Here is a 72089-nt window from a genome sequence, read left to right as displayed (position 1 = left end):
AACGATAAAATCAAATCCCGTGTCTCGCACTACGTGACTGACAGGCTGGCTTCGTCACCGCGGGACGCGCCAGAGATAAAAGCTGGAGCGCATAACAAGGTGCCTGCGAAACTCCACTGAGTTCACTTACACTAACAGCCGACACACGTGCATAAAATCTTCCGTATCAGACCTTCAGCAATTCTCCCGTGCACTCGCGTTTTTATCGCGAGCTTTTTGTACCCTGAGACTCATTAAATCCTTAGAAATTATCGATGCTTCTGTACAGTCTCTCTTTCAAAATATACTCTTATTATCGTTCATCTCGTTTAAACATCAATACATAAGCTTTTGGAATCTAAACGGTTTTGCCAGGACGTCGTGTTTTATGAGCTTCGCTATTATACATATTTCACTCAATATGAGTGGATCGATATTATTTATATAAATGCATAAAATAAAAAGTAAATTATATATGGCGGACAGTGAAAATTTAATCAAAGGGGAAAACAGAGTGTGGTGCACGCATAAGGATGAAAGCTATTTAAAAGAATCTTTGGAGTAACGAATTACAACTGAGTGCCAGTATAAAAATAGCATTGAAAGCGAATCGAGGAGAGTTCAAGAGCGAAGGCCTTCGGCTTATTGAGCGAAGAGAATTAGACGGCTGGGGGGAGACAATAGGTCGAATGTAAATGTGAGAACGTGAGTCCCATCGCGATCATGATGCTTCGTTCGACGAGCCAACGGAAAGTGCTGCTTCGTCGTCCCATCAACGTAAACTTTTTAGCTCGAGAAGTTAAGAATGCAAAGTGTACACGTACTTCCTGCCTTTTTCAGTTGTAATTCAGCGTATCGATTATCGAGAATCTTCACTCGAAATTTATACTGCTACCTACCATAGAATATCAATTCCTTCCCCTTTCTCACCCTTATGCACAGCTTTATAAGCAACCGTTGATTTACGAATCATCAAGTGAAGAATATCATTTTTGTATTTTTTATTTAACATGCAGTTCTAAAGTGAATGGAAACATAATTGCCACGATACAAAATATAAAGAATTTTATTAAATTGCAGCATTAAATTATCGCGTAATTTGGACAGTTAAAATTATGATTGTCAAGCACATCGTCGCGGTGCTTTTTATCGTTGCTGAAATCATCGAGCAGCGCACTTAACGAGAGCATACGTTCGACTCTCAGATGTTTATTATATCTGCAGGTAAACTGGAACGGAGTAAGCATGCAGATCATCCTTACAGCTTGCGAAACGCTGGACGTTTTCTGCGAGAGAATGTGGATAATTGAAAGAGAATCTCGATGTATATGGCTTGGATGTTGGATCAATTTAAAACGATCCATGTTTTCGCAGCAGTGGTAAAGAGATGGACAGCTGGATGTATGAAAACCGAGAGAAAAAGCTCGTTTAAATTATCATGATAGGTGTACGTACTGTACCTGCAGGTATGAATAAACTTGCGGCTGTTGAAGCGTGGATATGGAAGATTTTAGCGAACTATCAGTAGAGATTAAAGGAAATAGCGGCGGTGCGTTTACAGTTGGTTGTAAAAAAAGAAGGAAAAAACTGGTGAATCTTGTTGGCGGGGCCATTAGAAGCTTCGTTACGTGTCATTGGCGTAGATATCTGGCCGTAGCCGGGGTGTCCGCGCTCTCGCGGCTTACAATTATGCATCCAGCAAGACAGAACATTAATTTATGGTTGAAATAAAGGTCCGAGCGTGTGCGCGCGCGTGTCGGCTCGTCCGTTTGTTGGGACGAGCGTGGGCGCCATGAGTGCATCGCTTAAAACATTTCTCTGGTTCAACTCGTGCGCCTTCAACGACACGACGGCGTGTTCGTTATTTGTACCCACGTATTTATATAAATAGCTACGCCCCTGTAGCTGCGTTTGTATCGGTGGACATTCGTACACGTACTCGAAGCAACCTCTTGACCCCCTCGCCACACCTGCCGCACCCTCTCTCCACTACTACTTTTTCTTCCTCCTTCTTTTATTTCTTCTCTACCATCCCCTCTTCCTCCTGTTCTCTATACGCCTTCCTCTTCTCAGCCAAGAAGAGGCAGAAAGGGAGAGAAGAAGAGTCGCCGCGATGCAAGCGATTAATAACCGAGGTGTTTCGAATAAATTAAAGCACTTACTTATCTCTCGCGAGCAACGGAGCACCGATAAAGGGAGTCGACGCAGCCACCTAACACGCCGGACACATTCGTTGGATTCGTTCTCGCCTATTCAGCCGATGTTCCCGCCGAGATCGGTACTCCCGGCTCTACCTGGGTGGTTCTATACATCAACTTCAAGGGCCGCGAAGCGGACGAAGCCTCCTCCTTCGCGCGTAACTGCCCCTTGCACCTTGCCCCTTCTATATATACGCACTCCTGCACCACTATCCCTATATGTATTCTCTTCGACAATCCCATTATCCGTGCACTTGGATTAAACGGCAGCGTTCAGAACTCACATACACCGGGCCTCCCTCTTTATTCAGATTGATCACTCATTTCTTCACGAATAGACGTACATACTGACAAACGATATTTCTTCACTTCCATTCCGAATCATTATCGAGTTTCGACCGACGTAAATATTACTTTTCCTCTCAAGCTATTTAACAGAGATTCGTTCTAAATTTATTTTAATTTTCAACGTAATTAGTGATGTATTTAGAAATAATACTGAGAGAGAGAGAAAGAGAGAGAGAGAGAGAGAGAGAGATTTCCAAAAATTAGCAGAAACAGCGATAAAACGTCGCTTGCAAAATCGATGAGCGCAAAGTAGGTTAATCGCATAGTTGTGTTCCCTTGTAGAGAAGCGACACGGGCAACAGCAGGTGTTACAGCTGGAAAGCGATCGTTCTCAGTAATCGTTTCTTCCGTTGCGACGCGATTGCCTCATCGAGAGAGTCGGCGGGTTCAAGATTCTCCCATCGAGATCGATGCTCGTTGCGAGTGCATGCACAGCACACAAGGAGCCCATCGGTCGATGGTAATTAACCCATAAAGAGCGCTGGCGCATAGGTGTACCTGGCTGGTGCACCGGCATCGGCAAGACAATGGAACGAGAGGCGTACCGATCGCAACGAGAGATCGAACGGTAGATCCAAGACAATCGCTCTCGGACCGAGAAAACGCAACGCGACACAATGTCTTATTTCCTTATACCCAATCGTGTTTGTCGCTTCCACTCGCGGTCCTTATTCCCATAAGACAAACGTACATGCAAAACCACTATGACTACTGTATCTGCAGTATATACATATATATAACATCCTATAGCAGAAAGATCTACGAGAACCTTTAAGGATATGTATAACGAGATTTCTTAGTGCGACCGAATCGTTGCATCATTATATATACATATATACCATATGGATGAATATGTACTTAATGAAATTTAAAATGATGTGTGAGAATCGGTAACGGAATGAAGGAACGCTCGGACGCAATCGGTGTTGAAGATGTCTTATTCTGGTAGAGGTCGCGGCCCTTATAAAAGAGCTGGCGATGCAGAAGCGTCCCGCTGCCGGTCTGGATGGGGCAAGCGGTGCCGTACGGTGCAGGTTCACCGGGGCTTAACCTTGACGATCATTAGAAAGCAAAAGATCTCACCGTCCTAGTCGAGTGGCGACGCCGCGCACCATCACGACTCGTCCTCGCTCCTGCAACCTCACGCCAAGCCGCTCTGTTCGCAGGACGACCGCTCCTGCCTCCATTCCAGGCTGCATTCCTTCCACCTCGTGCCAACTCCATCCCATCAAAATCCACATCAACCATAGCCAAATTGATTTCCCTTTCCCAACCTATCAATTTAATCTCTTCCACATTTTTTTTCTCTCCGTTCCCTTCAGACCTCGAACCATTCGTGAGCCTTTCAATCCGTGCACCACTTATAAGTCCTATTATATACTCTATACTATATCTGTTATATATAGGATACGAAGTAAGAGGACTTTGAGCGCTAGCTAGTGTAGCGTAATATACAAGTATTATAAACAAATCTCAAACGTTTATGCTATTATAAACAGTTGCTCTACTTCAATGTTTATTTAGTTATTAATTGTTACAATCGATAATTACTACGATTGTTAGATTGCGAGTATTGTCATTAAAAAGCAGGAGACTAATTAAGAAAATTCAAGGGTTCAAGGTGGTTTGCATATTAAAGTTCACGAGACCTATTCATCGGGGAGTCTCGAAAACTTGCGTAAGAAAGGATCTTCCGACTGAGCGGCAAAAGTGACAAGTACAGCAAAGTTTAACCTTGATGCTCGAGTAGAAAGCGAATGATTGCGCTGTCCTAGTCGATCGAATCGTGGCTCGTCCTCGCTCCTGGCCTCTCTCATTGCGATTTATAGACGAAACCAGTGCACAAATATTCCAGCCACGACTCACCTCACCTATACCAGTCAGTTAATCAATGGCTTCTTAAATAAACTTCCACTCTCAAGTAACGTTAGATCGAGTTGTGAATGATTCTGCAAGATAATCCTCGTTTCGCAATATAATGGAATTCCGGATGGCTGCGGCTCCTTCCGCTTTGGAGCAATACTGTATATAGACGTATAGCGTATAAACGCCTTTTAATTCCGTCTTAAAAGGCTCGATTGAAGGTTTTTCTCACGAAGAACAAAGCAAAGAAAACGGTATTTTCAGTCAGAGCCTAAATCTGCCTGATTACACATAGTCGATTTTCAATCTATTATTATGATATAATTATGGGACGTGATATCTCTAATGGTCCCTCTGATAGCAATTATCTCCCTTCGGGTAAATTATAGATTCTTATCTCAATCTCTTTATGATAAACCACTTTAAAACTTGTGTGATGAAATAAATAATTGATAGAGTATGATATATTTAATAATTATTAATTTACGCTATATAAGTACGAGTTCCTATTATATATGGATAGCCGTTTCACCGACGATCTTTAAATATATTTTGAAACTGCTCGCATATATTGCACACTGACAAATCCACTGACTTTTATATACTTACTGAATTTAGGCAATAACTTTATATACTTATTAAAAATGATATTTATCGATAATGAAACTATTGATAAATCTGAAAGAATAAGTTTCACTATTATCGCGTGGAAAAAGGTATGTATTGAACTTAACCAAATGTATTAACTGTATGATACGAATGCCCCCCACGCTACTAACATAAACTGTAATCAGAACATTTTATCTTGCAGGGCGATTCACTCGCGGAACACCCACATCCGAATGGCGTCCCGAAATCGCTGCCACACGACTAAGGCTACCTTGGCGATATAGCAAAGTTGTTTTTTTCGTTGCTTTAAGCACGCTTCCTCTGTCCTCGCGAAAAGGACGACATCGGTGGTCCTGGGAATTGGCCGAGCCCATTGGCCAAAAATTATCATCTCCGTCAAGTGCTAGGGTGAAATAAAGTGGCCAAGATGAAACTGGAGGGGAGAACCCCTTCCCCCTCCTCCTCCTCCTCCCCAAAGGAAAGATTCTCCACCCAGACAAACGAGATGATTTAAATGTATCGAGGATTCACGAATTGTGCTTGCTCTCGATCATAATCGCGTTTTACGCTTCACGCCTTATATCTCAGTCCCTTCATACTCCCCCCCCCCCCCCCCCCGACATTCCAGATCGCTTTCTTGTCACAACGCCAAACCGCCAAATGCCACCTTCTTACACGTACCCTCGCTTGTCAAATAAAATGGATCACACACTTAACTTCTATCCTTGCACATTCACTCTCTACCCTCTTATCGTAGAACTTCATCGTCTTGCATTCAACCACAGTGGCCATCTTCAGACCAATCTTCTTTCCTCATCTACAATACTATGTCACATTGACATTTTGCATCTTGAAACGACCATTTATTCTGTTAAGTCCTTCAGTTTGCAGTTTTGAAACTGTGCAGAATGAATTATTCTGGTATAGAATATATCTCTTAAACTTCAAGCATTCGAACACTGGAAACTAATTCCATAGATTTTAATTTAATAACTAAAATGCAAAACTTCATGACATACTAGCCTTACCGAATTTTAAGCCTCAAATATATATCAATAGCCTGATTTTATCTTTCTCTAGGCTTGTGAAATCAGTGTACATTTAATTCCGCAGAACACTTTTAGCATGATATTGTTTTCTCACCCCAAATAGCGAATCCGACAGTGAATCTATCGCCTGCTATCGATACATTAAAAGCAGTCGTGAAACATTCATTTGCCCAGTGATGAAGGTGCTTTTGCATTCTTTTTAATTTGATCTTATCCACTTGATCAGGATCACTTATATAATGTAAAATCAATTCACCTGTCGACAAGAACATTGCTATCTCGTTAGTAAATCAACTTTTTGATTTAATAAGTTCTGAAGAAATATGAATCGTTTTGCTTCATATTAAGCTGTTAACCTTCATGTTTTTCTACTGTTAAAAATTAAATGATATAATACACAGATATACAGAGGTTATATTTTATTATTTTATAATATTTCTTTCGTGCATATACCTTATTATGCAAGAGCAGATTAAAATCAAATTAATAGTCATGAATTTTATATTCAACCTCGATAAGTCTAAGGGTCATATTCACTGAGATTGATTTAGACTTGAAGGATCCCTTATAATTTGTAATCTACGTTACAGATTTTAGAGTTTTAAAGGGAATTTTAAAATCAATATACCGTTTTAAATATGACCTTAAAAATGCGTTGAGTTATAACATAATTTTGATTTTAATTTAAACTTCGCTTATTAGAAGTTTTATATAAAATTAGCATTTGTCTGATTTCGCAAGGAGATAAATGATGGCCTCATAGCAGGTTCAGGATGTTTCTTTATCCTGTTTCGAGTCCATTGACTGTTATCCTCTTGAATTGGTCAACTAAACCCAGCTGTCAATAACATTTTTGTTTCTTCAAAGCAAGGCAACTCATCTCTATGTAAATCATAAATATTAGACATAAAAATCTTCTACCAAAGAATATTTAATTCTAATTTATCGCGTAATAATTTTCCAACTATTTAATTGAGCATTATGTATAATTTGACTATACGTTTGTCAGATAATAATACATAACGATAAAGGGAAAAAGTCTTATCTCTCCTTTTGTAAATATTATTGTAATGTTTTTAATTACACACAGACTGAAACATGTGCGTTTTACTTAATTATTATTATCTGATTGCTCCTTGCGTTTTATAAACCTCGTAGAAATTTTAACTTTGTATAATCGTGATTTAGTAATTGAATAGAAATGGTTCTATCAGATTGTAATTTGTTTCAGTGATTCTTAATTATGTTACTCTCTTTTATCTATTCAATTAAATAGTGAGGAAATTATAAATGAAATATTTATATTGTGCTTGGAATATCGGTCAAACTTTCAACAAAATAAGAGTATACGTACCTATGTCTTACTATACATGTTTGTCTATTTTATCTATAAGGATTTATAATCGCCTTTTTGATTTTATAAGGTCAGTAAGATCATTTGAAGCCACAACTTTTCAAAGAAAATAAAGTAGGTAATAAATTTGCTCAAATTAAAATTGATTTGCGTGAAATTTCAATATATTTTATACTTAATGAATTCTGAATTTATTTCGCAAGAAATCTTTTTGTATAATGTTAAAAAGTATATCAAAATATAAAGAAAACATAACACATGCTTTAATCTAGTAGTTTCCCTAATTAACGCACCTAACGAAGTAGAAATTGTTATCGTAAATACGTAGCAAAAATATATCATTGTTCGAGATTGGATATCAACGAGCAATTAATTATCAGACAGCTTTGGGAATGAAATAACAAGGAGATAAACTTCAAAGATTCGTACTTTTTCCCACATTATTCAATGTGGACAGTTAGCGACAGGGGGATAATGCATAATACGAAAGAGAACATCTCCGACCTACGTAACCGAGTATGCGTGTTGCTTTGTATAAAGATACTGATTATACTTGTCACGATCACGCACTATGAAAAGTCTGTCCACGCGAGAAGCTTAACATTTAACAGTTATTATTACTTTTAATTAAAAGATTGTAGTGGAAAATTTGAAAGTTTTCTCTCAGGCTAAAATGTTATTAGTTGCTAGAACCTGGTATAGAGAAAAAAGTAGAGTTGCCTAAATATTCAGACTAATTAATATTGACAAATTTGTTTCAATTTCCACAATTAATGAGTTCTATTGTCGAAACTTATTGAGGTTTTTCTAAAAAGACAATAAATCGATCACGTGGCCACTAAGACTTAGATGAAGACAAAACGCGTGACCGTAGAGACGTGCGTCAGAGACAGAAGAACGTAAAACGCATGTCGTAAAACTAAAACACCGTCTCGAAGGGAACATATATACTGAGCTAGCCCTTCGATGCAGTCGAACGATACTCGAATGGCATTTGAATGAGAAGCTGGGAATATCCTCTGTATACAATGCCGACACTGCATTCCACACTGGATAACGTATAGGATATCGGTTGGTAAACGCTAAAGAATAATTAAACTAGCTTTGTAAATGTACAATTTAAATAAGGATTTCATATTTGTCAACTATAACATTAGCATAATATATATTATGATCAGATTTTTATGCCATTTCCAAAATAGTTTATAAAGCATCGAGGCATGATTGAAATGAAAAATATTTTAATTCAATGGAAGTATTTAGGTTAAAATTGATCCATTGAAATATTAACAATGTCCACGGGACAGTCCATGAGAATTAACTCTGCTATGGAGAAAAATAACTATAGAAAAGAGAAGAAGAAGAGAAGAGAAGAGAGAGGACATTGGAGAAAGTGGATAATAATGCGGATGACGCGCGATGGGGAAAGATGGTAGAAGTCTGCGTGACCGCGAGCAAACGCACCGTGGCGAGGTCCCACGGCGCATCCCGGCGTGATTACAGGGTTAGTAATTAATATATTGAGTAGTAATTAATATATTGGTCAGACTACGCCAGCAAACGTATTATTACAAGAAATGAGGCGGGGTGAGGGACGAGCATCTTCTTTTACGGCGACAGATTTGGCCACCTTAAACCCCATGCATATCTTTACCCCTACATATAACCGCCTCCACTCAATTTTCCTTAAACTGCAAATTTGCTCTCCTTCAAATTTGCAAAACCCTATTTTCACGCACACATGCACATATACACACTAATACCGAGCTTCAGCTTAAAATCAATTATTAACCAACGGCATTTTAATTCTACGCTGAATGTGATAAATATACATACAAGAATTTTCTCTTATATATATATATATATATATATAAGTTTGAAGATAGATGATCGGAGAGTCGTTCGTAACCCAGAAAAATTGTGGATCATTATTTATGCAGCCTGCAGTGGTGGTGCATCTCGAGGTAATTTGGTGATAAATAAAACTTGAAATTATCGAAATGAAAACATCATAACCGCAGGGCTCTTATAGCAGAGCTTACATATATAGAGCCGATGCGATGCGAACTCAATTGGAGCCGATGACGTCCCGTTCGGGGCTGAGCGTCTCCTACCTTACGCAGCTCCGATTTATCATTGATAATTTGCCCGATACGAATCCGACGTTCAGGTGTAAACGCTGGCAAAGTTATTACATTGGCCACCGGCAAGATTCGTCCTCCCTCCTACCGGACCTTGCATGGTTGACTGTAATTTATCGATTGACCGCCTCCGATAACATCCACCCTTTTCCCTCTTGGCTGGCTGCACGATAAGCTCGCGATGCGCGTCGGAGGGAACGATCGAGAAAGAGGGCGACTGCCCATGCCAGATAAAGAAGAAGAGGGAGATAGTATACGGCCAGATTGCAGATTACGCTTTTTTGGGTCGGTCCAAGTCCCGGAGCAAGTAATTCGCCGAAATCGATTCGACGCCGGCGAAATTATAATCTCAGCCTCGCATCCACGATCTTCCAGTTCTCCCTTCTGCAATTTCTCAGCATCCTGCTTAATTCCATCTTAATTTCGCACTTTCATCGGCCTTTTGTTGTGCCATGAAATTTATCGCGTTCGCTTTTCGTTTTTAGCTTATATTCGACACCATTATGAGGTGATTACGACTATATTACGTCGGTAATTAAAATTTTACACAAAAAGTATATTGGCTGATCTATCGCGCGGAGAGGTTCCTCGATTATCGTCCATGTAGCAGGGAATGTTTTTCATTAAATCCACCAAATGATTTATCTTCGCCATGAAAATTTACAAGTATAGACACGGATCAGAAAAAATCAGCAATGATTTGACATTTTATCAATACCTGTAAGCAATATAATACCTCCCCATTCCAGTCATGTTTTTAGAGCTCATCTCTTATAAAGAACCTGGTCAACGCACGGATCGAGCTATCTACAATCCTTTTTGCAATCTGCCTATACGGTCTGTAGCTTACATAAACTTAATCGTGCCTATTCAATCAGCAACTTTGCAACATTTATAGAGTTCTGACTGACAGTATAGGGATAAGAACATTTGAATGAAAAATAATTGTAGCTCCTTGACCTACGGTTCCACCCGTCGGTAGACTGGAGTAGGTCGATAGGCGCGGATACTATCGGCAGGTGGAATAACAGCATGCAGGACATGTAGTCGTCTCAGCCACGATATGACGCAATGCTAAAAGCATCGTCTCTCAAAGATTAATTATTAATATGCTTAAACGATAAGGGTAATTGCAAAAATATCGATTACTAGCATATTTATTAACCACGGTCTTACGAAATTCTAATTTCAAGCTTATACAAAAAGTCCTCCTACAAATAGAAATACAATATGGAACCAATAATTCAATCCCACTGAATCATCATTGCAAAATTTATATGTCGAGGTATATAGCAGTTCCGCATCTTTAGTATACGAGAGATGACTATAAAAATGACGATTAAAAATCAAACTTGGTTAAATTGTTTGTGTAGGATCCTGGACAATGCATAATCGATGAGGCTTTTCAGCGTCAAATGTACAAGGAGTTCGAGTAATCGCTAAAATCGGGACGATAAGAAAGGTCAGGATATCGACATTTCGAGTCACGCGTGAAATATTCCAAAATGGTTTGCGTGTCAATTCACCCTTGTGTTTACCATTTCTTAAATTGGCTTGTATAAGGTAAGCCTGCATTCAGCCTTGTCATTTAACGACGAGTCTCCCACAAAACGCGAGACCTTTACTTAATAATTTGACCAAAACTTTAAACCGTCAAATTTTGCGTGCCAGTACCTGTTTGAAAAATTTATTTTCAATAGATGTCCCATGAAAATTTGTCGAGATTGCATGCATTATTGCTTCATATTTATATATATATATATATATATACATGCAGTTTATACTCGTTTACTCCCTGATATTTTCTTCATGTGCGAAAAGGAATAATTATTATAATCCAGGCAAACAGTGAAATTCCTCGTCGAGTCAATTTGATTGACAGATTGAGTGTTTCGGCAATTGACGAGGGGCTCTGCAATTTATTGTGTGCGAATCAAGATATCGAATGTATATGTTGAAACTTAACGCATTTCGCACTCTCGTCCATCATCGGAATGACGTAAATAACATGAAATATCGCTACGTCTCGATATTACTGGGAATTTCGGTAGCATCTGATGTAGATAAATACAGAGCAGGTAGAATCTTTTGCGTGAGTCGAGTAGAAGTTTGTCGAAAAAATGGGTGAAAGGTGAACGGATTTAATATAAAATATAATTTCTCGAGCAAATATTTTTTTTCCTAAAAAATTACATAAATATATGAGGGACCATTGTTTAACGAGCGATTGGATATAAAGTCGAAAGTTTTGAGCAAATTAATCGCTTAGGGAATTTGGAGCAATTACGCAGTGCTTACATGATATTCGTATAAGCTATGTAATTTTCTCTTTCAACCAAAGGTTTGTATCAGTAGGAAAAACTGTATATTAAACAAATAAAAAAATCGATATAAAATAGAATATAGATTTTATGAAAGGACAAATAAAATTTGAAAAAAATACCGAATAAATCATAACCATATGTTTATCGTTATAATTTCATATATATTTTCCTGCGTTAAATACTAAATAGATCATTTTTAAACTATACGACTATTGTGCAGGAATTTATCAAGAGCTTTAAAGAAAAATATTGAGACAAAATTGCAACTGCGGTGTTATATATGAAACGATTACATAACTATGAGTATATTTTGAAGATATTTCAGTAGTAAAAAATCATGCGATGAAATGCGACGATGGCAGATCATCGGTCGCGTTGGACAGGGCTCGGAAGAATTCTTTGAGTAGGCATAGCGACGTATGTACGCGACGACGCGACGGCTCTCAGATGGACTACATAACAGTCTTCTCTACTTGCTTGCTTCTCGGTCCAGCCAGCGCACGACATGCTCTGCCCGTTGAGTGATATAAAAGCAGCATACGTGAATAAATACTCCATTGCGGGAGTAGCGGGCCCTAAATATTCATGGAGCAGCTCACTCTCGGACTTGGTACCTGTAGTACTCCCCGCTTTAACCCCTTGCGGTAAGCAACGTCACGTTTGTTGCTACCGCTCGGATACATCACTACTCTCTGCTACTCGATGCTTTTATACCGCTTCGAACTACTCCCAGCACGATCACCAACCGCATCTTTTGGTATTACGACGCTGCTTTTCTTCCTTCCGCAACGATCTTTTTGTTGCTCGACTCCAACTACACCATCAGCAGCGCTACACCCATCGACTTCGTAAATCTTCCTGTTGAATTTAACAAACCCAAGCACCATTCTTACGACGAGCTTACAAAACAAATATATTAAGAAATACCGATGCAAATGAAGCACAAAGTATCATAAATCCTTGCATTTTTCCCATTGAGAATGCTTAAATGTCCAGAGGAGACGTTGCGGCAACTCAATTAGATTATAGACATACCGATATTGTGCCGAGGAGGGTCTTGTAATAATCTTGAGAATTTTGTCACGGATGGTAATTAATTAAATTTAATTTTAACGGGATGCAGAGAGAGAGAGAGAGAGAGAGAGAGAAGGTCCGAGGTAATTACTTTGAAAAATGATAGGTAGTGAGGCTCTTGCCAAAAGGGCCAAGAGGCTACGATAAGCCTCAGCATTAAAATTCCCGGCTACACCTTGGCTCGCGCCAGATACTGCGTGTATTATTAACGACGCTATTAATCGAGGGATAGAACGCGGGATGGTATCACGATTTTCCGCAGATTCTTGACGCACAGATGGCTAAAGATCGGTTGTGTTCGTCGATAATCGCCAATCGCCCGAGCGACAACCAATCGCCATCGTTTTCGAGAGAATGCGCGTGTCGCACCGCTAATTAATTAATCGTCGAGTCGAGAAACGGCGACGGAATGACATGGTGCCTCGCGCTGCAATTAAGTTTGTCCTTTCGAATTATACAGAGTAATCCCCTTAGGACGCACGAGAACGCGCTAGTTTCGAACTTAAAGCATATATCCTGGCAAGTTCATATCCTTTCGGCCATCGATCTTTCCGAGCCACGCGTGCTACCATGTGCAATTATCTTTATCATCTTACGACTACAATTTAGCTCCCCTTATATACTACACCTATACATTTCTATATCCGAACCCAAGTGCAAATAACACTTACCAAACAACTTCTAATACTTTGAAATGGCAGTAAAGCACGAAGGCGGTTATACACAGAATGCTCATTATAAAGAAACGGATCTTGCGACACAGTTCCTTAATGACTTATCGAGTAATTTAGATTCTTTGAAAAAATACACACTTAAAATAAATCTAGCTATAATGTCGTATAATATGACAAGTTCAGCTTCGTTGCCTATTTTTTCCTCCAATAAAGTATAAAAATGAGGCAAGAGACTATGAGGTCAGGCAATGACTATATTAAGGATGCAACGTATCGCACTTAAGCTACACTACTGACTCCTTCGTCTTTGATATTTCACCGACCTGTTTCACGATTTTAGTTTTTTTCAGAGAGGCTATAGCTCTTGTCGCGACGAAAACAAATTAAATCAATGGAAATCGCTAATCCATGCTAAGAAAAGCGGGACACCAGTGTGTTTTAAGAAGGAGCACGCGTGATCGGGTGCAATCACGGGTCTACTTTAAAGGTTAATGTCAAGAATCTAGAAAAATACTGAATTAATGCGTCGCGTGTGCTACTGCTTGCGTGCACACTGACCATTCCTGGCGTCCATAGATAAAAACCTCAATCGTACGTAAGAACTGCGCTGGACAGTGATTTTTCGTCTAGACCGAGCTTCCTTGATTCTCCAGGAAAATCGTCTCCTTATACTTTTTACAACGTCGCCGCGTTGTTCATATATATTTCATCCAATAACACTGTACATAGGCGCTGAATTCATGTCTAATAATAAAGAATCGTTGCTGTAATGAAAACTATATATATATTTATACGCACAAAAAGCATCATTATCTAGCCGGATATATCGATGCGAAAGCGATGGGATGTAAGAGAAAATAAATCATCGCAGCTTCAATCTGAAATTGCACGCTTCATTGAAATATCATTCCGACAATTTCACGCGCATCGCGTAATCGATACTCGGCCATAATATCCACCAGTATGTGGATTTACAGTACAAGAGATATGTAATTTACGCGGCAGCGCTCGAGCGTAAATATTTATCCCTGGCAATTGCCGATATATATCAATAGAATCTGAATTCTGATTGAAAAAATTATCGGAGGATGCACACCACACTATTACAGCGGCTCGATGCCCGGGGTATCTGCATTTACACGTTCATATATATAGCGTTAAGCACGAGCTCGCTAATCGCAATCACTAAGAGCCACTAATAAACCAGCTCGGCTCGACTTGGCATAATCGACCTGGACGTAATTCACCGATCATTACTCTTGAAACTACGTGTTCCCAACTGACTAGATAGATTTTCGAGACGCTATAACTCGGCCACGATTGAAATATCAGGCAACAGCTTGTATATACATTCTATTATAATTCAATCGCGATTGGCCAAATTAAAGATGGTCGATGTAGGACTGATTGAAAATGATTGTAGATTTTATTTTCGGGCTTTCTATCTATATAATTCCTAATTGGTAATGAGAATCCTAGCGTCAATTAAAGCTTTAAAGCGGGGAAGTTGTTTTTGCGAGCTATGCCATAACGCGATGCATTTAAACGCTGACTGGCGTCAATATCGTAGCTTGAGGCTCGTAACTCGTGCTTCGTAATGACTCGGGGAATTGCGGCTGCGGTTGTAATTTGCTTGGCTCGTATAAGACGCACAGCGATAATGCTGAGAGCTAAGTAAGTAAGCAAGCAAGTAAGTAAGTAAGAGAAGAGCCAGTTGGTTGAACTATATATAGTATATAGGGAGAAAAGGCCCATAATTTTTGGCGTTAACAACGATGATGAGTAGGCGGGTGACGGACGTCGCGCGTCTTTCATTTTTCCTTCAGGAAGAAACTCGCGAAGGAGACTGCGACCTTCCGCAATGCATCTGTATACCTATATAGTATACTAGGCGCCTGCACTGCTTGCAATTATCCACTCTGTATATATAAGGCCATCCTTTATCCGCTTCTCGCTATTAGAGTAACTCACTATCTGCCTCGTATATATACGACCCGAGAAGCTCTCGTGCGATGCAAAAATATGCCAGAAGATAAAGCGATCTCGTTCCGTAGACTCTTCTTCTATAGTAATTGACGTACTCGCTTCCATATTAAGGCGAACAAGACGTTTCGCTTTATCGTTCGCGTAACTCCATGAGCACTTGCCAATTTAACGAGGACCAAAGTGAAATGAACGCATATACACTATTGCTCTGCTACAATGAGGAAGCTGGACACCTATATATATAGATGTAGTGTAGTATAGTATATATATATATATAGGCGAAGTACGATAAATCTTGCTACATAATTACTTGTGAAAGTTTCCAAAAATCTTTGCCCATCTTTTACGACGATCTATATATATATACTCAGGTGTAAATGTTCGGTGGTCCAAATTCTATATATATAGTTTATATATATATATATATATGATATGTGTGTGGGTGAAGCACCGTCATCGTCAGCTCCAGCAACTTTAGCAATTCGCTTTATAATGGGTTGTTGTAGACGAGTTCTCTCGTGGGAGCGGCATTAATGTCGTGTCGTGTCGCGTCTGTCAAGAGCATTGGTGGACGTGCGGTCGTTTCGAATGATCTTACAGTTACAGGGTGATCCAGGGTCACGAAACTCTTTACGTGCGATTGCGCAATTGTTCTTTATTAGACGCGTGGAGTAATATCGGACGGAAACAATACGACTCGACCTGTCGCGTCAGCAGTGACTACATCAAACTCGCATTCTATTTTGTCAGATCTCCTAGCTCCTACTGTCACGCGACACACAATATCACAGTCGATTCACTCTAAATTATACATTCTGATTACTGTCTAATTCTTTTCTTCTCCTTGTACTTTCACCTTCCTTAAAATCGTTTCAATACACTTTTCATCCCGTTCTATAATAATATAGGTCAAAAGCTATACATGTCAGTCTTTTTTGTTCCTTCCGATGAATAATTTTCATGCAAAGACATCGTTCGAGTCTACCAGTCACAAAAGAAAAGAACGGCAATTATTTCAATCATTGTACATACATATATATTTGTAGTAGGGTTAGAACGGGTGATATACAGTTTTTTTCTAACGGTTACATATACCATTGGGGACATATTGACTATACTGCAGAGCTTTCTATTCTCACGTATAATAAAACCTTAAAGTTTAAATTTTTCCCCCTTCTTGGTTTACAAATCTTTATGGCTCATTACAAATATCTGAGTTTTCTTTCATTACCCTCGTTCACGTTTAATATTACAATGATCGCGATTTAAGATACAAATGCTATATAGTATAAAATAACATGATTTATGCAACGCACAATTGTAAAAATAAACTCTGTATACATATATTTCAAGATGAATCGAGCGAGTGAACTCAGCCGAGAAATCTATTGCTCGATAGTGGAGAAAATTTCTTAGCTATTTGCAAGGTGACTTTCGGTCGCTCGCTGAAAGCAAAAAAACGACCAACTCTCGCGACGATATTATCGTTCTGCTGTAGGAGTTATCTGGCGGGATATCGTTCGATAAGATCGAGCACAAGAGCTCGAACACCCCCGACAATCTAAAAGGTGCAGAACTTGCCCTTTCACACTGGCCTGCAGTGAACGCCCAGGAATACGTAGACGCATATCCGCGCGTAGCAGATTGCTGTTATGTATATATACATGTATATGTAGTATGTATGTGCACCGAAGCGGTGCATTTCGAGCGCCTCTTATGGGATGCGCCAACGTTGAACCATAATATTATTAGATAAACGGCTCGCTGCTAGATAGTATGTGCTTCTATATGGTTTACATAAGCGGTTGTGACCCTTTGCCTCGTTGAGACCTCGCAGCTCCCATTCCCCCTCTCACACCGTCTTATATAGTACTCTCCTTTTACGCGTACACCTTCTGCGAGAATCACGCCTGCTCTCATCCGGTCCCTCAACATCGCTTCACCTACATGTTCTAAATTTTCGTAATTCTCCCAACTTTTCTTTAGAAAATTACGTTCATTTTAAAGATACGATCTAGCTTAAGGATTTAGTACCTTTCCCATATAATCATTGACATTTTTCCCCTCTTCTATCCCCAACCTCAAACCTTATACTTACCTTATCCGATTTTTTGTTGCTCCTGCCAGACTTGTGATTTAAAGAGATTTCAACAGTGAGGCCATTCAAGCTTAACCGATCTAAAACAGATCAGACCCACGCATAGTCGCGCGCTAGAGAGTCCATTCTTTCCGTTGCACGACCTTCTATCACCTGCGATAGTTTCGATAGGTCACATCCAGTCGATAATAAGTGTACTTGTTAAAACGCTGGAATGCATTTGCTCGCGCAAATGCTTTGAGAAGGCTCGAGTCTCGCTTGGGACAAGTGTTCGTACACACTTTTCCTCCTCTTAATCTCCCCGCCCCCCTCCCTTCAACTCCTCGGCTAACCTCGCCTCTCGGTCTTCCTCGTCGTTCATCTCCGCGGGGTTAATGGGGTTGCAGGAAAATTGCTTCGCGCCTAGCGACGGCTAGAAACCGCACTCGAGAGACCAATCTGGAAACGAGACTCAATTTGAGACCAGTCGACCGCGTTGGACGACGATCGACAAGTTCCCCTACATTTCCAAGTAACACGTACGTATTGCCACCAAACACAATAGTAACGCAAACGAGAATATTTTGCGGTTCTACCGTAAATCTGCGGTCCTCTCAGCACAAATATATTCTATATACAATACGACTACTGCATTCCTCTGACCAATGGACGTCGATCGGCAAGCTTAAATAAATCGTTTATGGAGATTCGACTGCAGGAGCGGCCAGCAGCTGGTTTTTATAAAATTATCTAGTTTCGCAAAGATATTTCTTTATAGTCTCATACTAATCGAAGAAGCAACTAATTAGAGATTATTGTGATGCAGCATCGCGTTAATTTTGATAGGAGCTATAGTTCGCACGGGTACAACGTTTCGTGTGATGATGAAGCCGCGGATTCGATTTCCACGAGATAGCAGAGCAGAGTTATACGTGCAAATAGACGGACAGGGGCTGGTCGGTAAGGCGCGATTCTCGAAGCAAGCGTCCGTTCTAACTATATATGCATAAGATAGTTGAATAGCGATACCATAGAAGAGGATTGGAGGATGCGTTGGAAGCGAGAAGAATGTCCTCGGAGGTTATAGCATTGCTTGAGACCTACCGCAATAATTACAACCAGACAGTCGGATCGGATTACCTTCGGATGTTGCGTATTATACCTTCTCGTATATGATGCCCCTCTCCTCTATCAAAATGAAGGCAGTCTTTCCTTAATTATCAAATAAAGGCCTTACTCGTCTGAATAATTAAAGGTTCTTTTAAAGAAATCGTTAGTAAGAGCTCGAAAGCATAATTAATTTCATGTATTAACGACATTTGCACGAAAAATTAATTGATAAATACACAGCGCACTCAGTTAAGTAATACGTAATAAATAAAGTAAAAATAAAATGACCTCGTATATTAGGAATACTTTGAATTTATCATTTCACTCATTTGATGAATTTATTTGGATAAAATGACTAATATATTGCTTGCATTTTTAAGATAATAATAAACCTAAACACAACTTTATTCGGATAATATAGTAAATGAACGTGTGATAAAAGTCATATATGTACAGCATATTACGAGTTTTTTAAAAGAGAGCTAGAATATTTTAAATCAGCTAATTTTTATGGAATAATATCGGATTCTCGACAGAGGCAATTATCGTCGATTAATACTGTCGTTTCCTTAAAGAGAACCTTTGAAAATTTCCTTTGCACTGTTATTCCAAAGCTTCCTTTTCAGAAGGATTACGGCAAAACTTTACTACGATATACATATATGTATATACATATCGAATGTGCTGTAGTGGTACGAATGGATGCATTGGAGGAAGAAGACTCTGCTGCACGAAGCATCTACCAACGGAAGGGGGAATTGCATAATTGCGAGCGTTTGAACCCGGGCCACGCGCGAACCTTGCATGGTCCTGGGAATTCTTGGATTATTACTTTTTCGAGAGATACGCCAACCTCGCGGCTGCTACGCTTTTGCCCTACGGCGCACGATTTACTCGTTCTCTACGAAGATTTTTTGATTCCGCATTGTTCAACGTGCAAAAATATATCTTCACCTGCACGATCTCGCGTGCTGCTTTAAAAAAATCGGTATGCGATCCTGAGGGAGTTTACAGATTAAGAGTGAGAACAGAGAGGAAGGGGTATGATTTTTTCGATCCATTTTCTATAACGCACCATTAAATTTTTGCAAAAAGTTCTCGCGTGACGCGAATACGAGGCGCTTTATCAAGCGAGATGTAAAAACTCACTATAGGATTATGATGAAAGTGCGACTGAGATCGGAGCGAAAACTTGGCCTCGACAATATAGTCACGAGATTTCCGTGAGAGCAAACGTGATCGAAAAGCTAATATCGAGCAAACAAGGGTACATGGAGAAACTGGCTGACTTGTTTAATGAGCCGATCGCTGTATCGATTAGCACCGGTTCAGCACGATCGATTGCGTATCTTGTCAAATTTGTCAGGGCGTGCAAGCTGGATCGCCTACTTTGACCAGCTTCTCCCGCTAAATAAAACGTCTTCAGAAAAACCCCTAGCAGGCTCTTCATATTAGTATAGAAAAAAATCAAGAGAAGAAATTCTATTGAATACATATCTGATGACGATTTCTATAAATTCTTGAGAATCTTGGACGATTGAAAATATACAGGCTACTTTTTGTTTCGAGTTAATGCACATGTTTGTGTATGTGAGAGTATACCAATACAAATATATATACTACTGGGGAAAATAATAGTCGTTCATACAGCAGAAACCGGTTGATTCACGGAAGCTCGTAGCACCGAGCAAACCCGTCTCTCATCCACGATCAATTAGTGTTCCTAAAAACATCATAATCATATTTCAAGCTGGTCGTTTTCTTGGGCCCGAATAGATGTTTAGGAAGCGCGGCAAACATTAGGACAGATTTATCTCCGAGCAATTAACATGAGTGGTAGATTTTGGAGTTTTTAACATTCAGTCCATCGCGTGTGATCGGACGATGATAAATCAACGACAATAGCGCGCAATAACGGCGACAAGGGTGCCCAGGTCATTTTTAATACGAACATTAGCATAAATATTAAATAGTCCCTGGCAAGCTTTAGCAATAATATTCACAGTCAGCCTTTACCGAAAAAGTCTTGTTAAAGCTGCCAAAGGTGACCGTTATTTTGGTCAAGTTTAAAGAGTATAAAAGAATATAATAGGATTATAGATCCACCCCTACTCCTTTCCCTATAAGTATGAAAAACTGGTCCTATTATTTATAATATTCTCGCGCTAATGATAAATGTTTATTATATCTCTATCAACCAATTAGTACCTTAACGATTTATTTCGTTGTTATTTTTTTCTTCAACGTCGAAAAACCCGCCTCTCAGACCTCCATTCCTATATATAAACTATATAAACTCCTCTTTCTTATTCAGATTTTGCTGCTTTAAATATAGAAACTTTAGAATATTTAAAAAATATGATAATTTTTACAGACGAATATGTCAAATGGAAAGAGACAGCGCTGGAGGCTCTCCTGCATGGACGCAGAAAAGTTCAACGTGCGGCTGTCGTGCGACGGCATGCGCGTTCAAGCTGATCGGCAATTTACGATCGTCGAAGGGCGCTAAAAGCAACTAGCCACAGGCACCGTGGCAGCGTGAGCGAAACGCGACTTCCTTCGGCACTTGCGCGACTCGCACCCACACACGCACACTCACACAAACAGACTATTCTCGTTCCGTAGAGAGGAAGCATTCTACGGTGGTGAGAGAGCCGATCAACGCGGCCCAATTACTTCAAATTGACTTATAACCGGATCAAATTGCCGATAATTGGCAATTGCATAGCTTAATCGGCTATATCACCCCATCCCACTTGTCGGCCACACCCCATCCCTCCCCCTGCCTTCCGAGCCTTACCTATCCTGATGAAGTTATTCCGCGAGCCTCGCGAGGAAAAGGCATCATCGAAGCAGGAGAGACGTGCACTAGGTGACCGAGCAAGCTATATACATATACGAGACGGAAATAAAAAGCGAGAAAATTAGCTTTATTATATCTTTCGAGATACCAGACTCGGCTCTTTGCTTGGTTCAGTGGTGAAAGATGGGTAGTTTGAGGGAAAGCACTGGAATGAGAGAGAGAGAGAGAGAGAGAGAGAGAGATGAGAGATATGGATTAATCGTGAAAGAGGACAGAGATGCCATGCCTTCCTCTTCCCTCGACAATACAAATTGCTGATTATGCGCCCGGCTTTTACGTGCCTTCTAATTGGGCCGCCTCGACTCTTGGGAAAGATCGGCCGATCGCACGATCGGCCCTCGTTAACCCCTAACGCTCCTCGTGCACGCTGAGCCCAAGCCTCTTCCTACCCTGACTAAGAGTGCTCATACGCCGATCATCTTTGCTCTCGCAACTCTCGCCATTATATTTCAGCTTAAAGTTTAGATTTGATATTTGGATTACGCAAAAACCTCTGGTCTAAATTATCATTGCGTCCATTATAGGATTGGACTCGTTTAGACGATTAACGTCCATTATGCGCATTCAGTGATATTTCGACTTTCCCAATATATATCATTTCTCTTAATCCATCATGTTACTGCCACTTTTATATATGCTTTCAGTTTCGTACCGGCTACTAACTCCAGTAGCTCAAATATCCTCAGGACATCCTTAGAACGGTCCCAGGATACCCACACGCTCATTGTACATGCTGAGAATGTCCCCTGCAGATCATATACCAACCGGGAGAGTCTCCCATTGATTAAAAATATATAATAAAGTGTTAGTTGTCAAAGTGACGCGTGCAGTCTGCCCCAAGCGATACCATAGCCGAATCGGGATAATATCGAAAGGTGGAGTGAATATTCGTTGTGCATAGAACCGAGTATAAGCATGTAAGAGTAAGCTATAGTAAGTAATTGTATATAAGAATGTAAGATTGCGAGTGAGTATGAATGAGTGAGTTTATAAGTGAGTGAGCGAGTATAGTAGTAAGTCCCATGTACGCGTGGAGAACGTACGGTGTATCCCAAGAGAGCTGTTGACATCCCGGCGCTGCATTTATGCTCGCTTTTTACAGTACGACGTTTCTCCGGTAGAAAGAGATCTTAGCCCGAACGTGCAACGACGTCTTCCGTCATGAACTACCTTCGAGAGAAAGGGGATCCTCGAAAGCATGTCTATACTATATTCTCAGTCATGCGCACGAAATTTAATACCTTTTCGCAAAGTTACCTCGAAATAACTTGGAATGCCTCCTTATATCCCATTATCCTAAGATTTCTTCCAGCGAACTCGCACTTGTGGCTAAAGCTGCAGCAAACAGAGGCCTGTTATTTTTGCAGTTTAATACAATATCTGGAATAGATCAGTGGTCATCTGGAAACATTAAAACTTTTATAGAGATCCAGTGGTATACTAGAGTTAATAGAGTATATAAATTACTCTAGTAAAAACTGTCAACAATTTTTCCTCAAAATTCAATATATATTGCTATATATTAAACTCCGCCATTTCCACTCCATTGGCGATATGATCCTTACCTCTATATATATATATATATATATTCTATGACTTACTATAACCTCAGATGCAGAAGGAGACAAATAATTTTAGTTTTAATTTCAATTCTTGATAAAATCTAATAACAAGTCGTGTCGCACCTAAGAGATGTAGAAAGCATTCGTGTTTCCTCGGAAAAGAGGGAGCCCTAAACGTTAGCCCTTCCAATAGATATTTCAGTCGGTCAGAGAGACTGGAGATCGAGTCCGGGTCGAAAGAGATGGACGAGAAAAAGTCTCGCGCACGGGCTAAATCTCGTATCAGCTGTATGTGGCAGAGTTGTGTGTTGCCTAACTCATGCATAGAGTCATGACGGGTCTTAAGCGATTGCTTATTGCTCGGCTAGTGTAACCAGTCGTGGTACTCTGATGCATTGCCTCGAGTCTCGCGCGTTTGTTATACGTCGTGATCCTCCGCGTATAGTAAGTACGTTCTGCTTCGCCTGGGGATCAGATACGCACTCACGATCCATGTACGCACATTTCTACCTCGCCAGAGTAAAGTCAGAGAGAATCGCACGCCCTGATCTTGGACAAATCGACTCTCTCTCCATCCCTGATCCACTATTCAATATATATTGAATTCGATTCACCTATCAACATTTTTACTCGCGAAAAACACCGCACAAACATTTCTCATTCGAGCTTCGTATCAACTTATACAGAACTTGTGTCCAACAGCTTAGAGACACTCGTTGAATTTCAATGTTGTCGTCGGTAATTGAATAAGGCACATCGCGAGAGTTCGCTTCTCACGAATTTCAAAAATTTCACTGCGAATTCATATGTTTTTCAATGATTTTCTCTTGCTAATTGCCATAACGATCGAAGTCTTGTATATTTTCCAAGCTTATACCGGTGTATATGCAATTAGAGTACGAGGAAAACAATTGTTCTGATGGCGATGATAAAGACGATAGCGATGATGATCCGAGCGAATAGGGAAGATTGCGAACTGGCAAGGTCAAATGCGTGGGCAAGTATCCGTAACTCGATGATTTTGCAACGCCAATGGTTCTTGGCTCGATTGATTAATGATATCTGCACGGGCGTTATTCGTTCCCGGCGTCTGCGCTCGTCCGCAGCCGCGTGCCGGTACACTCAAGGTTAAGTTAATGCTATCTCATGTGTAGCAGAGCGTGCTGTTAACGTCGCATGGCGAGCTTCGACCGATATTCATTCTCGCGATGTACTTTCCACAATGGAGTGATTTGCGAGTTGGCTATTCTTCTGCCATAAAATAAGAATAGACGGGTAGCGCCTACAAAACCTAATGGGATAATAGACCATTTCCAAGGTAGCTCTTTCAATGCAAATATAGCAATCTAGACTTTTACAATGGATAAAATAGCTACTGAAGGGAATTGTACAATATCTTTTACCTGTAATTGACTGCGAGTAATTTTAATTATTTCAATATTGACCAATTCTCTTGATTATTTAAATTCACAAGTTGAAGAATAAGGGATAATTAAGTTAAATCGATTAGGATAAGCTTATGAATAAGGAGGCAACAAGGAAAACATAGATTAAACAAAAATATTTATTTCGATACGTTTAGGTACTGGCCGCTCATTTTGCACCGCTTAGATTATACTAATATTTACAATAAAGAAATATAAAAGAAGATAAAAGATTCATCTCCTAAACCAGCGGAGAGGGCATACACCAAGCGGAAGCAGAAGAGCGATATCAATTCGCAGACTGTTCCCCCTCCATTGACTATTTACAATTTTTATTTAATATATTTATACATTAAAATAGTATTATGCTAGATCGCTTTACTGGCCTCCCTCTTTCTCTTCAACATTTCTCTTCTCCCTCCTCATGAGCGAGTTGCATACCACAATGGCTCACATCGTGCATGTTACATGAAGATTTTCGCTTTCGTCCTCTTCTATTTAAAGGACGAGTAATCGTAAAGAGAAACAGGGATAAAAATAATGTACGATGACTGTAGGATGAGGGACGGTACCGAGACCGTCGATCAAAAGTATACAAATGTAACGCTCCAACGTCTTTATAAAACAGTAAACTCGCGAAGGGTCCCACGTCAGATAGATAGTATATGTGTGTGATGCGAGTGGTGACGTCGCGAAGTAAGGCACGAGACATCGAACAAACTTGTCATGAAACATATATTTATTTAGTGTAGTAGATATATATCAAAGCACTTCGTTATAACGGACGGTGATATCCGCGATTCTGCCTTTACGTCAAATGTCATATTTGTATTCAATCTTAATCGGCACGCATAGGTATGTACAAATTAATCGTACGGTTCGTTACCAAATGAACGGGCGATGAATAATACATACACATATAGATCAATCTTTCGTCTAACTACTAATGGAATAAATTAAATTAATCGACTTGACGAGTCGATGCAATTGACCTGGACGTACATATGTATATATATATATATATACAATATTGAACACATTTCTTTCTAATGGTATGCGTCGACTGGCCGAACTCCGTTAAGCGTAGTCTATTTCTCAAACGCTGAACGAGGACTGGGAAGGATTTATCGTCACGATGGATTTCTACGAACGTGTGGTTGTCGATCGAGCGAATCCTCACGTGACCCAACTCCCTATGCGATACGATGCTGTTGTTGTTCGTCGAAAGGACACGAAGGACGTGAAAAGGATGGCGATAGATCACAGCAGCAGTGGCACTTGTCGGTCTTGACTTTCGCGCGGCCTCATCGGAGGTCAAGGACATCCGTTGCAGGCGGCGGCTTGCCTCGTCGGATGTTGGACAGACGTAAAAGTGGAAGTGAATGCGGAAAACCCGGGACCCGCCCGGCACCAGTACATCACTCGTTCCTCTCCAATAAAGAAGAGGAAGAACCACTTCACAAGGAAAGCGGCACTTCCGCCGGCCTTTTCACGCCTAAGGTAAGGTCAAGAGGCTTGCTCTTGGTGGTGGTCTCTTCTTTCGCGGGGCTGGATCGTTCGTCATCACTCTCGTTTGATCTGTTTTCCTCCTCCGCTGGCTGGCTCGGTCTGGGAGAGCTCCTGCTCGACCTTACGCTCAAATCGATCGGTTCGTCCTGTTCGACGGCCAATCCGCCCGGACTGGGACTGACCAATAGGAGGTCGCCCCCTCTCGGAGAGTGCTGCGACGCCGCTGGGGTCACCAATCCTGGCGGTGGATACACCAGACCGAGACTCTGGTGCGGATGATAACCGGTGGTGAGGGTGACCGTGGCATTGATCTTTCTAGGTGGGAACTCTCGCTCGGACAAGGTCGGCGAGGCCGCGCTGGCCTTGAAGTAACTCAGAGCCGAATTACTCCTGGACTCGTCGTGCAAACCGTCAGCACCGTCGACCGAGGAAGCTCCGCTGTCGCTGGGGGTGTCGGCGCTCCTCTTGTAGCTCGGCAAAAACGGTCGAAATACGTCGGGCGGACTGGACGGGACTACCACCACTTCCTTCTGAGCAAAGTTCATGGGAAACATGGGTGATCCTGGATGTTGCTGCTTGTAACCGAAAGGTGGTGGCGTGCTATCTCGCGGAGGAGTTCCGGGTTGTTGTTGATTAGCTGTAATTCGCTCGCGCTCTTTCTGCCAGGCCAGCAGGCGCAGCTGATTCTGAAGAGCCACGTCATCCGGATGGGGAGACTTGTTTCCTCTCTCGCGTTCCTGCTTCAACATTGCTACGTGCAACAGGTGAGACTGCAACGCCAGATCCTCCTGGCTCGGCGAAGCTCGGTCCTTTCCTTCCTTGGCGTAAGCGGCCGCTTGTTGTCCTGCGGCCGTTGGCAAGAATCCCGACAGAAATCCTGGCCCAAATGGCGAGCCCGTTGCAGCATTTACTCCGACGTTCTGGTTACCGTTCGTTTGCTCTTGCAGCAGACAGTGGATTTTGAACCAATTGGAACGGCGCCCGTACCGGGAGCCGGATTTTGACATTCCCACCATCAGACACTTGCGCAGTCGACACGCCTTGCATGCTGTTCGGTTCTTCTTATTGATCACGCAAACTCCTCCGTTTTTACATTCAGAGATGCTGCCCAGGTTATTGTACGTGCGCCCGAAGAAAGACTGTAATTGAAAAAAGACTGAATTAAATTAATGGCGAGAATAGTACTTCTATATATATATATATATATATATTTATCAAAATCGAAAGAGTGCGAATAAAATAAGAGAGATCGAAAGAGGGGGAGAGAGTGAGAGAGAGTGAGAGTGAGAAAGGGGGGGGGGGTGAGTGTGTGGAGATACGTGGCGTGGTCGATCGTAAAGTTAAACGCTTGTCGGTCGGCGATAAAACTGCCTGGAAGAGCCGCTGCTTGGAAAGGCATATATGACTCCTCTCTCTTCTTCTCCCCCTGATATATCCGCTTGCACGGTCATCGACTACTAATTTACGACACGGCTTTTCGCTCTTTTGCCGTTCGCGCGCCCTTACAGATTTCGAGGGATCTCTTCGCGTGCTACCTCTTCGGCATCCCTGCATGCTATACTTTCCATAATACTCATCTCCGCTGCTCTGCAGCAATGGTAAGGGGGAGTTGCATCTCGATCGTTTTCGACTCGAGAAAGGTCAAGCGTTTATAAAACATCAAGACATGCCGATCCCTTTATTCGACCAATAAACGTTCATCGTCTTCGAATTTCACCTGTCGAGCAACGTGGGCGGGCTTCGATCCACTAAAACCTGCTCGTGTGTATAGATTCATGAATTTTTGCATCGTTTGATTCGAATACTAATGTGGAACTAAGGGAATAACTTTAATAACAGAGATCTGTCGATAAATGATAAAACTATATCATGGGGGGAAGGATGTCGTATATAGGATAGAAGAAACAATAGTCTATTTACTGATTAATAAGAGACAAATGTGTAATAATCACGAAACGTGTTAAGCGCGACATAACAGTGAAAAATCTCGGATCTGATAGAGAGGGGCTCCCTCGTACACCAAATGATCCCTAGCCGTTACCATATAAGACTGTGCGAAAGGGGTTATGAAGCCAACGCCGGTAGGCTTCCGCCTACAAAGTGGTCATTACTCGTCAAGGGACAAAATTGATCTCGCGTGCTTCGCGATCAACGATTGCTGGGCCCGAGAGGTAAATAGTTACTATTTGAAGATTTTCTCAACTCTGATGACTCTTCTTTTCCCATCGGCGAACATTCACGATTCCTTCGAACCTAGCGAAATTTTACGGATAATAAAGAAATTTCACGAGAGTCTCGTTAAGTGCACCTTTGGCCAGCGTTGACGTCATCGTTTAAGACTCCAAAGGAGAGGGGCTAAAGGAAGAGATATTGATAGAAAGAAGTGGGATAAATTGCTATATTTTACGTAGCAGCACAGTTATTAGCCAGGCCCCTAAACGGTGCGATTAATCGAGTCCTTATTCGCATCTGCACCGAGAGTGTGTGCAGTGTGATCGGGGATAATCGCTGCGGGCACGCCTCTCTCTTTCTCGTACAGCGTAGATCCTAAATTATCCGGTCTGGAAAAAGTTCCAGCGTCCTTAAAGAGACGTGGATGACTTTGTCTTTTGTGGAGCGATTGCGCGAAGACGGAGTCGGCCAGTTGCCGATTGCCAGTCAGCTGTGGACAGGCTCCTTCGTTCGCTCGTCTAACTGCGAAGGGTGGGTACAACGGGAATCGCGGAGATTGCGTAAGGGAGCGTGGCGATGCGTGTGTGTCGCATGCGAGTTTTTTGCAGTTCCTCGTCCGTCCGGCCGAACGGATCAGGGAATCAAAGACAGCGAGTCGTGCCTTAGCGCCATTTAGGGGCGCGTGCTGCAAATCCGCTGCTTCGAGCAGCTGGAATTATCTCAAATCTACCGGCACGCCCGGCATCCGTGACCGATTTGTAAAAGTGAAATTCTCCTTTGAAAATTTAAGCAACAATTAGCACGTAATTTTCATCGTAATCAAAATTCCCTTCCGCTTAATTTTCTATTTAATCGACAACTTCAGAGATTCCATGTAGCGACGCATTTTTAATCCAGATTCATTTGTTACTTTTTTACATACATGCATGTATATATGTATCATCCCGCGCGGAGTTACTTAATAGAGATCTCTGTGGAAAGAATTCTTTTTCCAAGTCATGATCTTCAATAAAGCTAATTCGTATTTGTGTCACCTGTCGCTGGAAGAAATGGCAAATTTCAGCAATAAACTTTTTGCCCGGCAACGCACTGCAATCTCGATGATTGAAGAATGCGAACAATATTTGTGCAGCGGCAGCTGGAATGTTATCGGTATGACGCTCGGTAAGTCGATCATTCGTGCTGCGACAATTTCTAGGGGGAAAAAAAACGCGCGCACGACAATTTCTCGCACGTGAGAGGAATTCGCCTTGCTCGAGCACGAGCGTTTTCTAAAACGGAGATGAAATAAACAGCCAGCAGTGATTATGTGCGTGTTTACGAATGCGTTCGAGGAATTCGGTCCTCTCCATCGGAATCCTATACGTTTCGGCATCCTGGCCCCTTTCTCCGGGTCCGATTTCCGCGAAGCGAAACAAGTCTCGGCGATTACTCCAATTTACGCCGTTTACTACTTCCAGGAATTCGCAATGTACGTACCTTTAAATGCGTTTACGAGCTCGTGAAAATTCGACATTAGTCGCGCTACCGATTTCGATCCTGAAGCTGAGCGTTACGTTCGGTCGGTAGCAGACATCCTGAATAGCTTCGTAGAACGAGGAGAGATCCGGTATTGATCTAATTGCACCGGCAAACGTTTCATTAGTACGTGCGCTAAGGTATGCTGTGGCGCATGCACGCAACGCCACCTACGACGCCGCGGCGTTTAAGGCGGGAAACGTATTGTCCGAGGTTGAATCCATTTTCACTCGGGGATAATCCGATGAGGTAATGATAAATAGGTGCACGCATACACGTATAATATGAATATACATCAGAGATGAGCGTTGATTACATAAAATAGACGCGAACTCTGAAAAACATCCTCTTAACCTCTCCCGTATTGCGAATGAGTGGCAATGTTGCGCGCGCAGCAGGATATCATGTCCATTTTCATTAATGAAATCTATTTGGGAGAGAGATCCGTGCGGCATCTGTGATGATAATGCGAAGTAATGATGTATGCAAATAGCCAAGGGAGGAAAATGGCGTTAAATATTATTAAGGATTAGCATGGTTGTCGAAGTCTGACGCGAAACCGCGATAAAAATGAGAATTCGAGATAACTGCGGCGGGGATTGCGGACGTTCGTATTTGAGTAATCGACGTTCTAAGTTGCGTCGTCACGGTTCGGCAGAGTAATCGTGCGCGCGGCTTCGGTGTGTATATATACGTACATATACGTATATGTACTCTACACGTTGCATGCACCAGCAGCTGTGGCCCGCGATCATCTAGCTACTTCTCTCTCTCTCTCTCTCTCCCTCTCATATGTACTCCTCCGAGCAACGTAACCTCTTCAGAACTCGCCTCGCGCCACCTGTGCCGTGAGACAATCTTCTCTCCGTCACACCCACGTTCATCACTAAAACCACCTCTACCTACATCCTTCTCACTCGAATCTTCAATAACACTTTAAAACGCGCTTCAGCCTATCTCTATAAGTTCCTGTTACAAAAATCTCGTTCCATTTACCAAGTTTTGGTAAAAGTATCCAGGCACCTCTATCTACATAGATATCTATTCCTCTCTCTCTCTCTCTCTCTCTCTCTTTCACCTCTCTCTAGAATATCCTCCCGAGCTTCCACGAATTTTATTATTACTATATACACGTCCTCCTTCCAGTTGATTCGTCACACCGTGCCTTCTATATGCATCAGAGAGTCTCTGGGAATACGGAAACAAGATGACTATATACTTCTCTTTACGGGAGAAGCTGTCTGCTCGACGCTGCACGTCACGTGCGCCTATCAAGAATCTATATTAAGGACGTGGGAATGTGAAATGACCTGTCCAGGTTTGCCCGTGGTGTGGTCGTGCACTACGAACGCACGCGTGTCCGTACCCGTGCCCGCTCGTGCCTCGCACCAATGAAAAAAAAAAAAAAAAAAAACATAACCCAGCCGCAAACTCTCCCTCGGTGTTCCGCATGAACGCGTTTCTCGTTGAAACTTCTTCGTATACGCCATTTCGTGGCCATTTCATTAACCGACACACTCTTCCATCAGCTGTAGCCGAGAAACCAAATGCATAATACACTCGCAGCTCCCGAGTACAAGTTTCGTGCAAGGATTTCAGCAATGATCTTAATTATTGCGTTGATTAGATTCGTTTACAGCGACGAATGTTATTACAGAGACGAAAGATCTTGGTAGATTTTGTAGGGCAGATGAGAAGGAAATGTATATACAGTAGCGCGATCGATCTCTTGGGTATTCCCTTCATGACGTCATCAGAGTCCCGCAACGTCACACATCATCGAGCGAGTAAAAGCAGCAAGAACCTGATAGTGACGCACCGTGGCTAACTTTCGACCGTATCTTTTTGGTTTCCGCGAAATTAACTCACGATGACGAAGCAGTAAAAAATTGAAGGAGCACCCAGTAGATGGATTTTCCGCGAGACTTCGTGGGGCTCGTTAACATCTCTCCTACGTGTGCGAGAGCGAAAGACATTAGCACATGAATACGCAGTAGTTTCTATAGACGAATATATGACCCTGATTCTCGAAGCGGAGGCCACTGACAATTCCGATATTCGCGGAATCCGCGTCATCCTTCTTCGCAATTAATCCGCTCCAGGCGACTATTTCCTTCCTCGGCTACAGCTGCTTTCCCAACATCGATGACTCGATTGCTCGGTATGTGATCTGGATTCCCGACGATTCCCGATCCCAGCAATCGTTGCGGATCGCTCGAGAGAATTCGAAGCAGTTATAAAAATGGAGTTCCGCAATACCTCGTTAAATACAATCATTTCGCGTTTAAGTATGAATCATTTTAATGGACTAAACTGGTAATATCACTGTGCTTGGTGCGAATACCTAATGAAAGTGTGGCTCTTGGGGCTAGATCTCGAGCTAACGCAGACGGGAAATAAAAGATCGAGCGCGTGATTGTAGGATTGGGAAATCCTTGGAGAAATTATTGGTTTAGGAGGAATATAAGCGAAAGAGACCTAAATCCGATTGGTTCTCCTGCAAGCGTTTAGCGCGAGATGATTGCGAAAGGAGCTGGGAAATCAAGTGGAATTTCTTAGACAACTGCTGCCGAAGGATTCCGCGAGTCTGGAACGAAGGTGAGTTTTTGGCGTCGATCCAAGGGAGTTGGTATTATACGCGAGTACTGAAAATGCGAGCGGCCAGACAATTGAACGTACGCGATTCTCTGATGTCACTCGGGGACCTTGGACTGTCGTCGTGTGCTTAGCATGCCGAGTACCCCAGCAGTTTTAGAGCACTCTCATTTTCCTTCCAAGCGATTTCCAATCGAAGACTCAACGTGCGTTCGTGTAATTGTCGTAACACAAGCCTCGAAACAACTCTCTATATGCGCCGCACAGAATGTAATTCGTAACCTTTTTCCCCCTTTGGATTTTCAGCATTTCAGCTAGCATTTCACGAAAGCCAAACGAGATTTTATTTCACAGCAAATGTCTGCTTCGCGTATTTGCTAAAAACTATCATCCTGCCAAATTATAACGCGAATTTTCGCCATAAATGGGGCTTTTTACCACACCGAGCTGGTACGGTTCCCATGTGTGTCGTACGGTAAATCGTGCTACGATTGAATTGCAGATCCGCGCACAGGGCGAGTTCCTATAACTGCAGGAACAATAAACGACGGCCCGTTATTGTATGCTGATTCCGCATCGCGGTTTTGAAAGTCAGTTTCGCCAGTGTCATATATCTACTATATATGCAACGCAATAAAATTTGACGAAGTTGCCACGCTTCCTGGCGACACAGGAGTTGCCTCGATTTTGATTTACGTCTTCGAGAAAGCGCATCGTCGAGTAACGAGAAGGACTGCGAGAGGTGAGTTAACGGTTCGCTGATAAAGCTCAAGATAAAAATGATCGGAAACTGCATTTCTCTCCCCGACCGATGCTTTGAGAGTCTTAACGTTTATAAAAAATGCCGCACCGTGATCGGAAAGACAGAGGGTCGTACGTTAGGATCTTTTAACTCTAGACGAACCGATATGGTCGTGAAGAATTTGTCGATGCGAGCTATTTGCTTGCATTAGCTCGATCTATCTTTGCCAAGGAGTTTGAAAAGTCGACGCGTATGTATACGCATCGCTCCTCTTTCCTCTCTGGCTCCGATCGCATCCATTCAGTTGGATAAGAGAACGTCGAATGGTGCACAGGAAAGGTAGCAGCTGATAGTATACTGTTTGGATTTAAACACAAGTATATATATATATATATATATATATATGCTATTCAATCCTTAACTCTCTACTAGACGCGCAGATTCAAATGTAAAAGTTATAAAGAGACGCTGAATATTTACGAGGAAACTAAAATAATGGGCAATCGCCAGATTTTTAGCTTTATATTTAATTATTTTTTCTATTATTTCGTTTTTTTTTTTTGTGAAATCGGTGATCGCCATGTAATTATTCAATGGGAAACGTATGGACTTTGATTGTGAAAAATAGCGAAAGATGGAGCGAGCACCATTTTGTAACTCTGAGACTCGATAAATCCTTGAAAGTTCAAACGGACCTCCGCCGTGGCTGACGCCGGGTGGCTAGTGGCTAGTGGTTAGTGCCACGACGTTGAACAAACGATTGTTGCTATTGAATCGCTACCGACGCTTGCGCAAACCGAAGCATAATCTACGATCAGTCGTCCAGTCTCCGTCGCCGATATTATCGCAACTAGAAGAACATTGGAATATACATAACGATTCAAATAGTACTCAAAGCTTTACTTTAATCTAATAAATAGCGCAGTATCCCTGATGATTTCCAAGAGCAGAAATTAAAAGTACAATTGGCAAGCTTCTCCTTAATATTTTTTGTAACGATTAATTTAGTGTCGGTGTCATCTCAAATCAGGCAAACCTCGTGTACGATTTAAGGAGAAAACATGTAAAAGAGCAAATTTTTATTTGCAATTGCCTGGAATGTGTTACTTGTTGCGTTGTACATCCCTAGATGGCACAAATATTCCCTGGACACGGTTAGAACGCTCCAAGAATATCCACAGGTCCAATAAACCTGCTGAGGATGTCCCATGAACATTGTGTGCTGTCAAGGACGAGGCTCGCCTGATTTGGGGGGACACCTACCCTTACCAGAGTTGCATACTGGATGGATGTAAAAGGTTTTACGTCTCAAATTCTTGACGGTGTATAATAATGGAAGCATGGCACGCGTGACCATTGTAAACATTCCACATATAACGTCACGCAGCGAGCAAACGTTTATTCATTCGTATATTATATATAGAGTCCCAGCGATTAGGAGACGTATTTCATAACAAAGTATCCGGAAACATTTCTCCGATTACTGCGATCGGCCTCAAAAGGGAAATGATTAGAAAAATGCGTGAATGTGAAATTTTCGTGGTCGTCGTCGTCATATCGACCTTTTCTCACTCGTATATGAAACTTGCGGAATTGGACAGTCGAACGTTCGTTTTAGCCTCGCGTGACTTTAACAACCGATTGTCTCGAGGAAAACGGACGGCCGCTACGAATCTAAGCTGTCTACCGCCCCCGCCAATTGCAACCTTTTTCGCACGCCTTGAAATAACGCTAGCGGCGTTTGAGGAATAACGCGAATCCTCTTCCCGGTGAAAGTCGGAATCGAACAAAGCTACGCAAATAATCAATCTCTCTCTTTCTTTCTCTCTCCCCCTCTCTCGATGGTTTCCTTTAGCACTCTCGACAGTTTAATATGTTGATACCCCCCCTCTTATTTAACCATTATAAGACAGAAAGAGTAAATATCGACGAGAATATAGCTGGTTAGAATTTTGCTCGATTGCGCTAATCAGTCAGAGCCAGCGAACGTGCATCGATACAGCTTAATTGTGCAACTCGATCGTTCCAAAAAAATATAAAACGGGCTCACTCGAGACGCGAGGTCGTTGTCGCAGAGAATATTGCGCAGGACGTCGTGTGACTCGCGTTCCTTGAATGTTAAACGTCACTGTTCAAGGGCGCGCACCCGCCATTTGTAGATACTCTGCTCCTTCGACTCTTCCACATATATACATATATATAACACGCTAAAGCAGTATATATATATATATATATATATATATATAATGAACCAAAAGCCCGATCTTATCGTCTATTCCCTCAGTTACGCCGAAAACTCCCCGTTTCACGCATACTTTAACTCGCCATGCTTTTTTAAACACGCTAATAAGAAAGCCGATCGGCATCCGATCTCCCAAAGTGCTAATGAAAAATTCTCCATCTTTAGTAATAAATATATATATATATATGTGCAGTGTATACAAAGCGTTTCCTATATATAAATCTATTGTTACGTACGCTATTTAATCCTATTCCCGATCTAACCGTTTCCTGTCCATGCTAATTTCTTATGCGAATTTTTCTCCTCGCTTCCCCCAGTCATCACTAAGGGGAGATTGGGCGAAGCGATCGGTACAGCAGGTTCCTATCGGCTAATAAATTGAATTTATTTGGTCGTAAAGTGGCCGTAAAATGGTGGCGTCTCGTGTCGCGTCGCGACGACGACGGTTTGGCCCATAGAGGCTACAACAGGTCGCTCGTAAATCGTTTCCTTACGCGACTGGGCCCGATGCGGTTCCAGTTCGTGGTTTCCTCTCTCTTCCCGAGCTCTCTCGTCCCGTACTGGTACCACGCGTATCAATGCGAGTGCGACTCTCGAGATATCTACGCGCTGCTTCCGAAGGAATCTCGACTTATCTAAAGTTCGATATATGCCAAATTCGTCGACGATTTGTCGAAACGCGATCGATATACGCGACTGCAGGGTCAAACGAGGCTCGCGAGCTCTTGCTTTACTCCCTTCCCCAACCAAACTCGCGTCTTGGTTCGCGCACTACGCGTATCGGGGTATACTTGAATTTTTAGATACTGTAATTCTGCCAAAGGAAATACGCTGTATACGAGGAAAGAATTTTGAAGGTTTTAATGCGACAATTATTTCCTTAACATTCGTCTGAAATATTAACAATCTTTTATCTTCCTGAAATATTTATAAGTATAGTCTTTTTATCTAATATGAAATATTTTGAATCAACGTGAACAATGATCCAGTTAATTAACATTTATGCTATTTGCTACCACAATTAATGACTCACTTCATGTCACCTCATATAATTAGAACGTCAAAATTCTTTTATCTGCACAATTCTAAGAGAAACAAACTTTTGCCTTAATCCTCTTTGAATGCAAACTTAAAAAAGCTTAAAATATTAAAGTTCTTTGTAGTTATATCTTTTCCTTTATAGTAATATAACATTTTCTTACATCTGTGCTACTATGCTCCGAGGGATGCCCCAGTGCCTCACCCTATGCGAAATTCGTAAATGATTTAATTGGTATAACACTGTACTAAGGAACTATATGCTGGTGCAGCTAAACCCGATGCGGTTTGACTTTGTAGTTTCCTTCCCATGCAAACTGCTGTCCCGTGTTCGTACCACGCGTATCAGTGCGAGCGCGAGTGTCGAGATACCTGCTGCTTCCGAAGGAATCGCGACATACCTAACGCCGAGTATACGCCAAATTCGTCGACGATTTGTCGAAACGCGATCGATCTACGTGACCACCATACGAGCGACCGCTCCGGCGGCGAAAGTGGCTCGCGCCGTAAAAGTGCCGTGTAATTATCCTCGCCAGTTACCTCCCGACTAATCGCTCCAATCTATCGGGGAAACTCGTACTTGCTTCGAGCCTCGATTGTTTTCCGCATATTAGGCGAAACCGGTCAGTATATACAGCTACTTCTCTTCTGATGGATGATATTTCGTCAATGCAAAATCCCCATAATAGAGTTATCAGAACTCAATCTTTTACCCCAGCATTCCAATAGTTTACAATTCAATTACTAATATTTTTTCTTTAAGACTCCCAATCGAGTTTAAAGAGCGAATAAAATATCCTATTGACGGTCTGTTTGATTAAACGTGGCTTTTAAATAGCATATAAAAGTAACATTGAATTATATAGAGAGAGATGTATTTTGATTAGGATTTATATATATATATTTGTGAACGAGTTCATATGAACCATTATTATGATAGATAATATTAAAAAAGTGCGATTCTTGTGCCACATGCTTCACCGATTCGGTCGTTAGTATATAAATTAGGCTGCTCGCGAAAAAAATAACTCCTTATATCGATCGAAAGCGAAGAAAGCTGATCAAACGTCGCTGAGTTTCTCAACGTCGTGACCTTAGATAAAAATATAATACAGGATGCAATTGGCATTGATTCAATTGCTATCTCATATAAGCTACAAACGTGACTAGGTTATTTTAAACCTGCGCAACTGTAGCAATTGCAGCATATGGGACGTTATAAGCTTCGTTATCCACCATTAAGACGGGATAATTTTTCAATAATCGTCTTGCTACAGAGTACCAAGGGGAGGCAAAGCGCGAAAAAAAGGTTGATACTGACGATGATCGAATGTGAAATTTTATTGGAATGTGGACATAAGTAGGTGATGTTTTTCGTTCACGGGAGACAAATACTTACCTGACAGCAATATCCACGTACTAGTGCCGAGTCGATACATTCTGGCGCGAAGTGGACAGGCCACTCCACTTGAACATAGGTGGAGAAAGAAGTAAAACGAACCGGTCAACTAATCTGTCGATCGTGACGAGAACTGTTGATCGCTTGTCGCGAAATCGATACTTCGCTACGTATACTCATGCTCAATTGTGATACTTATGGAGCAAAAAACTGCTCGATTCCATTGGGGAGCAAATTAAGCAATAATAATTTTACACCCAGTACGTCTATAAGTGTCTTAAGCATATACACTGGTATTAATGAACATTTATCGACAGATATTCATCAACTGGACGTTTTAAGGATTCTTGAGTTACCAGTTTGGTTTCTCCTTTCAACCAGGCTTTGCGCGCAATCTGCGAGTGACCAGTAGCGGTTTCAACGATAATGTCTACCAAGCTTTTATCGATTACGTTGAGAAAAGCCTGCCGACTCGTTCCTGCTCGAGCAACTATAGTTTCGTTCCGCTTGCTCTCACTGCGTCGGAAGAACAACGTCCTGAGACTAAGTGCCTTTTGCGATACTTTGCCCGGAAACGGGACAAATTTTAGATCACCGGACAACTCGAACAGTGTACATATCTTATCGCGTTGACAAGTGGACTGCGGCACATCAGGAGGAATAAGTTTCGGAAAATTCACTCTTGGATTCTGTCCCTGTAAAACGAAAAATCCTATTATCGATTAGATAAGTCGACTTATCTGCATAAACTATTTTTCATTGCCACTGGTTATACTGTACAATCGACTCCGGCTAGGGTGACACCACGTACGCTCGGAACAAGACTTTTCTCTGGGTTAAGTGGCTTTCTCGGTCTACCAACCGGAAACACGCCGGATTCCGGATCGAGGACGGCCGGGCTTGTCGTCATCGGAGGATCTCGTCAGCATCGCATAACCATGCCCAGCGTCGTTGATACAACAACAACGCTTGGAAAGTAACCCGAGCTATTTCGGTGCTTCAGACCTCACACCAGATAGTTTACCGACCGCAGTTCTCAATATTGTCACTCCAATGAATATAAAACCGACCAGTGTTTCCTTGCTCTCTGAATCACTCGCTACTTTTTTTTTCAACACTATGGAAGGAGGGCAGCTGTACCCTGTATATACATATATAGAGAGAGATATATATACGTTTCACGACCGTAAAAAGGAGAACACTTCCGAAAAATTTTGTGCCGAATAATCCGCGCCCATTCGGCCAACCAAGACAATGAGTTAGCAACAGTAAGATTTGCATTATAAGCGAATGACGCGTCTGCGACCTGAATTTTACGGGCCTTGCAAATTGTTGCAGCGCGCAAGAGCCATAACGAAGCAGAAGAAGAAGAAGAAGAAATGGAAAAAGGGGAGGGGAAGGGTTGAGGGCGGACGTGTAAATATTCATACACGTCTCTCGTCTCCCCAATGCAGCCTTGCAAAGTTGCTTTCTTCGTTTATTTTAAAGACTAACTTGGAATTCGAACGTCGCGCCACCAATTGTGGTGGCCCTGCCGAAACAGGGACGCATTCGGGACCCATTTGCACCAAGCCTGCGCGATACGAATTCAAAACGCTGCTTGACGACACTCCCATAAATCGCGTTGCACAAATCATCCGCTTATTGATCGGCTAGTCTGCCGCTGGCAAGAACGAAGCGATACCGCAAAGATGAATAAGAAAAAAAAGATAGCTCGCTTTTGTAAAAAGTGTAAAAAAAAAGCTTTATTGAAGAAATCTCGAGCAGAGATTAGCTCGGACATCTATTAGCGGGAGTTTGGCCAATAAGGGAAGATAAAGTAGCGTTTCTGGGTAATTTAGATCGGTGAAAGATTTGGCTGAGCATAATTTTAATATCTGTATAGGAGAGGCATTAAAAGGGAATAGCAGGCAGAGGTCCGCCCCTGGCAAGATACGAGGTAGGATCATATTTTTGGGCTTTCGTGCATTTGGAGAACGGGAGTCACGGTTGCTACGGGGACCAAAAATGGAAGAAGACTTGGAAGAAAAGATTCGGAGCACCGTTCGGTCTGGGGACCGAGTGGAAGAGGGGAGCTCTTCTTTGGATATTGGGGAATCCAAGTCAGTCGTTAGTATGCTAATGAGCGTCCCTCGTTGGCTCGTACACTGGTGCCATGTGCGACCACTAAATTATTTCAAATATTTCCGCATCCCGCTAGACCCCTATAGAAACCTCCCATACCGATCTCTACGTATTTACATACAAGAATACCCATATACGCGCGGCTAGCCGACCTCTATACTCATCTTATGTACTATCGATTATGTACCACTTATATATATATATATATATATATATATATATATATATTCATTATAGTATATACACAGTTGTATATATATATATATATATATACAGTACAAGAGAGACCGGGCTCCGATTCGAATGCTTTTAATTCCTGTCGTTCGACTTTCGTCCTCCACTCGATCTCTTGATATTGCAGCTCGATGGCGCCGTTATATGCCTCGCGATAACATCGGGATCCCGTGAGACCGACGCAAGCCAGATCGCGAGGCAAGCCTAATATATAATTCCCTTGATACATATACCATTCATAATAATATCCATTTGTCCATTAAATTTCACAAACGACTCAGCTCGATCTCTCAAAATATGTTCCCTCCTGCACTTATAATTCCCGTACCTCGACGATTTATGCAAGTTTACATGGCGCACGAACGGCGACCAAATTTTCTAAGAAGCAAAACCCTAATCTCATAATTTACTGGAGTATACACACAACTTACGCTGCAAAAGTGTGGGAGGTAACATATATTAATCATAGAGCTATATATATTAAAGATATTCTGTATATCGTTTTAAAGTAATCTTTAAATTGATAAAATGCAAGCAGTAAAGATGAAAGAAATCGTTATTGTTGCATAAAACTAACGGTTTCGAGTTTCTATCAAGAGTAAAATGTTTTATGGAAATTGGATAGATCAGTGTAATAAGGGAAAAAGAGTCTGATATCTAACCGGCTAAAAATACCAATCAGGCGTATATCGGCATTCTCGTCTCTACAGGTATTTCAGTTGCTACGAAGAACGATCGAGAGGAATATCTTTAATTTACCTAAAACGTGTTATCTGGTGGGTTTGTCTGCGGGAAACCGAACAAACATAGCAACCTTTACGACGGACAAACGTAGTTCGTTGTTGCCTTAATGAGGTCCAATTACTATCGGATGGGTCACTTAACATGCGGTATTCCAGTGCGCACCACATTAGTAAAACGAGAGAGGATCAAGGGTCAACACCCTTTGAGGGCTAAGCTAACAAGGCTTCTGAAGACAGGCCGGTCAGACGTTCGATTGCACTGCGCGCAAGCGCAAGGACGTCCGCGCACGTGCCCGTATCTTCTGCTCGATTTTGCTTCAACTCTTTCATCCTTCCAATCTCCCTGAAAGCCTTTCGATTCTTTTCCCTTACCAAATATGCACTCCCTGTCCTATCCTCCTCGATCTCCCGCTCTCTTGTATTAATGAGATAATAATTAAAAGAGTTAATTTAAAAGAGTTCATCTTAAGGAAAGCGGAAACGAACGATAGAGGCTCGAAAAAAATGAGAAATAGGCAAAAGCATAAGGGGACCTCATTATATAAAAGCACGTTGATTTCGCATATGGCGGAATGATACAGGCGATTCAGAATTCAGATCGCATCGATCGATAAAAGGCAGAAGAGCATTCGATCGAACGTGGCGCATAGCAAGAAATTCAATGAGGCCATCCTCGAAAGAGTACAATCTCGGATAATCGATTGGACCCGCTCGATTCTACCGTCCACTTACAAATTCGCGCCGGGTTCTTCTTTTTTTTCTTCTTCTCTTTCATCCCAACCCCATGCAACAACAAATCCCTCTCATCAGGTTTTCTCACTTTCTTTTAGCAATCGCGCGCGGCGATCCTCCCCATCGCAAAACCCATTTCTTCTCCCGATTCGCTTCACCTCATTGACTCACTTCCCGCGAAACTGGAGTGGAAACACGCGAGCTCACCTTCCAGATTCCCCGGATCGTTCGACGTACCTCAAAAGCACCTTATTTTTTCTTCTCTCCGAAACTGCTCGATCGATCTCTCTTATCACGCCTCTTTTGTATTCCGAACAAAATTAAATTAGCTTGATGAAATTTCTTACCTTGCAACCTTCGCACGTGAAAGCGCCAAAGTGAAAACCCGCTGCTGGCTCTCCACAAACTTTGCACTGCTGATTCATCTGCAATTTTTAAAAATACCCTCGTTAAAAACTCGTCTAATTCAATTATACATCATTCTGTAATCTCTGCGTTTTCTTAAAATTATTCTAAGACTTGGAGCTGAATTTAACGCGGATATTAAAGAGCTCGGGGAATATTTATGAGAATAATACCGAACGTTTGGCAAATCATGAGAGGCCAGCTTTGATCTTTTTCCCGGTTCAGGTTTTATGTCTCATAAAGGAATGAAATTCAAGCCTGAACTCGGGGTTTGGAATATGGTACAATATGGAGCTATATGGTAGGGTAAGATATATGTATCATAGATTCACACGTTTAATGACCTTCCTAAGATAAGGATCGTTGTTTGAAAAGCAATAGTGGCCTCTGCTCCGTATTAAGTAACGAACCCTTTCTCATGAATCACGAGCAGATGTCGCCCATAACCAATGGTAAGACACCTACACGATCGATTTTTTTTTTCAGCTGGTTCAATGGGTTTTTCATCGCGGACTTTACTGGAAGGTAGAGAGAACCCTTGCCGTCTAATGATCACTCGGAGGGTTCGGATGAGGCGCCCAGAAGGCCATTACGATTTTTCATCCAAATCTAAGCCTCTCCGCCTTAATGATCGAAACGGAACTCGTTCCTAAGCATGGCGTCCCATAAATCAGCGTTATCTCAACCAACGGTACCATCTGCCGTAGGTCAGAGAGGCACTTTTCGAGTAAACTGGAATAAAATTAGACCACCGGAGATCTGATAGCGAAGAACTTTACTGGATACCAGAGCGCTGGCATCTGTCCGGATGTACCGAACGACGAAAGCGACTATGACAGCTAAGGACAACCTATTTCACACAGTTCCGTTTAAAAAGAAAAACAACAGCTATATTCCGCCCTAGGCGTATATAGTTAAACTGTTTACGATTCATGGTGGATAAAACTAATAGTAGAAGTGAAATGCTACTGCAATATTTCTGTAATACTCTTCGTATAAACACTGCAGCACTTGTGATTCGTCTTGGAAGAGAGGAAAGTCTGTTGAGAGAGTCCTAGGAAACGATTGACTCGTGAATGTTAACGAGCACATCCAAGCTTTTGATCGGACACAATCAGACCACATTAATTAAAGGGACTTGCGCCTAAGGAGCAATTACATTTAATTACAGTCCTTCTGTCGTATGTATCGTCTTCGAGGCTCGTCGATGAAAAGCATAACTGCGAGCAAGAATGCGTTCTGGACGACATAGCAAACTCTTTGAGAACGCGGGCCTACGTTAAGTTTTTGCCCGAGCCCTGGGCATTTTAACGAGAATTCAGAGTGACGGTAATTAGAGCTCCAATACGACACGAGAGCACAGATCCTCCTAGTAGCTGGTACAGTCTCTTTGTAACTGCGACTCGGCGCTTAAACAGCAACCTCTGGGAGCATCGAGCGTTCTTACAGTTTGTCAGTGGTGGGGCAAACAGAAGAAGAGCACTCGGTTCCACAGGTTCGTTAAGGTTTTCAAGTTTTTTCGCGGCTCAGTTGTTTGACGCCCGCTCTCGCCCATTTCATTTCTTGATGAAGTCAGTTGTCCCTCTCTCTCTCTCTCTTCCTTCCTTTTTCTTTCTTTCTTTCTCTCGCTCTTCTTCGACAGTATCTTCCTCTTCTTTTCATCCTATTCTACCACACTTCTCCTATTCATTGCAGTTATATATTTGCATTCAACCGTATTTCTTCCTCTGAATTACCACTATGCCTATGTACATCCTTCTCATTGTTCTTCCTACACCGTTCCTCTATTATCTCGCCTGTTTAGTCAAATCAAACAAGAAACCAGATTTATCGCATCTTTCAGTCAAAGTATTCCGATAGAATCGAATCGTTCATTTATATATTTGATTAATCAATCGATTTCCATGAAATTCCGATCGCTCTAATATTATACCATATTACAATATATATAGATACTCTTTAAGCAGTAATCATTATAGAAAGAGTAATCTATAAAAAGATAGAGCGGTACGTTAGCGGCATCCAAACGGTTAATCGGATTAAAATTTATTCAAATCTCAGATTGAAATAAATCAAAGCTAGACCCGTCACCGTTAAAGTCTTCTTTTCCTTCTTCTTCTTCTTCTTCTTTTTCTTTTTCTAACTTGCTCTACATAAGTCGGTTCTTCTAACCTCGTTTGTAAATTAAGAAGCTGTGAATTGTAAGCTTTGGGCTAGTGTTATGTGGAGCATATAGATATGATCTACTAGGAGGGGTGATGGAGAGATGAGAGTCACGTGCAAATACACGTACCCTAGTTTCCATGGGTAGAGTCAATATTTGTCAGGCACTTACTCGTTAATGAAGTCGATCGAGTCGACTCGTACCTGCTCCAAATATCGACTTACCTCGCCAGCCCTTTCGCATTTTTGCCGACGAAGGGAGACCTCGAGTGGCCTTCGCATCCTTGTCGTCGACTTCTGCATACGACTTTAGCAAACATACAAGCGCCCAGGTACATGTATAGGCAACGTCAGAGTTTACGCACCATTAAATTCGAGTCCGTGCGACGTTTATCCCTTTATAAGTTTTTTTCCAACCCCGCGCCTGTTCGCCCTTTGTCATCGAACCCTCGCGACAAGCAACCTTTTCTTCTGCTTCGACTTCTTCCAGTTACTACCCAAAACTAGTAGGGCGACTGAAAAATGTATAGTGCTGCTACCATCAAAGGGTTACATCGGGGAAGGGAGAACGGAAAATTAAGACGATGCCGGTTGCTTTCCTCTGACACTCGAACCGGGTCATTATACGAGGAAATAGATCACTCTCAGACCCAGTTATTCATCACGTCGAATTTTATAGACTCGATACCTTCCGTTGTATTGAGAGTAGTTTGAATAACTTGACCCATATGTCGTATAGTACGTAGTAAAAAAGGAAATAAATTCCTCAAATAATTCGTGTCTTTCGTTTGATGAATCAAAGATTATACAATATTAATTTAATCATTTAATTACAATTAATTTGAAGAAATTTAACACCTGTAGGTGTTGTGGAAGCTAATGAGAAATAGCTCAGATGAATATGTAGCAGCAGCATAGGAAAAATGAGAAAAAAGTCAAACAATCTGGACCTATAGACAATGTCCTAAAAATATTCAATAACTTACAAAACGCTTAAAAATGAACATTTGACCACATAAGTCACATTACCAACGGCACCAATTTCTTTTATTTAAAAAGGTGAGCTTTAAAAATTTAAATTAATATTCATTTATTGTGATAATGTCTCGCCATAGTCTAAAACTCGACCAAATAAAACAATGATTTAATAACTATATACCGCAACTGGGAAGACTCATTAAACGGAACTCGTTCTTGTAATCGATACAAGAGACGAAATGTTATAAATCGTTACAGCAGAATAATATCAAGTGTTAGTAGCATGTTGCCAATCATAGTAATTACTTTTCATCAAAGATTTACTAGTATAATTATAAGACTGTTATACAAGCTTGCGTGGGCTAAATCAATTGTATACTTGAATATGTCCGTGGTAGTAATGAATAATTGGCTATCGAAGATGAGATGGAAATGAGAAACATGTAAATAAGACATCGCGCAATTAACAATATAGTTTATCCGAAACGATCACTTTAAAAATTGGTCAACTCTTAAGAAGTACAAACACACCTTAACGCAATGACATTTTGGGGATGAATATATATTATTGCGATTATCGAAAGCGGCAAACACAAGTTATGCGATATAATTAATCGGCGATGAATTAATTCACAAATTTATTACCAAGTTAAGACGAACGATCATTTGATCACCGCCTCTCGCTACGTGATATACGAGCAAACATTTTTCTCGGTAAGTTAATGAGTTAATGAATCCACTCGAAAGAAGAAGACGATATATCACCTGGGCCTGCGGAGTACGCATGGGAATTTTTCGCACCAAACTACACGCAGTATCGTACGAATGATACTACCTCGCTTATAATATACACATGTAGAACTCCTGCGATATACAAACAAACATACGTTTACACCGCGCGCATTACATTTATTACACGAATACGGACGATAAGCATCTCCACTTTTTACGTAACTCCGAAAGATCGATTGCACTGGAATTTTGTGTCTTGAAACCTTGGGCAACGAGCGAGAATGTTGTAAAAATTCTTGATAAACGGATGGACCAGTGATCATATTACTGTATAGGTATATGTGCCAAGTATAAAAAATAATTCTGAAATTATTTGCATAACTTAGATTCAGCGATCGAAAGATTGACACGGACTGACGAACGAGAAATCATATAGGAAAAAAAGTGAACCCGTGAAAGTTTAAAATCTATTAGTTTTCTCTATGAAAAACACATGATATATATATATATGTATACGTGTATATAGGTATACATTTCAAGTGGCTGAACAATCAAACAGTATAATGGAAGAGATCCATATGAGTTTGAAGAATATATTGACGAGGTTACGGGAACGAGCGCTACCAAGAATGGCAGAAGGTAGGAAAAAGCGAATCTTGCTGCTAGGGTATACAGGTGGCACTCCAGTATGGTTCGGACCAGTCACAGTCCCTTTGTCACTTATTTCCGACCACCGAAATCAATGAGGACAAGAGTGCATTGCGAGTCGCTGCGGGTCGTCCACTGTAAGACCAGCTTTTGACCCAGAAAACTAGAGGAAAGTCAGAGGAGAGAGAAAAACGAGGGTGCGAGAGACGCTTGCGCAATTTGTATCGGCCAAGATGCGTTTTTAACGATCGCTTTGATGGATGGTGCAAGCTCTCGTGTCAATAAGTGGAGTCCTTGAAAAATGATCTTTAGGATCGATGCACGGATACTCCAATAACACAATCGGAGTGCGCATGTGTGTTAGCGTGTATATATCGTATATATGTATAATCGAAGCTCCTTTAAACAGGGGATGAGGCTCAACAGCTCCTTTTCGGTTAATATGATTTCGCATCTCACAATACATTCGGCCGAGCCGGGAGCCAAAGACAATTAATAACCTTCCGCACGATCATTTATCGCGACAGTTTAGAGACCCAAGAGAGGCACCGGAATGCTTTCTTCGACCTTCAAAACACGTTCGTATTTACCTGTCAGTGTTTTAGTGCTACCATTTCCAATCTGTGTGCACCCAGTCCAAGAACGCTCTCCGATTTCATTGTTCGACTTCTCCGAGCGTGACCGATACAATTTTTAACAGCGACTCCACTGCCCCAATCCTGTCGACTACTCGAACCTTTTTCCTCCTGCGAATCGCAGCTCTAGTTGAGTGCATTTAACAACCCGTGGACTCTTTTTTTTTTACCTCGTTTGCACTTGAATAAGACTAATGTTATAAACGTATAAATACAGCTGTTTTTCTTAAACATTATTCTAGTTTGAAGTATTCCACAGTCAATAGTGGTGGATAATCGGCTGTGAAGTGACTTCTGGTGAGCAAATAATGCGCGTATCGTAGAGTGGAACAGTGCAAAAAAGAATCTGGAGGCGATTCGTGCCGCTTGTACGCAACTCGTTCGCAGTGAACAGGCCAGAATTCGACTTGCACCACATACGTCGCAGTCAATTCGTTCGGCACAGTCAGCGGGACTAGCGCGAGACTCGGTGTTCTCTGGGACTACTAGGAAGAATACGTACGGCTGCAATACAGTCGGCGAACCTATTAAAATAGCAATTGACGGACGGCAAAACTTGTATATATATATATATATATATATATATATATATATAATGTATACTGTGTATATTGTATATATGAAAGCTGCTAAACAGAATTCTGACATTTCAGTGAAAAAGAAAGAGGAGAAAAGAGGAGAAGAATCGGGGACGTCTCGAGTTGCAACACAGACCTCTCTTCCCGACAGAGAATATATTTTTCTGTTAAAGAACCTCGCGAGAATTCGCCACGCGCTCGCGCACAATAATGAGATCGAAGACGCTGGGAACCTTTACTGGCCGAATGTACGTGTTATGCGCGCGTTACGCTTCCCAATACGCAAATATTCCGTTTTCAAGGAAAACCCCAATTTTTACCGCGTCCTCCTTGCCTTTGCCTCTCAGACAGCTACAAATAGCTACAGATTCTCCAATGGAGAAACTCCATTTCATTATTTCTACATAACGAAATGCACGTATGACGCATTTCTGCAAAATATTCTCACAGAAATTCATGCGTCATTCTGCACTAATTCGAGCCGTTAACTGTTCGAAGAGTTATTCAGGTGAGCGTGCAAAATTTGCAATAAAGTTTCACTCACTTAACTGAAACAAGAATGTTCGAGGTCTTCGATCGCTCGAACGACGCTGTAACCGAAGTTGAATGGAGTAGATTTTCCTGTAAACTGACTATTATCAAGTACAAAGACTTTGGATAAGATTAGGAGAACGTGAAAGTAACATAGCCGGAGAACTCTAAAAAGCATTAAAAGTATCTCTTGTTTCACTTAAGAGTGATTTAATAAGTTTCAACGACATTTGCATTGTAATAGATATACAAAGCTCTGTATGGTATTTCTAAGGATATATAATATCAATTTATTCGTAATGACCTTCGGTTGATTTTTTGCGGATCGAATAAGAGAATGACAACTGAGAGATTAGAATGACGTGACCGAATTAAAAATCGGTGGATCTCAACTGACACTTGGAATGAAAGGTGTATAGGTAGTGTGCGGATAGGTGAAAGAATAATACGCATATTTGTCACGACTCGTATGATTTTCTGCGAATGGGCCACGGCTACAAAGACTGGCGCAGCAGCTCTCGCGACAAAAAGGAGTTAAGTCGGATCGTAACCCTTGATGACGTTGGAGCTACAGAAGAAAGGGTTAATATGCAAATACCTTTTAGCACATTCGTATCGATGCGCAAACTCGTACCTGTTTTTGACTTAATCTAGATATATATATATATATATATTTGTCTTTGTTATACAAAATTTTTAAAGGAGTTAAGGATTATACGATGGAATTGTCAAAAGCAGTACAGTTTGTCAAAGATTTGTGACTCAATTCGAAATTAATACTATAAACATTTCTATTAAAAAAATCGGTTGATAAATAAGAAGAATCCAGGTGGCGCGCATTGGTCAGGGTACACATATGTTTCCATGCAAGATTTAACGCACACGTGCGTGCATGCGTGAGTGTCTGGAAGTAGGAGAGACGTTACGAGGAGGGAGGGGGGAGTGTTAAAGAAAGAAGGGAGAAGAAAAAGTTAAGAAAGGTGAGCAAAAGTTTTCTCGGACCTCCCTGAACGTGTAAGGAGTCTCGGTATGTACAAGTGAGGCAATAACCTTATGAAAGGGTAACAATAGTAGCCGGCACACCGCAACCGGCATAAAAAACAGGGTGAGACAGAGGGGGGCAATAAATATATTTTGACATGGGAGAACCTCGCGCCGAGCACCTATGCATAATAATTGTAACGCTCCTCTCTCCTGCATTTTCTCTTTCTCTTTCTCTATTTCTATTTCTATTTCTTTCCTACCCATACACCTCGTCTCATCTCGCCTACCCCCTACCCCTCCCCTAGCCGTCCCATCCACACTATTCCCGCTCGCTTTCGTGAATGCCGCGACTTTTCAACTCGAGAGGTGCCCACAGACCTTTTGTGCACGGGGAATTACGGCACTGTCTACCGGTAGGCAAATATTATAGCAACAGGCGGTCGTCAAGGGTGACGATAATGTTTTCATTTGCGATTACCCTCTGCTAACCGCACACGTGAGATCATAAAAGGGCTCAATGCTCTTGCAAAAAAACCTAGACCAATAAAATTCCTTAAAGAATCTACACCGGCCAAATCTCCCGATACTCCCTAAGACAACGGAAATTTCAATTTGAAAAAAGTAAACAACAACTAAACTTGCTATAAATTTGGCTAATAAATATCAAAACTGTTTACCAATATTAGTACTCCTTTTAAAGCATCTATAGTGAAAGTGAATCGCTTGGCATTAGTGCTTCAAAAGAGACATCAATGCCTGGCAAGCAAGGACGACGTTGACGAGATTCGGAGATATCAATGACCGAATAGGAAACGTCGTGGAACAAGTGCTTTCGAAGAAAACAAAATTCTGGAGCAAAGCTGGAACTCACCTTGATGGAATATCCGCACAAATAATAGTGGAGAGAATCAGGAATCACTGAATAGCCTGGGGAATCTCTATAAACGTCCCGAGTCTTATCACACGTAACACAGCATAACTCGGTGTCTAATAGACGTCGTTTTGGAGTTTAAACATGAAGTACTAGGATTAACCACAAGAATTTTCACACGTGGCGGTCCACTTTGTTCAGATTCATGAAAAATCCTTGGCAATTGGATCTAACTACAGAAGCTGCGCACTAGAAACGAAGACAGGAGCGAGGAGAGTGGTACCACGTGGATGTTGATAAGGTTGAGCAAGAATCGGAGCACTGCGTAGATAGTCCACGATGGATGGGGTTAACGAAACCAAGTGTCCGGTCTTAGTTAAATACTGTACCAGTTGTTTCAACTTCAACCCATCGACTGGTTCTGAATTCAACTGGACCGACTGTCGCCTGCTCTCTTTCTCTCTCTTTTACTCTCTCCCTACCCCCCTCGTTTCTGTCTTTTGTCAACCCCCTCTCTTCTCCCCTCTCTCTCTCTCTCTCTCTCTCCCTTTCTCTCTCCCAGATTTAATCCTGCACTATAATCTGTCTCTGTCGAACCTTCCGCGAGTGACGGTACGACCTCTTCGATGGACGGGAGAGGACTGGCGCTTCGCGATCGCTGCGACCTGTTCGACTACATCGGCCAAGTAGGTTCAGCTCAACCGGGAACCGATTTTACCTGGCAGGGGCACCTGAGACTGCCCACCGAGTCCCGCCTTCTTATTCCTCGTCTAATCGCCACTCACCAAGTCCCCCCCTAGCAGCCAATCGGAGTTGACCAGCTGACTAGGAACGCCTTGCCAGCCCCCGATCTCTACCTTCAAATGAGATCCCCTCGTGGCTCGGCTCAGATTTCCTGCTCCTGCTACGAAGTACCGATCTGTGCCTGCGAGGCTCTCGAGCTCGTACGCCACACCTGGCACTGGCCAGAATCACACCATATCTCAGTCTCCTCACTAGGATTTAAATTCACTCCTTTTTCAATACTATCAAACTATATACATATAGGTACCTTTGAACCTAACATAGTATATTCACTACCTAAATAGAGTGTACCATACCCTCTTCTATAACATATATGCCACTACCATAATTTTCATAATAGTTTAATCGATAAACAAATTTTTTTCATACATTCTAAAGGGAAGTTTTATAAAAATATAAATATATTCGCCACCTTACACACAAGCTATATAGGCTTAGATTATAAGATGCTAATCACAGCTGAAATAACCGTACAGGCTAAACCGTGGACTCCTACCGCATTTCGCAGTCCGGCTTTACGACCGCTTTATCACACAGCTGGTCATATTTTTCCACACTGAAAAATATCGATGCTGTATCTGTGATAATCAGACTTTCCGAATGATAAAAAATTGAGTCTACGAAATTGTAGGAAACGTACCGATTCTAGCATCAGAAATTCTGTATACATAAGAGAGAGTTATACACACATACATGTATTGTATTGTAGATGAATTTGGTCAATATGATATAATCGTTGATGATTAATTTAATATATTGTATTGAAAATCTATGAGTATTTGATTTCGCACAAAGTACAACTTTTTATATTTATATTACTGCGTCAGGGAAGTCATTCATTAGGGAGGTAGATCGGCCCCTCGGAAGAAAGATATCTTGAGATTGAGATACAGGAAGGCCCATATTTCGGTTAGTGACCTAATACATGCTATAGAGAGCACATTTTATACCTATAATTTAATTTTTAACTTGTGAAACGTGACGTAATACTAAGTATTTTCTGGTTGTACGATTATAAGATACTGGACCAATGGAACTTGAACTATTCTCATTACACTACATCATCATTTATTCTTGTGGCATATTTGGAACGGAGCAGAAAAAAAACATCTTGCTATCGTATATTTACGAGACCTTTTTTCTCTCTAACGACACAAGCGTCCTTGCGAAAGCCTATACCAACTAGAAGATACACCTGATGGGAACACTGATCGAGATAAAGTATCCGATGGGTTTGATGACGGTCACTAAGATCAGCTATAACATATTAGTACTCTTTTCCTTCCACGTTTAAACCTAATTGCTGTTTCTAGCCTCCAACTTCGCACCTCGTCGTTTTCTTTGCCTGACCATTACACTTTATCCCCAACTCACTTTTACCTGATTAATGAACTCCTTTCCTTGAAGATTAAGCAATTCTATGGTAACAGGTGTGATCAAATAAACCGAAACTGATACCAATTATAGTAATCAATTTAGGATGATTAAATCGTTGTAATTTTTCTATAGAAATTAAAAATAAACGAAATACATATAGTTATTTAGTGTTCCGTTTTGCAAAGTAAAACTGTCGTAAAAAGCATTAGATTTATCATTTCTTCTTTCGAATAAATTTGATGCAATTTTTTACATTATAGTTTTACAGTAACGACAGAATTGGACGACTGTGATTCGGTCATATCTTCTTTCCGGCATTTCGAAACGAATATCTCAACTGTTCTGTTTTAGTCAAAGGGGAGAAAGATAGATATAGGTATATAAAAAGCTATACGAATCTTAGAAGCTGGTGGACCCAATAAAATGTTGAAAGGCGCTGGAAGAAGAAGGACCGCGGGGTGGAGACGCCTTTGCTCGGGGGCAGAACGTCGCCATAAATTAAGGAAGATGTCCACCCGTAGAAATTAAACGATAGGAACTGGTTTCAAGCGTAAAATGCTTCTGCTCCAGCTCCCTCTTGGTAAAGAATCCCTCTATCTTGCGGTTCTCCGCAGGCAGCTTTTTGTGATCGTTCCTATACAACGACGTTCCTCTTCTTCCATCCTGTCTCACCTAACCATTTAACGATCGATTTCATATCACCGAGATAATGCCCAAACGAGCGCCCACAAATCTGAGAGAGAGAGAGAGAGAGAGAGAGAAAACGTCGTGCTCGCCTTACCTGTTATTTTTTATAGGAACGATATCTCTCAGTGGTCTCTTAACTCTCGGCACGCATTTCGGCTGTATCCTGCGGAAAATAACGCCATTTACACGGCTTAATTGCCGTTGCGTCACTCTCATTGGACCAACGACACCTAGCTAGCATCCAAATTATCTGGCCATTGTATACGGACGTCTCGTTGACCCGCGATTAAAAAATCGTTAGGTCCAATCGTTAAATTCAAACTGCAGTTTTGTCAGGATTTTTCGTCCGTCGTAATCGTCCCGCATTCGCAACGCGCAACTCGATCTTTTACTGCCATTAAAAACCACTGATTTCAATTCCGATATAGCAGTTGGAGATTGCAACTTCGATTCATCAAAAATCACGACGACGTAAAACTGATGAATTTCGAGAAAGCAGCAATCGTTATACGAACTTGAATGATTTGTGGAAGAAATTAAACAACGGAATATATTTTTTTCATGATCACTTTACGCAACGGGATTTATATTCGTCAAATTCAAGGGCCGATCTGCGAGAAAGTATCGTTTAAATTTAATGTATTAAATCATGGGTTTTCGGTGACACCAAAAACACACAAATAGTCTATACAATACTAATTAAACTATAACCGCATAGTAAATCTGAATATAAAACAAAAAATCATTACTTAATTACTATCCTACCAAGTCGTTTGATTTAATATTTCTGAGGAGATACAAGTGTTCCAGGTTTGCTCGACACTTATTTATCCAAAAGAGCGTCACAGAAAATGTCATTAGATGAAATAATGTGCTGGAGGAGAAAAAAAGGTTAATATATAACGTTCGGTACATCGGAAAGTTCAAACATTCGGTCCCATATGCCAATATATCAGGCGCGACGTCGTTCCTTGAATAGGAAAAAGCCAATGAACGAATTTCCCGTGGCAACGAGGCAGCGAGACAGCGCGATATTATTTATAGTAGCTCGCATGAATGGGAATAGCGCTTTTGATGAGAGGAGAATCCGCGTAAATCCACGGGCAGTGTATGGCAACACGAGAGGCGCGCCAGGATCGTAGGATTGGTGATCAATTGGCCGTGGATAATCCGGATGTATCTGCTGGTTGGTCGTGTCCGTGTTCGAGCGTTCCGTTTGTCAGGAGTCTCGTCCCACTATGTTTGCTCGTTCATGCAGAAGCTCTCTCGAGGAGGCAGATGGGCCTAATATGGACTCGATTCTGCCCCCGAAGATGAACTCATTCTTTCGTAACGAAGGTGTCTGCTCGGCGACACGGAAACGAAGCAGATTTATCGACTACGAGACCACGAACAGAGGTAAGAGAAGCGGCGAAACATATCTAGTACCAACTAGCGTGTTAGAAGTTCCCTTTTGTCTTCGTCCTTGCGCGTTTCATCCTTGTTCTTAACGGCGTTGATACAACGAGATGTGCCTGTAACGTCCGGTCAATAAGATCAAACATTTATATACGAGTAATTTAAACAATAATTACAGAATAGTCTTTATTATTTTGTTTTTATTAATGGTTCACACGAACACTTACATACATAAAATCGCAATAATTACAAGTATATTTTCAACTGCTTTTATTTTCATGAAATAAGTTTATATTGATTTTGAATTAAAAACAAATGTTTTCGATATATACTATTTTTCTCGTTGATTATACCGAACGACGTGTGTATGCAGCCTAGATTTCCTAATTTTTAGTTAGAAAACGAGGCTAAAACGATTGGTATAAAAGTATATTCCGTTTAAGGTTAAATCAACTATGCTACAAATTTATTTGAATTTCGAGGGTAGAAGTAATCTTGCAAAAAAAAATACTGGGAACGATGTGTAAAAAGGGAATAAAAAGAAAGTATAAGATCGTTGATGTCCGAGCATAACATCCAGTGAGTTACAAAAGTGGGAAGGTCCAATTCCACTTTTTATGAGTCCTAAATTTTCGAGCGGGCCAACGACGCATTACGTGTTCTGGACAAACAAACTCTGACCGTCTTATCTAAGAGTCATGGTCGAACTCGGAATATTTCATGATGCGTTCGTTGTCTCGCCAAGTCATGTTAAAATGCATGAATACCGAGCAGGAGGTAATCACCATGCAACTAACATAAGACTTGGGACAACTATACACATTGCCAGTACGAAAATTCTCAAGCAACGATAGAAAGCAATAATCGTAGATCAAGCTTATTTTCTATTTAATATTATACTTAAGGCCTATTATTAATAACTCTTAGGCACACAGTCGTTAGAAAAGTTTGAAGAAGAATTCTGGCGGTGCGAAATAAGATACACCATTTGTTACACCACTGCTAGCGAAACGGCCTTAAGTATACTGTATTTTCACATGTTAGACTTCCGAATCAACATATATCGTATATGTTTACCACTGTTATATTACGATTACTAACATTACAACTACTATGCGTCAGCAAAACTGCAAATAATTATGAAACATATATTAAAACCCATTTTACTTTCCAACAAATTATTTATATTGCAACTCGTGTCAATATTTAACCTGTAGGCGACAAATTATACTTTTAAATAACCACGTAAGCTCATATAAGCGATCTGAGCGCTATAGACGGGAGGTCGAGATAGACCTGCGCTTGTGCGAGAAGAGCCAGTAAGGTATAAGTCAGCAAAGGATAGATTTGATCAGAATAGGGAGAAGATAAGCCACGTACGATGATACTCGGTTGATGAGGAAAAGAATTGTGAACTATTGTCAATTATTGCTGAATAAAGTAATTACCGAATGTATGATCCAGTCGAGCTTTAGTGTCTCCCTACAAACCTTATGCAAGGATTTCTTACAAAACTCTTGGATTAAAAAATAAACTTTTAATGTAAATGATATTTACCTATATTAGCTATATATTTTCAAAAATGTTTAAATAGGGAGTAGTGCATTCATCCATAATATATACTGTTCGTAGACAATGTCTGTAAAATACTCACTCGATCACCAGATAATCCTTCGAAGCTTCTTAAAATGAAGCCGCGTTCATCCAAAAGCGACTTGCAGAAGGGCACGACGTTAATAATTGCATTATAGGAGAGGAATTAAGTTATGGATGCAAAGTAGAAAGAAGGAAAGAATTTCTAGACGCAAATTCGTAAGTGACCAATCGACTGAATTCCAAGAAAAGCACGCTACTTTGGACGCATTAATTCAAATAAGCGAGGAATGTGCAAATAAACGTTTGCTTAATGGCGTCGAATTGTTGGGTTTTCGACTTCGTCGCCGCAGTAATCGATGACCGCGGTGAAGTTATTAAACGCGTGCGGATCCCGCGAAGCAGCGAGAAACGCGCTTTCGTATATAGAGGGTCAAAGTGATACAGGCGAGGCGACTGAGGCGAGGCGAGGCGAGTACTCGCTCAACGGCGAAAACTCCCGAGAATCTGGCGGGTCGAGTTTCGAGCGTTGGAAATAGCCCCGGGAGTGTGAAAAAATGCAGGCACGAGCGAGGGACACAGCGGAAATCTACGAGTCTGCTTCCCAGGGATGAAAGAGGATATGCCGCGTACGTTCTCGTCCACTGCATCACGCTGCCAAGTTATCCCCGCTTTGGAACGCATACCTTTTTTAATGCAACTTCATTTGCGATCACTGTCAAAGTAGACTAACCCACCGACCTTCCATGGTAAGGCACCGGTTCAAACTCTGCCACCACCAGTTAATCCTAGAAACTTGAAGAAATATACATTGGAATCACTCTCTCTCTCTCTCTCTCTCTCTCTCTTTCTCTCTGTTCCTTGCGATTAATTATACAAACTAAAAGAATACCCACATACGTTCCTTCTTCTCCTGCTGTAATTTTGAAAATGGCTTTAGTGTAATACTTTTATTATGATTACCGAATAAATCAGAACAATTTTTACAAGAAATTCTTTAGTAGAAGATTCTTTTTAAGAGATTCATAATTTTTTAATTGTGCAATTTAAGCTATGAATGTAACTGAAAATTTCAATCTTTTGAAAATATTAAGGTTTTCAGGAGAGTAATTTGACATAGTGTGTCGCAGATCGATTTGGGGAAGAATGAGCAGAAATGATGGGAGAAAAAAGCATGCACACGTGAACAGAAAGGAGGAAAAAAGTTGAAGCGTTGCAAAGTTATCGGTAGGACGCTTGAGGGGTAAGATTTTGTGGGTAAACATCCTTTGGTCACAGCACGACCTGGTAGTTTTTCGAGTGGACATTTATGGTCAGTCTGACCCAAGCAGCAGCTACACACAGCAGCGGAATAACGTCTATACCAGAACTCGACGGAAACCATTGAGGTACGGTCTGCACCGGCACGAATCCTATTAACACTCGTTAAAGCTGCTATTCTGAATTTTTCCTAATTCGAATTTTCCAAATTTCCAATCCTAGCTAAAATCGCTGGTTGTTTGTAAAAGATACTTTGGCTTACCGACTGCATTCTTTAGGCTGTTGCTCGATCGTTAAGCTTTTACGATCTTTTAATTCTTTCAATTTTCTCTTTGACCAACGCTCGTTCCTCGCACAAAGAGTCGTCTGTCGAACGACCCCGGACGAATTGCAATGAAAAATTACATTAGGTTTCGTAGATTTTACCGGCGAATTGACCCTAATTACTTGAGTGGGAAAAACAAATGTCGTGATTATTGTGCAAGGTTTACGTAATAACAGGTGAGAATAGCTTGCGATGCGCTCTGTTGCGGGTTTCATCACGTATCAAGAAATCGTATCTATACGCGGCCGACAAGGTTAGTCACGAATGGCGATGATTGCGATCCATGGACGTTTATCAGTGGAATGGTCTATTGATTATTCTAAAAGAGCAAACGATAAATAAACACCATTTTAAATTTAGAATTCGCATTCAAAGGATCAACCGATCGACTGCAAACTTAAAGCATTCATAGCTCTTGCACAGCAGGTTTATTGTTCCAAGCCTCTATTGATAAAATCCAGTAAGTCTCAAATAAATATTTTTTGGTCCTACGAAAGGTACGTCCTTTTGGCGTGGGTGCGAATCTTTGATCACTTGATCGTACAACCACCACGAAAGGAGAGTCCAGTACCACGTATCTCGAATCTTACTTTGTGTCCTTCCACTGTTCAAGTTAAGTATAACTGCGCGTCTCCTGTAGGGAAAATACATTTCAATGATCTATACAACTGCTTCCAGACAATTCACAGTCTCACGTTGTTCAAGAGAGGATTCACCAATCTGGACTCGCGAAGATTTCGAGACCTGAGCGAGAGGTGTACTAAAGAGTACAACATGCAAAAGTAGGAGTTTTAGTGTCCTTCGTGCAAAAGTGCGCCAAATGGAAGTGCTTTAAAATGTTTGATTTATAATGAATGGAGAAAAATGTGCTGCATCAGGATCGTTAAATTTTCGGTTATACGATAACCGTGTGAAAAGAAATTCACACACTATATATATACAGTACCGGAGAGCTATCCCGAATTAAACAAGATTGGCTGTATATTGGCCGAGTCACTGTGTCGCAATGTTTGATTTGCAGGAAGGAGAAAAAAACGTGGATAGGCATGCAAGCGAGTAGTATAGCCAGGACGCGATCAAGCCGCCGTGGGCTTCTGGAATGACGAATCAACAATGATGATCGGCGCAACGTTCAATCGGCAATATGAGCTCCATCGATCGCGTGACACTCGAGTGTCGCCGCCGGTGATAAAGTACCCAAAGCCTAACTAGACTTCGACATCTGCCTGATTTGTCACGGGATGCTATTCCGGTCGATATTTCAGCAATGCCGAACTGCCAGGTCTCAAAATCACCTCTGTGAATAATTGTTGAATACTGCTAATGAGAGTCTAGTGTGCTTTTGACTGACGCCAGCACTTTCCACCGCGTCAAATCGCTTGATATTTTAGCGCAAAGCCAATGACTTTTGCCTGTGTAATTCGGTCTCACGTTTATATAGGTGTGTAAGAACACGCGTGTGTGTCGTGTATCTTTAGAAGAGAGTCTCTCTATAGTCCTGATTCTTAACACACACATACTTATTTATCAATATCCTCTCAAAGACCGTAACGAATATCAAGATTTGGTCGTATTCATGGATGGTTTCTTGTTCGTCGAGCTCAAAATACGCATAATAATACGAATCATATAAATTTTCTGTAAAAATATGAAATTTTTTAAATGGTGGTATCTATATTCATGATAAGCTGATAAAAATACATTTAAGAGATGAACACGTGTCAAGCTTCCGTTAATGGAATTCCTAAAAGATCGATCATTGAGATTTTCCCATGGAATCCTGCAAAACTCGATCCTCGAAGAAGCGGCACGAGTCGTGGAACGCATGCCGCACAGTTCCAGAGAGGTACCTACACTACCAGGGAGACCCTATCTGAAATTTAATATCGTCCCTTCGTTGCTTCGCGGTTTTCGCGATAAATCGACTGCCCACCGCCTACCGCCCACTAGCAGGTCCAGTATATTTAATTACAGAAAATCGTCCGACCTTCCAACGGACTGCTCTCCCTCACGAGTCCATATGCGCTTTACGTTCCACAAACACATCTTTCAAGATCGTATTTACCAACAATACTCTCTCACTACTCTTACGAACATAGCAAATTTATACTTTCAAATCTCCATTTTTTTCAGGCCATTCCAAACCGATCGATGCAAAATGGACGGAGAATAATATTGTGAGATAAATGCGGCTGTTTAATAATGATAGATGAATCATAGATCAAGAGCTGTTTGAAAAGTTCGTGTTTAGATGAACGTTTGTCATTGTTAAGGCGTAACGATGAAAATTCAATGACGACAGACGTAACGATCCGTTTCGTCGTTGATGAGGAACCCTCCGATTCAAACGCACTTAATGGATGACAACTATAAACTACCACGAGGAGTACATAACATAGAACCGCAGAGCGAATATCGTTCCGCACGATTGAACTCGGGGCTTACCCTGTGCTTCTCAAACAGGAAAACTCTGCCTCATCCTCCCTGCTTTCTACTATAGTTTATCGATCTGATGCACGATTATCATTGCTGGTCAGCATTGTTTCTTCTACCAGCCTCATCGAATCCTGTAGAAACCTTCAGGTTTGCCCATTTGCAACTCCAATCTGAATATTTGAATCCATCCAGTTCTATGAGTCTGTATCTAATTTAAGGTAGAACAGAAAACTCTGGAAGTTTTTTGATAAAGTAACAAATCCCCAGGTTACGTGTCGCTTTGGGCTTTGATAATAAAAAACCTTGTTTTTTGTATAGTTTCAGAAAGTACACTAACTTCAGGATTTTTAGACGATTAAATTCGAAATTCACTCGGTGTCTCTGAAACAGGACAACTCTGTTCCTTCCCCCGTGCTTTCTATTTACCGATCTACATGATCATCATGGTTACTCAGTATTGTTTCTTGTCTCGATCTATAGTCGAGTACTGCAGAGGTCTTCACGTAAGTTCACTTTAAACTGCAATCTGCATAGTCGAATTCGTTCGTTTCTACGAATCAAATCTCAGAAAGCACATATCTCTAGAAACTTCGCAATTCAACGTCAGCATTAATCGGATAGTTTCGAGTTTTCATCGTGTCTACGTTTGCTTTTCAAATAATAATAAAGCATGCTTCACTGTATACTTCAGAAGTCGAATTTCCTACAGGATTTTTGGCCGATTGTTGCAACCCCCCTGAATTCACAGACTGTTGGCAGCCTGACACTTGCGGCGCGCGATACGCGAAGGTCTTCCTTTTATCCCGCGGGACAAAACCACAGGAGCGCCACAAATCTAACCGCACGAAAGTGCGCGCGGTGTTGAACCGGCAACATTCGATAAATCTGCTGCTCGGCTTGCTAACGCGTTGAATGAATGGCGTCACGGGCCGACGAGCAAGCTCAATGAGGACACCCAGTACGCTGACACTCCAGTCAAAATATTGGGGGAGTGTCGCTTCAGCTCTGTACCTTTTTTTAGATACTGCTGCTGCATTATCGTGTCAGCGCCACTATACCTTCGACATGTGTGCATTTTCTGGGAATTGTCCGAAATGGTTGCCGTAGAATATTTTCACAATGGAACCATGTAAATCGTCCGGCTGCAGTGAACGAGTAGAAACGCTCTTCAATATTATAAGAATTTTTCCATTTTCTAAAATTCTCATCTTCTGATCTTTATTATATTTGGCTAAGCCAAATATCTGAGAAATAAAGTTAAGAGGCACGGTAGTATATCGACGGCAAATATGAACGCGTATTAGATAAGCATGATTTTATATAAATCTCTGATCTGATTTTCGTTTTACCATTGTTTATTAGGTCAGTTGTGAAAGATTTAAATATTTGTATAGAATTTAGGCAAAAAAATAGAGTTTTTTTCTCATTTGTTGTTGTACAGAAGCATAATAAAACTCGATACAGTCAGATCGTTAAAAACAGCAGCGGCTTAATTTATCCGAGATGGCCATCAACGGATGCCTGTAATCTTTTAATCGATGCACGCTCGTCCTTATACGAGCGAGAGCCGTCGCCGTCGAGTCTTTACGATCGTCGAGTAGCTGGACGGGCACGACGCATCAATCTCGCATGGCCATTGGCACCGTATGTTTCGCACGATTTACCACCATCAGCCTCCACGTCCAATTTTATATCCACGGAAATCATAATAAAGGACGGCATGGCGTCCTAGTGACAAGTTAAATCGCTTTTAACGATGTGCACAGAAACGATTTGTAAAGCGCTACTCTGCTGGAATCCATCGACAGAATGAAAATACAGAATTGGGAGAAGAGAAGAAAAAGTATGAGAAAAAAAGAGAAACGCTCGTTACCTGAGAGAGTCATCTGGATGTTTTATATGCGAAGACCATAAAAAAGTCGCAACGATTTACAAGACGAAGTATACCATAGAAACTGGGCCAACTTGCGTCAGCCCAAGAATTTGATAATGATCGAGAAAGAAAAAGTCTGCTAGAGAGATAAAGCATCAATTGAAAGATTACCGGGTGTGTCCTGATTACACTTACTCGTCTCTATCATGATTATAGGCCCTAATGCTATCACAAAAAACGATCTGACGAAAATTTTAGATCGTAGTCTTGCTTTTATGGTGAGTGAAAAAATTAGATGGCGAAAGTCTCAACTATTTGGATTCAGTTTAATTTGGTCATATAGGAATTGAAATGCTTATTAACATAAAAAGTAGCGATGTACTTAAACAATTTAATCAAATGTCTAAAACTAAATATGATATAACTGCTTTTGCAATATAATATTAATATTTAGAATGATCTATAAATCACTTTTATTGGTGGATTATAGATCTGAGAAAAAACTCGCTGGAAGTAGAAGCCCTAATAGCAAACGATGTCCAGGGGACATCTTCAGCATGTCTAATAGACATCTGGATATCCCCGAAACGTTTCCGTTTTATTCTGTGACGAAGTTTTATTCGTTTGTGCTGTTTTTCGAACGTAAATGGCTTTTTGCAATTCAACAATTTGCGACCATCGTATAATTTTTTAAGAATATTTTTTTTGTTAGTACTCACACTATAATGGTCAAAGCACTCATTTTTTAATTCTTATGCATACCTTTACTAAGCCAATTCTTGATTTTTCATTTGTTTTAACTTGCCACTATTCTGAAATATTTATGCTGCGTATTTGCTACGGTGAATAAGTGACTTAATTCAGGTATAAAGTAGAAATGCATCCAAATTTTCGGATCAAAATTCCAATAGCTAAGTTATTTATACTTAAATTTAAATTAGGTAGGGATAATTACAGCCTAACTTGTACTACTGCTAACGTCTTTAAGTATAAGCCTGATGTTGTTTTCCCTTATTAGAACAATTCTTTCGAAAAGGAACAAGTGCTAATAGCTTGTTTTTGTAATCACAATAAACACACTCGCTCTATTTATATACTTAGTCAGCCCGATTAGCTAGGATTAGCTGGATTTAAAAGTTTGTATATATAAAATCTTACAACTGGATCGGTTGAGTTAGACGTGAGTTAGATGTCAAAACGCTATTTCTAAGCTTGCAATAGATATAATAAGCCGATTATCTGGTGAATAAATCGAAAATTCAGTTATGTTGTAACTGTTTCAAGAATTTTTTACATGCATAATTATTTATTCTTACTTGTAAATCATTCGAAAATGAACTAAATTCATTACCTTCCTTAATTGATCTGAACGGTATAAGTTTTGATTTATATATACTAGAACCATTGCCATAAAATCTTGCATTAAAAGTATAAATTAATAAGTGAATACTCTAGCAGGTATAAAAGGTTACTTAAGACGATCAGGGTACTTGAACCAATATAAATATTTTATATAGAACGAAAGATTAGAGAGGAATTAAAAATCAGGTTGGCTTGGTTTGTTACGGTGGTTCGATGGTGGCCAGGTCAGTTGATTTATGGTCAATTCTTAGTATATTTTGTGGCGTTCTCAGTAGGATGCGGTGACCCACAAGGACGACAAGTGCAATACCATACCGTAAATTAGCAAAATGATTCGGAGGGAGGATCGGAACCTTTGAACGAAAAAGGGTTGAAAGAGCGGCATGGAAGTGTATACTCTATACTAAGAGTGATGCAAATGTTTTCAATGCTTTCTAGCTAAGCTCCATTTGTAACTGAGGGTATTAAATTTCTCTCTAAAATCCCTAAACCGTACGTAGCCCTGTGCGAGTTGTCACCTGGCCGTTTCGACACTGTAATCCTAAATATTTTCGACTGCACCAAACTTTCATTTCTTGCCACTATACTGCTCGTAAGAATTAACGTTTCGCGTCACTTTAAACCTTTAGTCATTGAGCTGTGACCTAAAAAATGTCTCTTCAGCTGTCAATGGCGTATTGTGGATTATTCGAATTGTGCAAATTGGGCCTTGCGACCCGACCGCAATATGTATCCGGCGACACTGCGCTCGCAAAGAGCCTATTCTCGAGAAAATGCGTGATTGCTTGCGGTAAGAACGTGTGTCGCGATGCAACCTGACCACAGGTATTTGTGGATTCATTGTGCAAAGTGCATATATATATATATATATATACGATGGAAATGCCGAATGCTCACAAAGCTGCAAGTATATCCTCCCGAGCGAGTGAAATGTGAAAGTTTTCCCACCTGTGGGCTGCGCGTTTCGCATTCGCATAGCAGCACGAAGGAAGACTCTATGATATATTTGAAAATATAGAACTTTGAAGATATATACCACAGTACCTACACGGTCTGCTTATGTTAGACAACATCGACACAATTGAAGAGGAATTTTAAACGAGACTTTTCGTTCCTGTACAATCGTGCCAATTTTCCAAAGCGAATGCGATAACGAGTATAACACGGTTCTCTACTCGATTCCTCGGTTTCTCCAGATCTCTTTCCAGTTGGCAATCGTGCAATTACGATATCCCAAATGTTCGCTCCTATCGTGTCGACTAAAACGTTTCCTCTTTAGACCCACCTTTATAGTGGTCCCATAACAATCACGGATATCGATATCTTGTAAGCTCTTCTTTCAACCAAGCCCCTTATCAAAATAAGCTTTCATCCCCATGAATATTCCATTTGGTAATTTCGTTCTGAGAGAATCCCTCTGTGCCAATTAAAATACAATTATAGCAATTATATATTATAGTATACATGTGTATATATATAAGAATTAAGAGACGAAAAATGCTCGCGGCAAATTTGTTTTGCTTATCAATCGAAGACAAGTGAGAGGAATAAATGCGAGTAGTATATATAAGCTGGCGTTAATTGAGCGAAGAAGAAGAGGATGGAGATGACCAAGATTGCTGTTTGTGTTTCACTCGTGTCAAAGCAGATAGAGGATAAAATTAGCGGTGGATTGGAAGAATCGATTGAAGCTCGATACGCGCGCTTAAGGATAGCGGATCAAAGGGGAGGAAGAGTTTACAGGCCATCCTGCTGTGCTGACCCAACAAACGGGCCCCTGCCTTTTTGCGTGTTGACGATTTCACGGTGGCCTCCTCTCGAAACCTCTGGTAGCCATGGATTTTCTCTTTAATCCGCCATCCGAGTTGCACCGCCCACTTTTTGCCTCTTCCAAGCCTATTGTACACTGGATGGATCCCATTTAAATTGGGATTATCTTCCTCGTGCTTGCTACTGCTTTTTCACCTTAACGGGCTATGTAGCTGTGTGCTACAGCCGCGACAAGAAACGACAACGTAAGCTAGAGCAGGTTTCATTGGTCTCAAGCATCTTCTTGCAATATTTGGTTCGAGATTAGACAGTCTAAGGACCTCTTGCTTCGCCTTGGAAGGATCAGCCGGTTTCGCTTAGGTCAATCCGCGGATTAACGACCGTCGAGCGTCGTGGCTAACCAGATTGCTGGTTAAAGTCCAGCAGATAAGATTTCTTCAGCGATACTCCTGTTGGCGCTGCTTCACTCTAAAAGGATAACATCGACTCAACGGATTATGCACCTTCGATATGATCTTTTTCATCCCAATATAATCCATCTGGCTCGATTCGTCTCGACGCTTTTCAAGAGCAAATCTCCTTTTTATTTTATCTTATTATTCGAATTTCAATTTTTATGCATTCTATTGTTATTATTGTATTGTGCTAAAAATTAATTTTCAGCCATAAAATAGATTTCTTTTTAAAGTGTACATATTTTTTAATTATTATACGAGTAATAATTTATTTCTTTATATTTAATTTGCAATATATTATATATGAAAAATGTTTACGAATATTTTCCTTAATTTCTTGAGAATAATGTACCAGGAATAATTGTCACAGATTATTAATGTAAAATTTTCTATTAAATATACAGATATAACACATACATAAATTATTCAGGTCTAAATGTCTAAAAAGAAAAGAAAATAAGGAAAAAATCAAGTGCTCCTATATATAGATCTTATCAAGTTATATTTTGTAAAAAAAATTAATTTCTACTCGAATATCTAGTAATAAAGAAAAAATGTTTGTAATTTGAAGGAAAATTATGGTTTATAATAATTTTGTTGGAAAAATATATGGTATGCGTGTAATCACACTAGTCCAAAATTGGACGAAGACAAATTGTTGAAGGCAAAGAGTTTTCCCAAGAGTTGTTTGTCAGTGTAACGAGGCGGTGTATAGTAAGTTATTTCTCGTCGTAAATTTTCCGGCATTAGTAGTCCTTTCTATGGCGGCCGCAAGAAACGCAGAAGCATCTGTAACGGTACGCGGTTTAAGGTCTATGGATTGGCTTCTGCAACGTCCTAGGAGACGCTTTCCCGCATAGAAAGGTCACAGCGGCGGAAGAACAACTGCAAATTTAAGTAGGGAAAATGGCGGACACCGGCTGGACCCGTTTTCGCATTCCTTATATATTATCTTGCTAAAAGGGCTAAAAGGGTGTAGATGCCCTTCGTAGGCGTGGACCTCATAGCCAACCCTGTTCGGTCATGGGTTAGGAGGCACATTTGGGCAAATGGAATTATCCTAATACTCGTAAATACGTTAAGAAATTGTCGTGCCTGCTTACTAATCCAACAATGAACCGGTTCGAAACACTCTTTATTGTCTGTACGGGTACTACAATATACTTCTTAACCTCCTCCCTGCCAAATATAATTGTCGGCTATATCTCACTTACGGACAATACTCTTCTACTTCTGCAATGATGTTATTCCCTCGAGATTTGTGATGTAAGAAAAGCTCGAGGGTAACAGCGTCCCGTCACTCGAGTCAAGAGACAACGCTACATTTTTAGATTTCAAATAATAACCGACGCGTGAACGGTTTAATCGAAAAAAATAAATCCATCAGAAAAGTGGATCGTTCCGCTTAATCTGTTTATAAGAGGGTTCGTTATTATGTGGCGGAGCTTCTTCTCGGTCAAATTTTATTTAGGGCTCCTTAGGCGAGAGGCACGCTGAGGAATACTGCTATTGCAGATAAGACAAGGACGGAAAGAATGGAAGCAAGGGGGAGAGAAAGAGAAAGAAAGCTATAAAAGAAAGAGAACTCCTGGAGGACTAGCAACCCTTTGTCGGTTTCAAACAGCTCTTGGGCGGAGATTTGAGAGGCAGACCGTAACTTTCGCGGTTTCCAGCTCGCTAATCTGCGGAGAAAATTTATTCACAGCTGTTCCGAGTGTCATCTCCTACCGCGTTCTCCACATTGGTCAATTTTGCCGATCGCTCCTTCGGGGAGTCGAGCTACCGAAAATTGAGCCGCACCCTCCTAAAAATCCCATTCGAACGTACCTATATTGCCGGGCTTGCCCGTAAACTTGTCACTGAAATGCGATAAATAAATGTACATCGTTACGACGATTATTATTATATAGTATTATTAATGCATCACAACCATCCCGCTCTCCAACACTTTTACCGTTATATACGAGGTAATAATTAAGAAGGGATTGAGTTTGATTCAGTGAACGTACGTACGTTAGCGTGAAAAATTAATAAAGCCCCGCGATATAATGTCTCTCGACGTGTTATCGATGTATTCATGATTTCTTACGGAACTTTGTAGTTTCACGGTAGCTTTCCCTGGTCTACAATTAGAAATTAAGAATTTCACTCTAATGAATAATACCGAATCAATGGGTGACGAAGAGAGTGGGGAAGGATGGGCAATACTACTAAACTGATTTCACTTTCTTAAATGACGCGCCGCACGTTAATGATGCTTCTTTTGGTCTTTGGCGTAGTTTTTTTAGTCGGTATAATAAATCATCGATTCTGAATGTACAGCAGTAACGTCCGCGCGCGCGCGCTTTAACATCATTAAGTTAATGTAGTGGATTTGGATCACTTCATATGTAGAACAAAAAGAAAATGTGTATCTAAGCTACATCCTCTAAATCTCTAAAATCGAGAGTACGTACCTCATAAATTCTATCTCTTATTGATGATCTGAAACGTATTTAATGTAATAGGTTTTGCAAAAGGTTATGCCGAATTATATCGTTTTCAACTACCTTGAAAAGTCATTTAGAGGTCATACCAAGGACTGTGCTGGTTTTTTTATATTATATGAATTTATTTTTCGTCTATTTCAAATTAAAGGTTTTTCATTCGTGCGTGGGTGTTTCATTCTTGCGTCGACACTCGAATATTCATCACCTTGGACCTATTATTTTTTAATTATTATTTCTCATAAAAGAATAGGTTCTCGGACAGAAAAGATTAATCGTAACAAAAATATATTTAAATAATATTATTATACTGTGCAGACTTTATAACATTTTTATTATATTCAATCTAATGCCAAATGAATAAAAATATTGCTACGCCATAGTGAAATCTATCATAGTGATCCATCAATTTATAAAGAACGCAAAAAAATCGCAGTCGAAAGCTCTGTATGCGAAAGAGGATAAACAAAATGGTTTTTTCTGTAGGCTAGTGAATAAGTATCTGGCGCGTTAAAGCGATAAGTAGAATTTAATGCGTTCTCGCGTCATTCCATTCAGTCCCGGGATAGATGGATGACACTGTGTACTCTACGTCTCCGTGCATGCGTTCCCGCAGGTTGCGATGATCTTTAAGCGTTTTCAACTGAATATTACCTGTGCAGAGAAGCCACGCCACGTGTTGACTCTGAGGATCTCGTCACGGCAAAGATGGATAGCGCCTGATCGACAATCGATTAAGATCGATAAGCAAAAGCGATTCCTCGCAACACGCAACTTATTTACGATTAAAAGCATCCCGGATACGAAGCGTTAATCTTTAACGCTTCAACTGCCGCATTGAATAAATCGACTAGCCGCAATCATAACCGTTACTCGTTGAAATACGGAAAAATCCGATGGTCGTTAATGGGGGGAGAAGGTCGAGGCTTGTTAGGCCCAATTAAGGATTATCGGGACCGTATGGAAGAAGAGAGACTTTGTTTGTGTGTGTGTGTGAGAGAGAAAGAGGGGGATAGAAGGACAGGGGGCTGAACGGTAAAGTATGTCATACGGCGGGATAGATAAGTGTAGCAGTTGGTTCGAGTTGGGCGAGCGCTGAGCATTCCTCAACGATAGGCATCTACTCGCTTAAACCCGTGTCTCAGCTCAGCCTCCTTCACGACAGTGCTGCCCTCTACATTGAGCACAAACTTTCCTTCAGCGACACCTTTTGCTTGTTGCGGAATCGCGCCATTACCGTTCTCTTATTATAGTTCGGCTCATAATCACAAATCTTGTACACGCGGGAAGGACGTGACCTCAAGATAATAGTGTACCTTGCGAGAGAAGGCCCTTAAAGGGGTTGGGTCTTCGCGTAACACAACCTCCTCCTCTCGTAAAAACAGTCCCATCAGTTCGCACCTCTCGAATAACGAAGAGACCGAATAAGAAAGGATAAGAAAAAGGAAGGAAATGAAGAGGAGCGGCGGGGGGAGAGTAGGGGGGGGGGAGAAGAAGGACGTCGTGCGCCTATCGTTCCTCGATCTCAAGTATTTCCGCGCTGCCTCGTGGCCACACTGCAGTCGGCAGCAGCTCCTTACTTTACTGCCGTCACGTATTTGCGTGGCGTGCAAGCCTCGGCCGGTCGTGCTCGCGTACCAGCCACGCGTCTGCCTTAAAGCGATTTCATTGATGCTGCGCAATTTTTTCTTCATAGTCCTAAATAAGACACTGAATAGCATCCCCGAGGAGACCCTACAGTTTTCTGTAACGCTATCTAAATCCACGAAAACATCATCTGCATAATTTTGGGAAACATCAGTTTCTTTCCCTTTCTTCAGACTCTATTTTGTAAAGGAGCGAGAGAAATGTATACAATTCTTAAAAATAGAAATTGGAATGGAATGTAAAAGCATTACAGATAGTTCGGAGAAAAAAGGAAAATTGACAGTGAAAAGGAAAGTGAGACGATTTTATCGAGGCTGAATCTTAAACGTTTTTCGACCTGCTGTGCATTGACGGAGCAACTGAGCGGCTAGCAACGAGCGACTAGCGTTTCCCAAAGAGAAAGAGAGACAAGGGATACTGCATGTTCGCGAGCTGGAGCAACGCCGGCCGGAGGGACAGGCTAGATAGTTGGAGATAGCGATCCAGCCGAAGGTGGAACAATGCCATAAAGAAGCGACACTGCCGATGAATCAGATCTTATGGCGAAAACGTGAACGATTAGTGTCAATTCGTGTTAACATGTACCAGCGAAATACGCGAGCTGAAATTTTAACAAGCAACAGTGGCATGACGCGTTATCGCGAGAGCTTCGTAGCTTTGCTCAGTCGACTCTTATATAGATTCAAAGGAGACAAAGGACGCTTGTACGGGTGTCCTTTCGCGAATGTGTACTTTCAATGGAATAAATCGCACGAGACTCCTGTGTGGTCGGGATTCTTCCTCGAACGTCGTGAAGCCGTCGCGCGTGTAAGAGGCTCCCAGATGAGTGGCGGCCACCGGCATCGCTACCGGCTTCTTCGTGCAAGCTACCGTTCCGGCCAAGATTAGATAACCCATTGGAAGAATTTTTGCAATCCTGCTGTATATATTTCCTCGTTGAAAAATAGTACAAACTTTTGACGAAAAAAAAACTCATCTTTATATTTTCTTATCGACTCGATCGGACCGGTCGAATTATCGAGAATCCTGGCTGCGTGAGAAAAACGATTTACGTGGATGGCGGATCGTGAGGCATAGGTTTGAATAATCGAGGATGCTCGGGGAGAGAAAGCAAGCAACGGCGCGACGGGAAGAGAAGAAAAAACGCGCGGCACGCGGAGGTACTCGAAGGGCCACAAGAGTCCAAAGGACAATCGCTCGTCAAACGGCCGTCAAAACATCCCCGAGGATCCGTGCCGAATGAGATTCTCCCAGCGGTGTAGACCACGAAGAGTCCGAGCGAGACGGTAGTGCTTCGCTACGGCGGTGTTGCATCGGTGCGGTTCGCTCGCTCGATACGTGTGAGTATACCAAGTCCCAAGTGTGTTTGCGTACGTGTGCGACCGCAAACAAACGAGTGGCAGCGATAGGGGGCGCCTATGGCGCATTCACCATCAGACAGACTGTCATTTGTCAAGTCTTTCACGGTCTCTAATGACACGCACTGCTTTTGGACGCCTTCTTCTTGTGCCAACCGGGCACCTGGCGCTCTCTCGCTTTATTATTCCTACGGAGACCAACGTCAGATCTACCCCCCCCCCCCTCCCCTCCTCTCTCACTCCACATCTTTTGCTCTTTTTCTCTACCATTCCCCTCTCCGTCCAATCTCGCCTTCTTACGTGAAAGACGCGACACGACGACGGTTGAATTCGATTTGTTAGGATTAACGGAAGGAAACTACCCCGGCATGAGTTACCAAAACTCTCCGCGCGATGAGAATAAAAAGATACTTCCGTTGAGAATCGCCAATGAAAACACTGAACCATATATCGGTAGTTTTCTCATGGCACGGTGGTCGTAAAGTTTTTTGCCACTCGACACTATATTACAAGCTGTGCGCAATATCCCATCTCTGGATCGCCTCGTGGCAAATCGAACTTGAGGAATTCGGAACGCATCTACCCGCGCCATTCCAGATACCTTTCCGCTGCCTTCCTACTCCTATTATTTAGCTGTTTCAGCTTCAAAAGACCCTCGCACACTCTCAGTCGGCATGATTTAAACTCATTGGATGCCATATCCGTGCGCTTAAGTCCATCACCGATAACGCTTGGACAGGATCTCCGTTGTTGCCCTTCCTCTATACCTTCTCGAGCCAACTGCACACGTGTACCTACGGTTCAAACACACCCACTCGATTGCGGTAGCAACTCCTTCACTGAATTCGCAACAGTATTCACGATTCATTGTCCGCGACTCTCTCCCCAATCAAGCTTTCACACCATTACAGCGTATTATATATTCAATCTCCCTTCTAGTTGCACTCTAGCAGTAATTCGTTAAAACTGAATCGAGCAACATTGAATACAATATGATTGAATATTTGACATTTTTCTTCGGCCTCCGAATGGGTCCCCTCGAATAAGGCA

General features: G+C 41.3%; 1 protein-coding gene across 2 annotated transcripts; it reads right to left on the bottom strand.

Moving 5' to 3' along the window:
* Positions 1–24790: 24790 nt before the first annotated feature.
* LOC136785644 (zygotic gap protein knirps-like) lies at positions 24791–50826 on the bottom strand. Of its 2 annotated transcripts, XM_066746811.1 has the most exons (3): positions 50209–50826; positions 42031–42108; positions 24791–27283 (listed from the first exon to the last, which is right to left on the bottom strand). In XM_066746811.1, exons 2-3 carry the CDS (start codon positions 42106–42108, stop codon positions 26093–26095), a joined length of 1269 nt encoding a protein of 422 aa, XP_066602908.1. In that variant the 5' UTR covers positions 50209–50826; the 3' UTR covers positions 24791–26092. The 2 variants fall into 2 exon arrangements, with proteins under 2 accessions (XP_066602908.1, XP_066602909.1); XM_066746812.1 differs by lacking the exons at positions 42031–42108; positions 50209–50826 and adding an exon at positions 36616–36681.
* Between the last annotated feature and the right edge of the window lie 21263 nt (positions 50827–72089).

Source organism: Prorops nasuta, unplaced genomic scaffold (assembly GCF_024137725.1).
Source record: "Prorops nasuta isolate Cenicafe-Biocafe unplaced genomic scaffold, Cenicafe_Pnas_1.2 PNAS00003, whole genome shotgun sequence".
Classification (NCBI taxonomy): domain Eukaryota; kingdom Metazoa; phylum Arthropoda; class Insecta; order Hymenoptera; family Bethylidae; genus Prorops; species Prorops nasuta.
Note: the sequence above shows the minus strand (reverse complement) of the source record. Positions and strands in the feature narration are given on the sequence as shown.

Excerpts from the sequence above, each read along its gene's own strand:
- LOC136785644 (XM_066746811.1), bottom strand. The coding sequence starts at position 42,108 with ATGAATCAGCAGTGCAAAGTTTGTGGAGAGCCAGCAGCGGGTTTTCAC. Across the intron at positions 27,284-42,030 it reads TCACGTGCGAAGGTTGCAAG|TCTTTCTTCGGGCGCACGTA; the intron begins GTAAGAAATTTC and ends TTTCAATTACAG.